The 72,089-nt window shown below is 35.8% G+C and overlaps 4 protein-coding genes across 4 annotated transcripts; 3 read left to right on the top strand and 1 right to left on the bottom strand.

Moving 5' to 3' along the window:
* Positions 1-3,539: 3,539 nt before the first annotated feature.
* Positions 3,540-8,699, top strand: LOC142643599 (uncharacterized protein PHLOEM PROTEIN 2-LIKE A4-like). The gene is made up of 4 exons (XM_075818288.1): positions 3,540-3,648; positions 3,861-4,149; positions 7,790-7,890; positions 8,166-8,699. Exons 1-4 carry the CDS (start codon positions 3,629-3,631, stop codon positions 8,545-8,547), a joined length of 792 nt encoding a protein of 263 aa, XP_075674403.1. The 5' UTR covers positions 3,540-3,628; the 3' UTR covers positions 8,548-8,699.
* A 31,694-nt stretch (positions 8,700-40,393) lies between these two features.
* LOC142643596 (putative disease resistance RPP13-like protein 3) lies at positions 40,394-43,745 on the top strand. The gene is made up of 2 exons (XM_075818284.1): positions 40,394-43,251; positions 43,471-43,745. Exon 1 carries the CDS (start codon positions 40,549-40,551, stop codon positions 43,246-43,248), a length of 2,700 nt encoding a protein of 899 aa, XP_075674399.1. The 5' UTR covers positions 40,394-40,548; the 3' UTR covers positions 43,249-43,251; positions 43,471-43,745.
* A 5,793-nt stretch (positions 43,746-49,538) lies between these two features.
* Positions 49,539-54,774, top strand: LOC142643597 (uncharacterized). Its single transcript, XM_075818286.1, has 3 exons — positions 49,539-49,631; positions 49,737-50,544; positions 53,316-54,774. The coding sequence occupies exons 2-3, from the start codon at positions 49,751-49,753 to the stop codon at positions 54,664-54,666; spliced, it is 2,145 nt and encodes a 714-aa protein (XP_075674401.1). The 5' UTR covers positions 49,539-49,631; positions 49,737-49,750; the 3' UTR covers positions 54,667-54,774.
* Positions 54,775-69,649: 14,875 nt separating this feature from the next.
* Positions 69,650-70,336, bottom strand: LOC142643931 (uncharacterized). The gene has a single exon (XM_075818639.1). It carries the CDS (start codon positions 70,334-70,336, stop codon positions 69,650-69,652), a length of 687 nt encoding a protein of 228 aa, XP_075674754.1.
* Positions 70,337-72,089: the final 1,753 nt, after the last annotated feature.

The raw sequence follows: 72,089 nt of genomic DNA, 5'->3' as shown, positions 1-72,089 counted from the left end.
ACAGATTATTTATCTAAGATTAGGCTCAAATTTATGTTGCCTATATGTAGTTTGAAAAGTGTTACTTTACCCACAAAAATGGCTTATATAATGTAGTTATTATTCATTTCATCACTTTCACAATTAAAAACAGGAAAAAAAAAACATTAAAGAAAAAAAAATTAAGATCTAAAAGTTAGGGTTTGGAATCTTAAACAACTATAGCCACAAGTCATAATTTCTCTCAGATGGGCCTCTCCATTAGCCCAGGCCTCCCAGTTAAGCCTTCCCAATGCCCACAAGCCCACTTCTCTCCACACCGAACTTCAAACCCACATCTCTGGCTTCACCCCCTAGTCGCTACACCGCAAATTTCTTTCTTAATTTATACACAGACACTAATATCCACCTCAAATCCAACAATCACACCACTAATCTCAACCTCCCCAAACTCTTACAAAAAAGATGGGCTTTCGTCTCCCTTACTATTATTCCCACTGACCCACCTAATATCAACCAAACTTTCTATGAACTCACCTTGCAAGACATGAACTTGGAGGATGTCCAAATTGTTGGGTACATATAAAAGATAATTTATTTTTGTAATTATATAAACGACAGCAACATACAAATTTAATCATAAACAAGAACACAAATATTATATAAGCAAAAAAAAAAAAAATTGACAGACTAAATGCATGAAAAATTGTTGCGCATAATCTTATTGACACAAAAAATAAAATAATACTATTTGGACAAGAGGGCCCAACTCATACATGCCAAAGCTCAACCTAATACTCAACCTAGAAGCATGTAAACTCATATATTATCTCTTTCCTTTTCTACGTGGAATTTAATGATTTTCATAACTTTAAAATCATATTCAAATCAATACATTAGGGAACGAATTTCTTGTTTACTACCTAGCATTTTTCTAACACAAATCTCTCCGTTTGATCATTCCTTCAATATAGCAATACAGAAATGCAAAAGTGAACTCCCTAATCTATCACAGGATTGGTTCCCACTTCCCACTAAAAATTTCAAGTTGCATAATTTAGGTTTTCATAATTCGGAGAATGTCTCTCCTCTTGGTAAGGTTGGTGGTCTTTGCCCTTCCTAAAGAAATGGTATTGATATAGAAATGATTCACTCAAACAACAACATGATAAACCTGGTTGTCTTCTCTGATCCCTCGTTCTTCCTAGATAATGCCCTCAAACCCACCTTTTGGGAATCCCTAAAACATGTGATCGATTCTTTTGATGGCCCTTGAATTGGGATTGGGGATTTTTATTATATTCTCTCTAGCTCTAAAAAACAGGGGTGTTCCATTTTTCATCTCTTTTGGTGTTGCCTTCGGAGGTCTCATTGATTCTAAAGGCTTCATTGATATCTCAATGAAAATCTTTTCATTTGATGTGCATTTGGCATTAGTTTATTTAGTCTTTTTTTTTAATACTAAAAAAGTGATAAAATATACTTCTACTTAAAAAAAAAAACTATATCCACAATATTTTCATAACATATTATAAGGGGTAAATTGTTATTTGTTCTAATTTGAATATACAACTTAAAATACTTTTTTGGCCCACCCATAACAACTTACTACTTAGAATTTGTTGTGAAAGTATTATGAAAATATTGTTGACATAACATTTTTCGTAAAAGAACTAGAAAAAGTGAGGTTTAAGAAGTTGTAAAGAAAAAAAAAAAAAAAACTAAAAACTAACAAATAAGTTGGAGGCAACAGAAACTTTGTTAAATAAATAAGTGAGATTATCTTGTCTTAATTTTGGGCCTTCCTCTTTTTTATCTTGATTAATATCACTTTTACTTACATTAAAAAAAAAAAAAAAAAGATCTCATCTCACCATTTGTTTGAGAGATAATGATAAGTGACAATTTGACTAAAAAAAAGTGACTGTTCTTCGTGTACAGGGACGGAACCAGATTTCGAACATGAGGGGGGGCCAAAGCTTAAAACCAAAAACTAAAGAAATAAAAAAAATAAAAGCTAACATTTATTTCATATTTAACAAAATACTACATTCAAAATAAGTATTTTTTAAACATTTCATGTTATAAAAACATCAACAAAGTATAACATACAAAATAAGTGTTTTTTAAACATTTAAACACATTATTAAAATGGAACTCGACGCTCTTTTAAATCTCTAAAGTCATCTATGATTGATTCTGTACCAAATTTTGCAGCAATCTCATTTTCAATGTACAAAATCAAAGACTTAAATCACAATTACACAAAGAATTAAATTAAATCTCAAGAGACAAACACAATTTCATATATATAATATATTAGCCACATGACCCACACCACACAAAGTGACAGAGACAAAATTTAATGACTCTGTACCAAAGACTTTTACAATCATTGTCTAACATCTATTTTGATCAAATAATGCTTCTTATGTATATTTCATCTATCTGCTTCTATAAAAAGAATTATGCATACTCAAAATTCAACATTAATAGTGCTGCCAAATCTAGTGCACTCAAACAATCATTGGTCTCAAGCACAAACATATTTTCATATGTATACTAGTTTTTTTTGGGGGGGGGGGGGGGGGGCATGGCCCCCCACTGCCCCACTGTGGGTCCGTCCCTGTTTATGTAATGTTCTTGATTTAATAATATTTTTATATGGTAAACTATAATTGACTGGTTGTCCAACACGTTGGAAATGACTTTTATGGTGGCTTAGTCCATGTGGTTCAGTAGGAATGTAGTTCAACATGAGAGTGTTCATCAATCAGTAGTAGTGGTGATGCAGAAAGCTTGGACTTTGCTTGCTGAATTTCAGGGAGCAAACCATGCTATTGCTTCACCGAGGATGGAGATGAATGATTTATGGACATTACCAATGGCCCCAAATTACAAGGTAAATGTGGATGGTGCAGTTTTTAGTCTTTGGGGGGGCTTGGGGCCGGGGTGGTGATCCGTGATCATGAAGAAAGGGTTGTAGCAGCAATGAGCAAGAAACTTTTTCAACCTTTGGGTTCACTAGAGATTGAGGCGAAAGCTATGGAAATTGGAGTGTCATTTGCGTGGGATAACGTTATAAGGGATGTGGTAGTTGAAAATGATTCTAAGATTACTGAGATTATGTACTCTTCCTATGATTGTCTCAAATGTTCTGACTGGTATTGCATACAAACTTCAAGGATTTAGATTAGTTCAAGTGTCTCATGTGAAGCGTCAAGGCAATAAACCTGCACATCTTTTGGCAAAGTTTGCCAAAGAAATATATAATATTGATAATTATGTAATATGGATAGAGAAAAATTCATCATTGATTGAATTAACTATTACTCATGATGTACTGAATTTATTTTCGTCTTAATAAAGTTTCAAGTTTCTCGCCTAATCATTTTTAGGACACTCTCAGTCTCTCACGAGAGATAATTGTGAAAAGTGTGCCTACTAACATTATTGTTCCTGATTTTAGGTACCACAAGTTCTGCGGGCCATACTCAGCAAATAAAAACAGCTCATGAATCGCAGACGACCATAAACAAGTAAACGAACCTGGGTCTTACCCCAGGGCCTCTCTCTCTCTCTCTCTCTCTGTGAAAACCAGTTCTGGAGGAAGGAAGAACTCAGGACGTGGTATACTGCTATCCTAACGATGATGCATCCAATAAAAGTGTATGTTGTTATTGTTGTTCCTTTCTTTCCCTTTCTGAAACATGAAGTGTACTTGCTTATGATTTTATTTTTATTTTATTTTTGAGTTGTGCTTATGATTGTCCTGTTGTATATGTTGGTGTTTTCTTTTCTTAAAAAATATATATATATATATATATATATATATATATATATATATATATATATTTTATTTTTTTCTTTGCACAAACCAGTGATGAGATAAAATCAGTCAAGGGAATAATGGAAATTGAAATCCCACAACTTGAACAAACCCGCAGTGATGAGACAAACTCGGTCAAGAAAATGGAAACTGAAATCCACCAAGAAAACAGTGAGGCAGACTCACTCGAGGGAAAAGAAATTACAGCAAAGAGAGGAACAAAGCCCCCACTTAATTTCCTGGCGATTTTAAAGGACGCAAACATAACTATTCACGCTTCTTCCCCTGACGAGCTGTGTAATCAGCTCTATAAAGGAGTGTTCATAGAGCCGAAAACACTGGCAAGTTCTCTATCCATTTCCCCAGATCTTATATACATATATGGAACATTATATCACAGTATCAGTTCATATTTCATAGTGATTCTCTGTAGTATTTAAATTATATTTATTATCTAATTGAGCTATGTATAGACTAGTTTATTTGAACTCCTTGTGCTGGCAAATTTTTAAACACATGGGATTATAATTTTTTTATTTATCCCTTCTAAAATAAAATTTTGAAGATTCTGACTCTAATATTTTTTTTAACCCCAGCTAAAATAAAGTTTAAATATGATATTCTTAATAATATTTTGGACTTTCTAAACACAAAAAATCCAACAACAAACCAATTTTATCTAAGATTTTGTAAGCCCAACAACAAAAGTAACATTTTTTTTTTGAGAAAGAACAAAAAAAAAAAAAAAAGTAACAATTTGTTCATCTTAGCTTACATTGTTTTTATCAATGTAAACATATAATTGTCATAAACTAATAAACAATAGTATTTTAAGTAGTAATAATTAAAGTTCACTTAACAACAATAATTAATATGTTTATTGTATTTAGAAACAATATTTGATTTCCAAGATTTAATCTAGATTGCTAAGATCTTAGCAACTATAATTTGTATATTCATTGAATTAACAAACTATATGCCAAATGAACTAATAGTTTATCTTTTAGTCTTTTAGCAATACGTACTGTGGACAGATTTGTAATAAAACAGTTACATAGATCGTAAGATTCATCTCTTATCTAATATTCATCCTCTATTGACTCCCTAGGAAAAATTCTTGGAGCTGATACTATGTCTAAACCTTACCTATATGACTATGAAATCCAAAATAATGCACCAACATTTAATATTAGGTTCATTAAAAAAAATATTTATATTAATGTTGATAGTCTACATAAATCATTTGGTATTTTTGACAAATATGATAGAATTTCAATGTATGAAGTCCGCTTTATAATGATTGCACTTTATCATTAGGCAATAACACCCATCAATTTTCGGTGTAGGTAACTAGGCGGGGCACGGCAAATTTTTTTTACTAATTGAGCTAACTTGAACTCATAAATCAACTAGTATTTGTACTATATGTTTATATGAATATTAATATCATATTCAAAATTTTGATGTCAAGGCCAAGAAGTTCGTAATTGAACTAATTGACATTCCAACCCTCAACTATTGAATTAATAAAAAAAAACTGTCAAGACTCAAGATCTTTTCTTTTCCCCTTCATGTTACAATAGTATTGAAATATTCTAGAAATATACGAATTGTCGAGCTTAAATCAGCTTCATTGTCAAACTCGTGATTATCTCACTATTTTGAGCATTACTCTAGCATAGTTTCTTTTCTTTACAGGGTTTATTGCAACTTGTATAATATAAAGCCCTTTAAGGATCTTGATTTAAATTTTTTTTGAGGAGATAAACACCTTGGGGAGCCTAGTTGAATCATTAATATAACATATAGAAACACACTTTAACCCAAAAAGTCTAAGCCCAATTGGTATATGCTCAATTATATAATATTAATAACTCATTCTTCTCACTATTATTCAAGGGTCTCTGATAAGGGTCTTAACAAACCCTAGTTCTAAAGAAAGACATCCAACAGAGTCCAATATTGATGGTTAGAAAAGAGAGAACTTTTGTTTTGAGAAATAACGCACTCCATAGTCTCCTTTCCACCTCCTTCAATCTTTGATTGAGATTTTGTATTCCCTCATCTCACCTATACACACAGACCTTGTGAGTGAGGGAAGGTTCATGGAAACTTGAAAAGCCACATTCAAATCCAATCTCTATTGGTTGTGTTTCTATTGGTGCTTCAATGGAGGTTCTCTGGTAGGCTAGATGAAGAAAAGACTTGGGGAGGTTGGTTGCTAGCTAGAGTTCAAAGGGCTCAAGGTCACAAGGAGATATAGGCTTGGATGGTTTATAGTCAACCATGTACTGTAACTATTCATTCTAGTAGAGAGTTCCAATAGGCGGTCGGGGGAGAAGTTTTTTCACTCAATGTTCGGGTTTTCCTCTTCCTAAACATGTCTTGGTGTTTAGTGTGGTTTGTTTACTTTTCCCTTTGTTTCTTATGCGCTGTTTTATTGCTATGCTTTGCTTAGTTTAGCTTGTGTGTTTGGAACTTAATTAATCACTTACACTTTAACTAATATCCTTAGTTTAGATTAAAAGTAATTAAACCATAAAAAAGCTTGTTTTTAGGGTTTTAAATATTTGCTAGGGTTGTTATAGAATCTTTCATAACTAACTCAATCAAATCTCATCCACTTGTAACTTGTTAACTAATGACAACGATTACTATGAGATTTGGTTTAGTTAGAACTAATGACATTGCCCATGCAAATACTGTATGCGCGAGAAGATTTGTTCTTAGAGTTTGTTTGGAATGTGATGCAAGCTTCAGTTTATTTGAGTTTTTAACTTCTTTTTGGTACTATTTATGGGTTCCATTGCACTTTTTGATACTATTTATGTATCTCATTGTACTATTCATCTAGGTTTTAGTATTTTTTTTTACAGTCCTTTTAGCAAAAAGTTTTTAGTTTCAACTAAATAAACTATACCCAAACAGACTCTTAATCTAGGCTAGGTAATTTTCAATGAATGTGTTTTGTCCCCATTTTTAGTGGTCGTGTATAAAAACTGTCAAATATTGTAAATATTAGTTACTTCCATGAAAAGTTTTGGATGAGATCCCCATGAAACCTTGGTCCTGCTTCATGACTTTGAAATGGTTGAAATTTTTACCCCTAGTATGAAAAGAGAAAAAAAAAATTACTATAAGAATTATTTAGGGATAAAGTTTAGTTACAAAATTGGTTGTAACCTAAGGTTGCAATTTTACTAGATATATTTTTATTGGAGGTAAATTTTGACAAATCCACCATTGTATTACATTTTCTTTTTATATCCTCTATACTTGCAAAATTTCTAGAAAATTAAAGATCAATATCTATGTCATCAATAAGTTGTTTAAATTGTAAGTATTTGTAGTTTAAAATTATACATAAAATATAATCTTATAGATCATATAGTAAATAATATTTGATTGATACAAAATTTGACATGTATATTAAGAGCATAAAGAACATGCAATCCAGGGGTTAGGTTTTTTAAATATGTAGTAATGTTAATGATATTGAGTAAGATTGTAACCTTAGACTATAACTAATGTTGTAGCTAAACTTGTTAATTATTTTGTAGTATTTTTTGTGATGCTAGGGTATTATAAATTTTCTACCTAACCTTTTCAAACTGATGTGTCACCCAATAAAAATTAATTCTAACATTCATCTATTATGTTTGTTAAATCCATTAATCATATTCATTATCGCACTAGTTTTTTTTTTGGAGAAAAAGTTTCACACTAGTTTGTAAAGGTTATATAATAAAATTTGTAATATTTTTATTATAATAATATAGTTTGGAGCTAGATTGTGTTAGATTTTAGTTATTATATATATATATCGGATTGAATTTGATTGACGGCTATGATCTAATGTTACTATGATTTTGGATTCTCGTCTCCCTCTCTTATAAATGGCAAAGTTAACTATATTGTCATTATTGATGCTATAATTTTTTTTTGCTTCCCCATTTTATTATTGCTTTTCATGTTGAGAAGATGTTAAACAAGAATTGCTTCATAGTGTTTGCCCGAAAACTTCATATCATTTGGATTGAAAATTCAAGTTATTGGAAATGGACCAAAGAGGAAGACATTTGGTAAGGTTTTTCTTTTTTAAAGAAGAAATTCATATTATATAATTTACATTTAAAGTTACTTATTAACATTCAAACCAATATCCATAAAAAAAAAAAATCAAATCAATAAAACCGATGGCATGAGAGGCAATAGGGTGCAATTTTGAAGCTTCTTATTTACTCCAAGAACGAACAAATTTTTTTTTTTTTGGGGGTGGGGGGGGGGGGGGGGGGGGGTGAGATTTATGGGGATATTTGTAGTTCTAGCACAATTTAAATCTTACCTGGTCTTGCAGTGAGGAATATTCTGAAGACATTGAAGTTGCTGAGCTATTAGGAGTATGTTGGTTAGAAATTAAAGGAGAAATTCGGACAATTGATCTCTCACCAGGGACAGTTTATGAAGTTGTGTTTGTCGTGAAGATGCTAGATGAAGTTTGGTGTACTATGTGGAATTACTCAGTGACTCTAAACCTCATTCTCCCACATTCAAAAAAAGTAACTCGCTATGAAAATTTAACAGAAAAACCTAGAGGGGAATGGTTTGAGATCCAGGTGGGTGAGTTTAAAATGACACCAGAAAATGTTGGAGAGATTTCATTCCAACTGGGGGAATTTTCTTCAGATTGGAAGCGTGGGCTTGTTCTTAAATGTGCTATCATTCGACCGAAGAACTAACAGGCACATTACACTTGGATGGTAAGCTTTATACATGTATCCAAAAGAAAAATGTGTGGTCGTATGTGTAACAAATAAGCAAATCAAATTATATGTATTCATTCATTTAAGCGGATTGTTACTCATTCATCAAATTCTTAAGGGATATGTTTTATCGAGGGATATGTTTTATTGATTTAAATAAATTAGTTTTGATTAAGATGGGTTATCATTAATTTTATTGATAGATTATAGGAAATTAGTATTTATCCTTATCAAAGTGGAAGGCAATTTTTGTATTAATTTAGATGCTAACAATGAATAAAGCATAGTTATTATAATTAACTAGTATATAACCTGTGTGTAATAAATTGAAGTAGTGCTATTGACGTTAGTTTGAGTTATTAAACATATAAGACATTAGTTCAACCAAGATATTTAGACGAACTAAAATGGTTTTTCCTTTCAATTTGTATGATATTAATTACACCAAGTTTCTCATTACATTGCTATTATGTATATAATTTTGAAAATCACTATTAGATACTACTTATACATATTAATTCACAATTATTGTACTTGAAATTCTACTAAATACAACACAAAATAAAAAGAATAGATTGATCCAATAGTATCTCCTAAATTAAATGTGGATAGGTGCATGACATCGTTTAGTTTTGTTAGGATATATGTGATTGGATGTTAGGAACATATTTCAACATTTTATATATTGGCTAATCATTTGATAAAACACACTTTACTTGTAATTGGGTAGATCTAGGATGTGTTTGATGCTTTAAGAAACAAGATTTCAAATTCAAGTGTTGAAGCCATGCAAGTCTGTCCAAGAAACAAGTGAAGAAGTGCTGTTCATTAAAACTCGACAGCTAACATCTATCGAGGTTTAAAAGAGCTGTTTCAGCCCGAGGCTCGACAGCTACTGGACAGCTAGGGTATCTGTCGAGGTTTATGAAATTCAGATTTTTAGTTCTGATTTTCATCTAATCTATGAATGTATGTTTGGGCTTTTTTTTCTCACAACCCTAAACATATATAATAATTATTTTAAGGGCCGTATTAGGTTGCACAGCCAAGAGCACAATTGTACAAGAGCATAATTTCTCAAGTGTGACCGAAAACCTAGTTTGCCCTAGTTCTTGAAGAAGATGCTGTGTTTGTACACCGTAGGGTTTTGTGACCAAGAAACTTTGTGATCTTTATGTGTTGAAGAATAGAAGAACTTTGCAGCCAACATCCTTCTCAAGTTGATGATCAAGTCGCTTACTAGGATTTGCGCATCTATTGGTTAGTCACGTACTGGGAGACGTGCAATACAAGGAGAGATTGTCACTACAGAACAAGTCCAATTGGGTATTGGGGTAAGGGTTCAACTGTAAGTTGGTATAAGGTACTGAGATTCATTTACTTGTTACCGCTTGTTTTGATAATAGTGGATTCTTGGGAGTAGTGACCTTAAAATCACCCGGTGGGGGGTTTTTGCTGTGTAGGTTTTCCCCATTCTTAAACAAATAACCGTGTAGGTTTTCAAAGTTTTCCCCATTGTTATTTGGTGATTTATTTGTGCTGCCACGCTTGTTGCATGTAATTGAACATAATTAATTCACTTGGCTAATTAATTGGTTAATTTATCACAAGGGGTCAATATATTTTTGGCCTATCAAATGGTATCAGAGCGGGCACACTCTGATTAGGTTTTAATCATTACTATGTGATCCATTGACCCTTGTTGTTATAGAAACTCTTGATTGTTTTGATTTGCATGATCTTGTGTTGAATGATGATGATGATATTCATGATGCCTATTGCAAGCTTTATAATTTTTGTATGAAATCTTTTGAATGTTCTACAAAATTAAAAACTAAATTTAAAAATGTCAAACTTGAAAAAGATGATTTGATTACAAAATTGGATGAAGCCAATAATTTGAATAAGAATTTTTATTTCAAATTTCATCTCAGGTGGACAAAATTAAGAGTTTGGAAGAGCAACTAGTTGAATTTAAAACTGAAGTTGAAAAATTAATTAGTGCCAAGCTTGTTGTTGACCTAACTCAAAAGAAAAAGTTTTTTTATTTTTTTATTTTTTATATTCCTCCATTTAAAAAGAATAATCAAGAGTTGAAGGCTAATATTGCTAGAATAGATAAAGGTAAACAATCTGATGTCAACGCTGAAGTTTCTAAACTTATGTCTAAAACTCCTCCTAGGTTGAATGAAAAATCTAAATTTGTCCCCATTTGTCATCATTGTCATATTGTTGGTCATATTAGGCCAAAGTGTCCCAAGTTGAGGTCTCTGTCAACCTCTAAGGTTAGACCTCCTTCTAAGAAGCATAGTAGTTCGAAAACTACTCATGTTTATCACCATTGTGGTGCTTCCGATTACACTCGTCCTAATGTTTCAAGTTGTTTCCCCATAAGCGTGTGTCCAATAGGTCTCATCCTTTGTCTAAAGGCTTTGTACCTATTCTTGGTGAGTTATTAAAAGTTTTAAACTTGTTAACTCAATTTCAAGGAAATTCTAATTCCTCTATGTCCTTTAGTAGTCACACTAGGACACATGTCTTTTCATTTTCACGGCCAAAGGCTCGTGCTGTGTGAATGAGAAAAGAGCCCAAGATTTAATTGTCTTTTCTGTTTGTCTTTTGCTTCAATTCTTTCTATCTATAGTTGGACTCTTTTTCTTGTTTTCTTATTTTTTTGGAATCATGCTTTCATGCATTGGCATCTAGTTTTATGCATTGCTTTATTTTAACATGTTTTTGTTTGTTTGTTTTCAGTTTTGCTTTATTTCGTTTTTTATAAAAAAAAATTGAAAAATTAGAAAAATACAAAAACAATGTGTATTTGTGTACTTTGGTACTTGTGTACCTTGAATGGCCAATGAAATAAAGTTTTCTAAATTTTGTGTCTTTTGTAACTTAGATAAGCATCTCTATGCACAACTAAACAAGTGAGCTTTGTAGCTCATGTTTGTGATGAGTAAAGTTAAGTAATCTCTTGTACTTAACACTCGTATCACTTTGTTTGACGGGAAGGACTAGAAAATCCTAAGAGAAAGGCATAAATAACCATCTCATCACTGTTGCCCACCAATCATGAAATGACATTGGTATGTTTCGGCATTGCAAAAGTGCAATGTCAAAAAACTTAACATAATTGGGTATTTCTTTTCTCTCTCTTATATGCCCATGTATGAAATGCTTAATAAAAGAAAAATATGCAAAGAAAAATAAAAGTAAAAAGAACAAAATGCTTCAAAACATGATTGCAAGTGTGTATTCTAGGAGATGTGGGAGTTATAGGATGTACCTCAAAGGTGATAGTTCTCATCAAGCAGTTATGATCGTATGTGAGTTAAATTGATTTACTCATATCTCAAATCATCATAGTATAGAGACACTTATGCAATCTTGTGATGTTTTCACACACAACATGTAATATTCTTTGCTACTTTTGATACATATGTAGGTATAATGTAATTTGACCATCATAAGGTTTACATGCGCTAATGTATGCTCATTAAATTGTCTAAACTTGTTTTTGAAATATAAAATTGGTTAGACTTGTTTAGTGTGTGTGTGTGTGTGTGTGTATGTTTTGGATCTAAATCCATGACATTTTTCTTGTTGCGAGATGTTTTTTGAGAGGTTAAAATGTTGGTTGGATCTTTGGTTAAGTTGCATGTTTGATTGCATTCATGTCTATGTTTTTCTCTTCTTAAAAAACTGTTTTAAGCAATCTTGACAGCTCCTCGACATCTTTCGACAGTTAGGCTATCTATCGAGCTCTTCAGCTTTTTCTTATTGTAATCTTGATAGCTCCTTGATCCGTCAAGAAAGTTTCTATCTCCTCGATAGCTTCTCGATAGCTCCTTGATCCATCGAGCTTGTTTTTGCTGTGGATACCTCCAGAAACCTGCTTGATAGTTGCATTCATCGACCTTTTTAAAGCTTCACACCTCTCGATCTGTCGAGAATTACTGAGCTTCAATATATAGGGTCAGCGCGATTCAGATCTCATTTCTCTCGATTCCTTTTGCCTCTTCACCTCCCAAAACCTCTCTCTCTCACTCCAAACGTCATCCTCAAGGATTTTTTGGCCTAGATCAAGTTTTTCTTCACTTGGTAAGGGTCTTAACCTTTCTTTTTTATGCATTTGACCGAACTATTTGGGATTTTTTGAAAATTTTAGGGTTTTTCAAAATTGATGAAGTAATTGTGAAACTTTTGGGATGGGTTTTGTATTTTTGTTCTTAAAACATCATGTGTTGCATCACATGTGCATTATAACGATGTTTCATGCATTTTGGATGTGTATTTACATTGTGAAAATGATTTTGTGCTGGTAGGTTTGGATTGGGCTGAGCTTATGATGTATTTATTATTGCATATCACATGTTCATGCATTTTCAGGCTTACCTACCTTCAAGTTTCTATATTTGTTATATTGTATCTTAATGGTGCTTTTCTGATTCTCTCTCTCTCTCTCTCTCTCTCTCATTTATGTTAGTTGCGTTATGACACCTAAGCGTAAGTCCATTCTATCCCGGAATCCTTTTCATTCTGGGGCGTCTACCTCTTCTGATCCTACCCATTTTCATATTCAGTTCCGTGATGATAAAGTCCTCAAGGACTTTTCAGAGAACTTTTCTAGATGAGGCATTCATTTGGAACGCCAAGTCATTTTGTCAAACTTCTCTGACATTGACCTACACACTGTCATTCATAGTAGGGGTTGGGAGTCACTGTGTGACGTCCCGGTCACTTGTCCATCCGTGCTAATCTAGGAGTTCTACTCCAACATGCATGGATTTGATTATTCAGTACCTCAGTTTTCCACTCGCGTTCGAGGTAGGCGCATCATGGTCATTCTGGATATTGTATCTGGCGTGCTCCATGTCTCTAGGGTAGCGCATCTTGAGTACCCTGGTTGTGATCGTCTTAAAACCGTGTCTAAAGAATAGCTTATTTCCTCTTTTTGTGAGCGACCTTCAGATTGGGGTGATTGTCAGTTCACTCCTTGTTTGACCTTTGCTAAAGGTCCTAGGTTCATTAACATGGTTATGACCTTTGTTTTGCATCCTCTTTCTCACTATAACTCTATTACAGAGCCCCTTGCTCTTTTTTTGTTATCTCTCATAGAGCATCTTACTATTGACTTTTCCTTTCATTTCATTCTTTCCACCATAGCTGTGTATAAGGATACGACAACCCGTGATAAGTTCATCTTCCTTTCTACTATCATGAGGATTTTACGCCATTTTTTGGTTCCCTTTCTCGTCTCCCACCACTTTAATGTCATATGTGCCATGGACGTCGCTACCGTTAAATGGAGCAAGGCGCAGCTACGATCGAGGCGGTCCGGATCGACGGTTCCTCTAGCTTCTACAGCTCCATCCGCATCCGCTCCTTCTTCTTCTATGGGCTGTGTGACACTCAAGGACATTATGACACAACTTGTGCGCATGGATGCTCGCCTTGACACTCTTAGTGATGAGTTGTGTCAGGTGAACACCCGTGTTGGTTGTATTGCATGACGACAGGCTGTCATGGGTGGCTTTGTTGCTTCTTCTCCTCCTACTCCAAAGGCTTCTGAGGATGAGGACAATGATGGTGATGCTGAGGATGGTGATGCTAGCTCTTCCAATGCTGACGAGATGTCTACTTGATACACTTACCTTTTATCACTCGTGACAAAAAGGGGGAGTAGTTTTGGGATAAGAGTGTTTTCAAAGTTTTCCTTGCCATAAACTCTCTTCTTGCAAAATTTTTTAAGAGTTTGTGTTAGGATAAATTTTATTGTACTTAACAAGTGAGTATGAGTTGAGTGATTTATGACTCCTCTCATATGTTCATTTGTTTGTTGTGGTTTTGTCACAGATTGCCAAAGGGGTAGATTGTTACGACATATGTGATTGAATGTTAGGAACATATGTCAACATTTTATGTATTGACTAATTCTTAAACTAAACGCACTTTACTTGTAATTGAGTAGATCTAGAATGTGTTTAATACTTCAAGAAACAAGATTTCAAGTTCAAGTGTTAAAACTATGCAAGTCTGTTTAAGAAATAAGTGAAGAAATGCTATTCATTAAAGCTCGACAGCTAACATAGTAGTCATACTCATAGGGGGAGGGTTAGTATATGAGGTTTTTGTTAGGGGGAGTGTTCATATTTTTTTGAGGGATGTAGTGAGGTTTTTGATGTATATTTTTCTTTTCTCTCTATTTTAGATACATTCTTCTTGTACCTTAGGTCTTGTGACCATTTTTTTTTGAGGGATGTAGTGAGGTTTTTGATGTATATTTTTCTTTTCTCTCTATTTTAGATACATTCTTCTTGTACCTTAGGTCTTGTGACCATTTGACATATATTGTATTTATATTTGCTTTATAAATATGTTGATGTATGTTATTTCACATATCTCTCCATGTGTTGTTTCTTTTCTCCCTTTATACACATGTTTCTTATAATTTGTATGCAATCTTTTATTTTCGTTTCACACAAAGATGCCTTGATGAGTTTTGTTTAAGTGTTTCAGAAATACAGGTTGTCAAAGTCTTCCTTGCCATAAAGTCTCTTTTTGCAAATTTTTTCAAGAGTTTATGTTAGGATAGATTTTATTGTACTAAACAAGTGAGTATGAGTTAAGTGATTTATGACTCATCTGATATATTCATTTGTTTGTTGTGATTTTGTCACAGATTGACGAAGGGGGAGATTGTTAGGACATATGTGATTGGATGTTAGGAACATATGTCAACATTTTATGTATTGGCTAATCCTTTGACAAAACATACTTTACTTGTAATTAGGTAGATCTAGGATGTGTTTAATGTTTCAAGAAACAAGATTTCAAGTTCAAGTGTCAAAGTCATGAAAGTCTGTCCAAGAAATAAGTGAAGAAGTGTTGTTCATTAAAACTCGACAGCAAGCATCTATCAAGGTTTAAAAGAGCTATTTCAGCCCGATGCTCGACAGCTAGGGTATCTGTCGAGGTTTATAAAATTCAGATTTTCAATTTTGATTTTCATTCAATCCGTAAATGTATGTTTAAGTTTTCTTTTCTCACAACCCTAAACATATATAATGATTATTTTAAGGGCCGTATCAGGTTGCACAACTAAGAGCACAATTGCACAAGAGCATAATTCCTCAAGTGTGGCCTGAAACCTAGTTTGCCCTAGTTCTTGAAGAAGCTGTTGTGTTTATACACCGTAGGGTTTTGTAACCAAACAACTTTGTGATTTTCATGTGTTGAAGAACAGAAGAACTTTGCAGCCAACGTCTTTCTCAAGTTGGTGATCAAATTGCATACTGGGATCCGCGCATCTATTGGTTAGTCACGTACTAGTAGTTGTGCAATACAAGGAGAGATTGTCACTACAGAACAAGTCCAGTTGGGTATTAGGGTAAGGGATCAACTATAGGTTGGTATAAGGTACTGAGATTCCTTTACTTGTAATCGCTTGTTTTGATAATAATGAATTCTCGGGAGTGGTGACCTTAAAATCACCTAGTGAGATTTTTGCCATGTAGGTTTTCTCCATTAGTAAACAAATCACCGTGGTATTTAATTTAAGCTGCATATTTAGTTATTTGGTGATTTGTTTGTGCTGCCACGCATGTTGCAAGTAATTGAACCTAATTAATTCACTTGACTAATTAATTGGTTAATTTATCACAAGGGGTCAATACATTCTTGGCCTATCAAGTTTAATTAAAATTTTTATGGTTTAAGATTTTCACATACAAAATATTTGAATAGAAATAGTATAAAAAATATACTCATTATTTTAGAGAAAAAATAACAGCAAAAATCTAAAATTTTAATTTTTATGGAAAGTTAACAAAAACAAAATCCAATTTTTATTCTTTTTTTTTTTGTTGAGAAACATCCAATTTTTATTCTAATTGAATTTTCTCTAACATTTAATTTAATATACATTACCTAATTAGTAATGAACCGTACATAGTCATGTACATTACATAAATAATTTATATATTTGAATTATTTTTAGTTATACAAAAAATGGCACATAAATATAAAATCATTCAAACTCTCTTTTCCTCTAATTTATATATAGAGTTAGATATATTATTAGGTTTATTTTTTATGGTTTATTTATATTGGACTTCTCATTTTCTATATTAAATTAACTCACATGACATAAAAATTACAAAACATAGATTAAATGGGATACGTGACACAAAAATTAAACTCTAATTGAAATCCAATTTTACATTGAATTAACTCACTTGACACAAAAATTTAAAAGCTTAGACTAAATGGAACACGTGGCGCAAAATTAGACTCTAATTAAATTCTAATTTGAAATCTAATTGGATTTTCTCTCAGTTTTGTTTATTAATATATACTAATTGCTAACCCGTGCGATGCATGAGAATAGCTACCAGATGAGGTTCAAGAAAAGAAAAAAGAAATAATTTTTATTTATTAGTTTTTTTTTGGGAATGAATAAGAAACCTAATTATATATATATATATATATATGTATGTATGTATGTATGTATGTATGTATATAATATATGTTGTAATATATATACTAAAAGGTGGCCATTAAAATGTCATAACTATTCAAATTAGATATACCAAAAGGTGCCTATTGAAAGGTTATAATTCTTCATATTTGATATATATTAAAGGTGCTTATTGGCCAAAAAGGTGCCTATTAAATAAAAATGTGTCTATTGACTGAAAATGTGCATATTGAATGAAAATATGCCTGTTAAGGAGTTATAATATTTTGTGTATAAATAATGGTTCATATTCATTTGGCGATTTCTTCTCTTTCATATTTCTTAGAAACACAAGAAACATATAGGTCTTCTCTAAAACTTCTATTTGTAAGTTAATTTTCTTTATTAAATAGTAAAAACGTCTAGAAATCAAGCCACACCTATGGTGGCAACAATAATACTGAATGATTTCTTTATTTGGTTACTTTTTCTCAACTTTTTATCTTTAATCTTTCTTAAAAACACACGAAACATGTGGATCTTTTCCAAAATTTTTATTTGTAAGTCAATTTTTTTTTGTTAAATAATGAAATGGTCTAAGAATCAAGCCACACCAAAAGTAGCAACAATAATACTGAATGATTTCTTTACACACCTTACTAATCCTATTCTTCTTAGATTTTTGATTCTCTTCCCTACTAATCAAAACAATCCAAAAGTATTTAAATATATTATACCACGAAAACTGATAGAGAATCAACCAAATTCATATAATATATTATAACAATGATTGATATATATATATCATACAATTGCAACAGTTATATAAAAGGTCAATTTAGTGGGCCATTAATAATAACCGAACATTAACGAAATCTTTCAAAAAGTTTATCAAATAGTGCAATTAGTTATTGCTATAGATAAATATATATTGTGTATTCTAATTCCAAATGGTGTGGGCAGTTAGTTTAGAAAAGAAAAAAAATTAAGGTTGAAAACAAAACTCCCTTTGCGTGCAAACACGATTTTATTTATGCAAAACGCAATCACCAATAGTAGAACTTATATAATTATCCCAATTCAATCACAAAATAACTTCTCAAAATTTATTTCCTGCACACACAGAAACTTTCCATTGAAATCACAAAAATAAATTGAGGAAAATTTGACTTAAGATTGTTGGATATTATTACACAAATAATTTACTTTTGTAATTTTGTGAATAAGATCAATAAACAATATATGCACAAGTCAGTGTGTGAATGTATAAGGGAAATAAAGTAAAACTTACAAACCAAATGAATACAGAATGTTTGATATAAAACTGACCAAGATACAATGGTCAACAACATGTAGTATAAGTACTACAATCTCCAGGCACAACAAATAAAATTGTGTGTGTGTGTGTGTGTGTCTCTAAAGATTCTTATGAATGAATGAAAAAACTAGTTTTTTAAAATGAAATGAGGGATGCCTCTTTATAGGCACACTGACACCGGTTTAGAATAGGTGTAATTGTGAATCGATATGTTGAAAAGATACAATTGTTCTGTGTTTTTAAATGTAAACGTGGCATAAATTTGTGTAGCCACGTGGCACAAAGGAAGCAGTCAACAAAAAGTTAAACGTTTCGACTATTAGTTATTATATAGATTAGTATGTAACTCGTGCTTGCGCATGAGAATGATAAATTGTAGTGGTGCTATTGATGTTAGTTTGAGTTATTAAACATATAGGGCATAATACATGTTGTGACTGCGAGCCAAGTCATCGAGGAGGGCAGAGCTACTGCGGCTGCAAAGCAAAGGAGAGCAGAGCTACTAATGTCGCGGATAAGAACTCATAGCCACAATCTTGTGCTTGCTCCCTCGCTCTCTCTCTCTCTCTCTCTCTCTCTCTCTCCATTTTTTAGGAAAAATGAAATTATTGATTAGGGGTTTTAGTTTTTGTTAGGGCCATATTTTCTATTTAATTGGCTAATCTTTTGATAAAACACACAATATTTGTAACTGGGTGGATCTAAGTTGGGCTTAATGTATCAAGTAATATGTTATTCAAACATATCAATTGGTATCATTAAAGACTTGAAGGTTCATCCAAGAAACAAGTGAAGAAAAATAGTTTCATTAAATCTCGACACAAGCTTGATAGATGCTGCTATCGAAGATTAATGGAAAAGCTCAATACAAGATCGATTTATCGAGATCTACAATTTAAAAATTCTCAGATCTGAAATTCGGCCCATGATGACTTGAATAATTAGGGTTTCTCTTTTTACAACCCAAGTTATATATAAGGGTTATTTTAAAAGTCATTATACATGAAAACAGAGATTTAGAACTCATACACTCTGTGAGAAGCTATTGCATTTGTGCGCCTTAGGATTTTGTAATCAAGTGCTTCATGATCTTCATCATTTATGATCATTTATGAAGTAAAGAATTTTGTAGCCAACAACTATCAATCAAGTTGCTGGAGTTAGTAACGTACTAGGATCCATGCAAAGGAGTTAGTCACAAATTGGAGATTTGTGCAACAAAAGAAATAAGTCTGCTACAAGATCAAGTTCAATTGGGTACTAAAGCAAATGTTCAATCGTAGGTTGATATTTTGGGATAGGCTAGGGTAGTGGTAAAATTCCTCATACTTGTTGTGGGGAGTAAAAGGACCCAAGTAGGCATTTTGGGCCTTTGGGCTCTAACAAGGAAGGCCAATCTGTTCTTGATTAAAAGCCTGTTAATATTACAAATCGGCCCATACGCCGAGGGTCCGAGGATACATCCGAGGATGAGTTTCTCCTCGGATAGACCTAGGAGGACTCGGAGCCTCGCTAGAATGATCAAGACAGAGTTCTAGAAAGACTGTTGGTTAAAGGGGGGATCCCTGTACCCTCTAGAGGCACCGATGTTAGAGAAATATCTTAGGAAAAGGCTGCTACCTCCACATTAACGACCCTGCACCCATCTCCCAGGCCGCATTAATGGGGAAGTGACCCCTAAACAGTAGAATTGAACCTTCTAGTTACTATTTAAAACACTTGAAGAAGGCGGTGTCAGAGGAGGAAGGGAAGATTTGGGCAACACGTGGATAAAGCACAAAGAGAAGAAGTATTTAAAAGGGGTAGAGGCCAAAGAAGAAGGGGATCGACCAATTACTAAGAAAGAAACTAAGAATTGTAACCTTCAAGAAAGAAAGATAAATAATAAAGAAATTGTCCTCGGCTTACGTCCGAGGAAGCTCTTTTGCAATAATCATTTACCATTTGCAATCATTATTATACCTTAGCATGTTCAATAAGTTCCCTGCATCCTTAAACTAGATTTCGGATCCACACTCTATAAATTTCATTGTTTAAGGCTCATTGGGCCTGAGCCCACAGTTGTCTTTGGGTCTAGGTGCAATTGTGCACTTACAATTGGCGCCATCTGTGGGAATCTATTCTTGAAGGAGCTGGAATATTATGGCAGGCTTAAGTTCACAGCACGTAGAGTTTCAAGGATCACAACCTGAGGATCTTTTCGAGCGTCTTGAGCGTTGAAGAGATCGAGAAGGAAGCGTTCACACGGAATACCCTAGAGCAGGCCATACTCATGGCGGAGGCAGCACTACCCACGAGGATGGCGCTAAGGCCATGCAGAAAGAGATTAATCATCTTAAAAGGAAACTGCACCGTGTCAGACGGAAGCGTTCACCATCCTCATCTAACCCTTCTTCGGGGGAGGCCCAGGGAAGTGGCTACAGCTCAAGATCATGGTCACCCCCCAGCGCAACGTCCTCTGGTGAGGAGGACGACCCACCAGCTCATAGGCGCGAGAAGCTCACTCCCAGGGGCTTGGGGAATGATGCCATGAGTCGGGCGTTGCACCAACTCTCTAAATCGCCATTTTCGCGAAGAAATGAGAACGGGAGGCTCCTCAGGAGGTTTACCCAGCCTGCTTTCACCATCTACAATGGTCGGACTGATCCGGTAGAGCATGTGAGTCACTTTAACCAGAGGATGGCGGTGCATTCTCATAATGAGTCCCTGATGTGTAAAGTTTTCCCCACTAGCTTGGGACCTGTTGCTATGAGGTGGTTCAACGGCCTTAAATCGGGGTCCGTAAGTTCGTTTGGGGAGCTTACTAGAGCATTTGCGTCGCGGTTTATCACGTGTAGTGGAGTGCCTCGACTATTGGACTCACTGTTATCTATGGCCATGAGGGAAGGAGAGACGTTGAAAGCATACTCCGACCGGTATTGAGAGATGTTTAACGAGATAGATGGTGATTTCGATGAGGTGGCACTCAATACCTTTAAGGTAGGCCTTCCTACTGATCATGACTTGAGGAAGTCCTTGACCAAAAAGCCCGTCCGCAGTGTACGTCGCCTCATGGATCGTATTAATGAATACAAAAGGGTAGAGGAAGACCAACAGCAAGGAAAGGGTAAGGCTAAGGTTATCCCGCAGGAGAGAAGGGATTTTAGGTCGGATAGATATCACAACAACAAGCCGAGAAGAGATTATACGGGGCAGTCTGGCTCGGCACCCCCTCAGACCGTAAATACTGTGTTTCGAGAACCTGTACACCAGTTACTAGAGAAAGTCCGTAAGGAGCCCTACTTCAGGTGGCCTAGTAAGATGGCGGGGGACCTTGCAAAGAGGAATCAGAATCTCTTTTGTCAGTACCATCAGGACGTGGGCCATACTACCGAGAACTGCCGGACCCTTTGGAACCACTTGGAGCAGCTTGTCAGTGAAGGAAAACTGAAGCAGCACCTTTATCAACCTAATGGGCAAGGCAGTCAGTCCGGCTCAAATAATCAGAAGAATAATCAATCTCGGCCGGCATTGGGAACAATTAATGTTATCTTTGCTGCGCCCGGCCGGACCGGTTCATGCCTCACTAGGGTGATGGCAGTTTTGCATCCTCAAGTCGAAGAGGCAGGCTGCAGGCCGAAGAGGTTGAAGGTGAATTTGCCCGTCTTGGGATTTTCAGAGGAGGATAAGGTTGGGACCATCCAACTCCATGACGATGCTCTTGTGGTCACTCTTAGGATAGAGAATTATGACGTAAGAAGGATGATGATTGATCAGGGCAGCGGTGCAGATATCATGTACCCTGATTTATTTAAGGGGCTAAGGTTGAAGCTGGAAGATCTTACTCCTTATGACTCGCCACTCATAAGCTTTGAAGGAAAAGCCGTTGTACCGAAGGGACAGATTCGTTTGCCTGTTCAATCTGGCTCAGAAACGGTTGAGGTGGATTTCATTGTGGTTGACGCGTATTCCCCATATACAGCCATCCTTGCCAGGCCATGGCTGCACGCTTTGGGTGCTGTCTCCTTTACCTTGCATGTTAAGGTTAAATTCCCCTCGGGGGAATATGTTGAAGAGATCCTCAGCAGTCAATCGGTGGCCAGGCAATGCATATCGGCCGCAGTGCTACATCAGACAGAAGCCGAGTCCTCGGCTTTGATCATCAAAGACTTATAGCAATTAACAGCTCTGGATGCACCTGGTGCGGTGATAGGAGAGGAGGCCCTTTGTGAGGGTTTGGAGAAGTTTTTGATAGCGGATGACCCTGAAAGGTTCTTTCAAGTTGGCATACGCTTGCCACACTAGGAGAAGATGGATTTGTTAAAATTTCTGAAAGACAACATTGATGTTTTTGCGTGGGACCCTTATGAGGCTCCGGGCGTAGACCCAAGCTTCATTTGTCATCATTTGAATGTTAGCCCCACCATTGTTCTGAGAAGGCAGCCACCTCGGCGTTCTTCCAAGGAACATTCTGAGGCTGTCAAAGAGGAAGTGCTCAAGCTCAAGAGGGTTGGGGCTATTAAAGAAGTTTTCTACCCCGAGTGGTTGGCGCATACGGTTGTGGTAAAAAAGAAGAATGGAACGTGGAGAGTATGTGTGTACTTCACGGATTTAAACAAGGCTTGCCCGAAGGATTCGTTCCCAATGCCGCATATTGATCAGCTTGTGGACGCCACTGTCGGACATCCTCATATGAGTTTTTTGGATGCCTTCCAGGGTTACCATCAGATTCCATTGGCATTGGAGGATCAAGAGAAGACTGCTTTCATTACTCTAACAGGGAACTACCACTATAAGGTCATGCCGTTTGGGTTGAAGAATGCTGGGGCTACCTATCAAAGAAAGATGACCAGAATGTTTGAACAGCAACTTAGGAAGACCATTGAGGTATACGTGGATGATATGGTGGTAAAGAGTAAAACAATACCCTCACACGTTAAAGATTTGGCCGACACCTTTTAGGTGCTTAAGAAGCACAAGCTGCGCCTTAATGCCGCAAAGTGTTCCTTTAGCGTGGGTTCTGGAAAGTTCCTGGGTTATATGGTTACTCATAGAGGTATAGAGGTAAACCCGGCATAAGTCAAAGCTATTAAGGACTTACAGCCACCTCGGAACCCAAAAGAGGTCCAGAAGTTGACTGGAATGATCGCCGCGCTTAGCAGATTTATCTCTCGGTCGGCCGACTGGTGCCGTCCTTTCTTCCAATTGTTGAATAAATGGAAGGGGTTTCAATGGACCGAGGATTGCGTGTTAGCCTTCCAATAGCTTAAGCAATATCTTTCTCGGCCACCTGTTTTGTCTCGCCCCGAAGCGGACGAGGTCCTGTTTGCATATTTGGCAGTGGCCGTTCATGCGGTCAACCTGGTCCTCATAAGGGATGAAAGTGGGGTGCAGAGACCGGTCTACTACATCAGTAAGTCCTTGAATGAGGCCGAGGTGTGCTATCTACTCTTGGAGAAAGCACTTCTGGCCATAGTTCATGCCACGCGGAAGCTTCCTCACTATTTCCAGTCCCACACTGTAGTGGTTTTGACCCAATTGCCCCTCTAGGCAATGTTACGTAGTGCCGATTACTCTGGCAGGGTGGCTAAGTGGGGAACCATTTTGAGAGCCTTTGACATTAAATACATGCCTCGCACCTCGGTGAAAGGCCAGGTCCTTGCTGATTTGGTGGCAGAGTTTGCCGAACCATTGCTAGAAGAAACTCTGAAGGAAGCACACATGGATGAAAAATCAGTTGGTGTGATCACAGCCGCAACACCTCCGACTTGGAAAGTGTATGTGGATGGGGTAGCTAATCAGAGAGGGTCTGGTGTTGGACTTGTCCTGATATCCCCTGAGGGAATTGTCTTTGAAAAATCTCTGAGACTGGCGTTCTTGGCTACTAATAATGAGGCCGAGTTCGAAGCAGTCTTGATGGGCATGAGCATCGTACATAGGATGGGTGGAAAGGAAGTTCATATGTTCTCGGATTCTCAGTTAGTAGTCGGCCAAGTCACGGGGACCATGGAGGCTAGGGATCCAAGAATGCTAGAAGTGGAAACACCCATGTAGATTCTTTGGCCACGTTAGCAACGTCTTCGGCTCAGGGTTTGCCCAGGATTATCCTTGTAGAGGATTTGCTAGAGCCAACTCTTACCGCTGTCAACGCAGCTTGCATCCATCTGATAAGGCCTAGACCTAGTTGGATTAACCCGATGATATCTTTTCTTAAAAACGACATCCTTCCTAAGGACAAGTCTGAAGCAGATAAGATTTGTTGAAAGGCGCCACGTTTTTGGTTGTTCGAGGATCAGAAACTGTATAAACGATCCTTCTCAGGACCATACTTGTTATGTGTACACCCTGAATTAATGGAAGCGCTTCTAGAAGAACTTCATGAAGGGATTTGTGGGAGCCACACTGGGGGAAGGTCCTTAGCCCATAGAGCCCTAACTCAGGGATATTGGTGGCCCAATATGTAGAGGGAGGCTCAAAACTATGCAAGGAAATGCGACCAGTGCCAGAGGTTCGCCCCCAACATTCATCAACCCGGAGGGGTCCTCAATCCTCTCTCCAGTCCTTGGCCTTTCGCACAGTGGGGGTTGGACATAGTGGGACCATTTCCGAGGGCTGCAGGAAACAAAAGGTGGCTGCTCGTGGGGACCGACTACTTCACTAAATGGGTCGAAGCTGAGCCCTTAGCAAATATTAGGGACGTCGATTCCAAGAGGTTTATCTGGAAAAACATCGTTACTAGATTTGGTGTGCCACACACACTTATTTCGGATAATGGCGTTCAATTCGACAGCAAGGCTTTTAGGAAATATTGTGGTGATATGGGCATCATAAATAGGTACTCCACTCCGGCTTATCCTCAGGGAAATGGGCAAGCCGAGGCTGTTAACAAGGTCATAGTCAGTGAGCTCAAGAAAAGGTTGGATGATGCGAAAAGTAGATGGGTAGAAGAACTACCACATGTTTTATGGACGTATCGAACTACGCCGCGCAGGTCCACTGGAGAAACTCCATTCTCTATGACTTATGGAGCCGAGGCAGTGATACCCCTTGAATCTAGTTTCACCACCCTAAGAACGAGTTCTTTTAGCCCTGAAAACAACAATGGCCTCTTGGAGAAAGGCCTGGATTTAATTGAGGAACGGCAGGAGGCAGCTATGGTCCAAATGACTTATTATCAACAGAAGCTCAAGCGGGGGTATGACGCCCACGTGAAGCTAAGACCACTCACGCCTGGAGATCTAGTACTGAGGAAAGTCGTGGGCACTGCTAAGAACCCAGCTTGGGGTAAGCTAGGACCAAACTGGGAAGGGCCTTACCGTATTATTTTTGTAGCGGGCATAGGGTCGTATTGACTAGCTGACCTAGATGAAAGAATTGTACAACGCCCATGGAATGTAAATAACCTTTGAAGGTATTATTATTAATAAAAGGTGCTTTTGTTGATTAGCAGTTCAAAGTTATGAATACATCAGGGGCTTACATTTATTATTCCTAAGTATCAAACAGAAACTTGGTTAAGTATGGTCCTCGGATCACTAACCTTGTGGAAATTGATATCTTATCATTTGTTAAACAGAACTTTAGTTATGCCGGGTCATCGGACCTTCTACTTTGGGGAAATTAACATTTGAGATTATTATTCCTAAGTATCAAACAGAAACTTGGTTAAGTATGGTCCTCGGACCACTAACCTTGTGGAAATTGATATCTTATCATTTGTTAAACAGAACCTTAGTTATGCCAGGTCCTTGGACATTCTACTTTGGGAAAATTAACATTTGAGGTTATTATTCCTAAGTATCAAACAGAAACTTGGTTAAGTATGGTCCTCGGACCACTAACCTTGTGAAAATTGCTATCTTATTATTTGATAAACAGAACCTTAGTTATGCCGGGTCCTCGGACCTTCTATTTTAGGGAAATTAACATTTGAGGTTATTATTCCTAAGTATCAAACAGAAACTTGGTTAAGTATGGTCCTCAGATCACTAACCTTGTGAAAATTGCTATCTTATCATTTGTTAAACAGAACCTTAGTTATACCGGGTCCTCGGACCTTCTACTTTGGGGAAATTAACATTTGAGGTTGTTATTCCTAAGTATCAAACATAAACTTGGTTAAGTATGGTCCTCGGACCACTAACCTTGTGGAAATTGCTATCTTATCATTTGTTAAACAGAACCTTAGTTATGCCAGATCCTCGGACCTTCTACTTTGGGGAAGTTAACATTTGAGGTTATTATTCCTAAGTATAGTCCTCGGACCACTAACCTTGTAGAAATTGCTATCTTATCATTTGATAAACAGAACCTTAGTTATACCGGGTCCTCGGACCTTCTACTTTGGGAAAATTAACATTTGAGGTTATTATCCCTAAGTATCAAACAGAAACTTGGTTAAGTATGGTCCTCGGACCACTAACCTTGTGGAAATCGATATCTTATTATTTGTTAAACAGAACCTTAGTTATGTCGGGTCCTCAGACCTCCTACTTTGGGGAAATTAACATTTGAGGTTACTATTCCTAAGTGTCAAACAGAAACTTGGTTTTGTATGGTCCTCGGACCACAAACCCTGTGAAAATTGATGTCTTATCATTTGTTAAAAAGAGCCCTATTTAGGGAAATTAACATTTTTTATTTATTATTCTTATTCTTATCACATACTTTGTGGAAATCAATATCTTACCATCTGTTAAATTGGATCTTAAGTTGTACATCTTTAAGTGTTAAACAAAAATTTTGTAAGGTATGGTCCTCGGACCTTACACTCTACTAAAATTGGTATCTCAGATTACAAAGTTTAACTATCATGTGGGTTTTCTAACTAAGGCACTGTATAATATCCAAACTAAGTTAGTTCTTGTCAGGTTCTTGAATGTTTTACTTTGCAAAGCAAGTATGCGCATGGCTGTTTAAAGGTTATAATTGTTCAACTGCTGGAGTTAGACTTATTTGTTCCGTTCTTTCTTTAGCTCTGTGTTAGTGAAAACTTTCATGACAAGCATAAAAAGGACAAAGTAAAATATTTACAACTCGGATGAAAATTGAATAAAACTGTTCTTCATTAATTATAAATAGAATACATCATCATATGAAAAATTGGAAGTACAGAAAAAGTCCTAAGCTAGGCCCTAAGCTTTGGGAGGGGGGTCTTGAAGGGAAGTGCTGCCAGCCTCGGTGCTCTTCAACTCCAACTCAAAGGCAGACAAGACTTGTTTCCCTTTGTCTGTTGAAGGAATGATGGGCTCCACGTTCTGGCTTTGCTCCTTCTCGGCACCTCCACACCCGTCCTTCTTTTTATGGGAACCTTCAGGTTCTGTAGGATCAGGAACGAGTTCTGGCACCACGGAAGGAAGGGCGGGAAAGGCAACAACAGGAGTGTCTTCTATCTCCTATATGTCAAGGGGGAGCCAAACGCTCTCGGGCTTCCTCATCTCGGAAGCTTGAGGAACCCCTGCTGCGTTTAAAGCCTCCCCCCAGACCTGCTGACAGTATTCTTGGCACAAGGCCGCGAATTTTCTGTCAGCTGGTCCTGTGTTGCAGCCACTCCCTCCTGATAACTGGTCTGCTTCGCAGCCTCTAGTGAATGCTTGAAGTTGTGCGCTTCCTCCTTCATCCGCGCAAGCTCCTTCTCCAAGTCAGAGCGTTCCCTTTAGGCTTGGGAAAGCTCGTCATCCTTTTGGCGAAGGAGCTTACGTTGCCCCTCCACTTGATTCTTCATCTTTTTCAGACTGGCTTCGGCACCGTCCTTCTCTCTTTTCAGATCGGCCAGCTGAGAGGTGAGCTTTCCATTCTCCGCTAGGGCCTGGCATAGGAACTTTTCTGTCTCTTGCCTTATCTCCTGCTCCATTCCAGCTCGCTTCCGAGAATCCTCCACGAACTTCTCGGCAGCGAAAACTTCTTAGATGACCTGTGATAAATGTCAGGGGGTTAAATGTAGTACAGTATTTATAAATAACCCTAGAATATAAGTATGAAGTGAAACTTACCAGAGCTAAGTCCCTTTTCAAAGAAAGGAACAGCTGAGGCTAGCTCATCTTTTCCAAGGCTTCCATGTCCTTGGGCAGTAGAAGTGGGCGCTCCAACGCGTCGGCCAAGTGGAGGGCATGGCCTTGTTGGAACGCCCTGATGTTAGACTAGAGGGGAATTGGCGCTCCATTTAATCTCAGTTCAGGAGACCACATGGCCGGTGCACGGCGCACCTCGGCCATGTCTCGGATCTCCCCACTTTCAACTGAACGGGCGCGCCCTTTGCCCTTATCCAGCTTCTGCTGCTGAGCCGGTGGTGGCTGTTGTTTCTGTTAGTCGCCACCAGCCTCCTCGATCTCCACCTTCCTCTTCTTTTTTGGCTTTTCAGTAGGAGGCTTGGGGTCGGCTGGAGGAGGGGGTGGTGGCAAGGATGGGGGAGCTTGAGATCCCCTCGCTCCCTTGGCGACTCTCTCGCCTCTCACGGTCATGAGACCCTTAAGCACGTCCATATCTTCTTCAATGGAGTTGTCTTCTGGACGTGCTATCACTAGGCCAGCGATCCCAGAGGTCTCGGCGGGCTCTTCTTCCTCGTCGGAAAGGACGAAAAACGGGTTTCCACGAGGTCTTTGGGCGTCCTCGAGTTGAAACTGGTCTATCTCCTCGTCCAATGTGTTCGATGAGGACACTTGCTCCTTTGAGATAACGGTTGCCTGAGAGTGCGCTACAAAAGGGATCGTCGCGAGGGGTTGCGTGTATAGGATTGTGTAGGGGTCGTCGGGAATGTCGTGGTCGGCTAGGAAGTGCGGCCTGGCTACGTTAATTCTCCTACGCCTCCGGTCACCCGCAACAATCGCGTTCTCTATCTCCTGGAAGTCTATGGATATAGGGTCGTACCCTAGTATCAAGTGAGCCACCCGAAGCTGCAGGTCTTCACTCACAAAAATCTCTGAGCGAAGCACTCGGTTCAAATCTGCAACGTTGCAGTAGCTCAAGCGCGGGCGCACGTGTTGTTTATCTGCAAAGAAAGACACCAAAACAGACAAACATGGTCAGATTTGTAGGACATGTGATAAATTAAAGTTAAACGCTTTGTAAATGTAAACGAACATTTCAAGATGTTTAGATGGAGCTACGGGGTGGGAAGTTAGATCCTAAGGAGTCACACCTGGATCTCCCCATTCGACTAGGCAGTGGGGGTCGTCATGCCAGTTGCCTGAGGCGATGAGGTAGTCGTCCTTCATGTCTTTATTGGACTTGGTCAGACAGGAAATCAACCTAACTACGCTAGAGCGGGATTTGATGTAATAGCCTACCCTAGTAAGTTTGTGGCATTCGTACATAAAAACGACGTCATGCCAAGTAAGGTTTAAGCCCATTTGCTCATTTAGAGCGTCGACACTTCCTAAAACTCTAAAGACGTTGGGAGTGCACTGGTCAGGACACAACCGGTGGTTGCGGAGGTATTCCATGGTTACGCTTTTCATTGGGAGGGTCATCCTACCTTCTATGAAGGCAACCATAGGGATGATAACCTCTCCCGTTTTCCTAGACCCAGCCACGGCTTCCGCCGGACAATATCTCAAACCTACATCGCTGGGGATGTGGTATTTAGCCCTAAAACCTTCCATTCCAGCGGCGGTGTCAACTAAACACTTAAATTTACCCATCTACAAGAGGCGAAATGGCGGGTTTTAAGAAGGCGAATGGTTAAGAAGGGAGCCGAGGATGAAATCCGAGGAGAAAGGAGTAAAGAAAAATTAGGAACTTACGAGTTTGAAGTTGTGCGAGTTTCCACAGGTTTTTGTAGAGAAAAGGTAACGACTGATGTTTTGATATGATTATGCTCTGGAGAAATAAATGAAGGCGCATGTTTCCAAAGCGTTATGACGTGCGGGAAGCGGCCTCGAGATTGCATCCGTCCCGCCAAATTTTCGGGGAGCGACAAGGGCCGTTGGATGCTCATCTCACCGTTGAACGTGGGGAACCAGGTGTAACTTATGGTCATAAATGCGCGCGTTTTTGAAATTCAAACCGCCAAATGGCATCCTCTGGAACACGAAACGATCTCCACACGCGCGGTTATTTACAAAACGTGTGGGGTAAGTTCTTGTTGGATCAAAACCCTATTTTTCTCCTCAGATGCTAAAAAATAGAGTTTTGAGGGGCTATTGTAGGGAGTAATAGGACCCAAGTAGGCATTTTGGGCCTTTGGGCTCTAACAAGGAGGGCCAATCTGTTCTTGATTAAAAGCCTGTTAATATTACAAATCGGCCCATACGCCGAGGGTCCGAGGATGAGTTTCTCCTCGGATAGACCCAGGAGGACGCGGAGCCTCGCTAGAATGATCAAGACAGAATTCCAGAAAGACTGTTGGTTAAAGGGGGGATCCTTGTACCCTCTAGAGGCACCGATGTTAGAGAAATATCTTAGGAAAAGGCTGCTACCTCCACATTAAAGACCCTGCACCCACCTCCCAGGCCGCATTAATGGGGAAGTGACCCCTGAACAGTAGAATTGAACCTTCTGGTTACTATTTAAAACACTTGAAGAAGGTGGTGTCAGAGGAGGAAGGGAAAATTTGGGCAACACGTGGATAAAACACCAAGAGAAGAAGTATTTAAAAGGGGTAGAGGCCAAAGAAGAGGGGGATCGACCAATTACTAAGAAAGAAACTAAGAATTGTAACCTTCAAGAAAGAAAGAGAAATAATACAGAAATTGTCCTCGGCTTACGTCCGAGGAAGCTCTTTTGCAATAATCATTTACCATTTGCAATCATTATTATACCTTAGCCTGTTCAATAAGTTCCCCGCATCCTTAAACTAGATTTCGGATCCACACTCTATAAATTTCATTGTTTAAGGCTCATTGGGCCTGAGCCCACGGTTGTCTTTGGGTCCAGGTGCAATTGTACACTTACACTTGTAATTGCTCGATTATTGATTAGTGGATTCTTGGGAGTGGTGATATTAAATTCACCCGGTTGGGTTTTTGCCTTGTGAGAGGTTTTTCTCATTTTTCAAAAAATCACTATGTCAATTTAATTTCCGTTGCATTTAGTTTGTTTGGTGATTTGTTGGTGCTTCTACGATTTTCGCATAATTTGATCCTTAATTAATCAACTTGGGTAATTGAATTAATTAATCGGGGTCAATCTATCTTAACTTAACAGTTTTAGTTGTTGAGTAGCTTTTTTTATTGAATATTCTGTTCATTTGTTGTAGTTTGTCATAATCTTGTCATTGATTATGCTATTTTGCTGTTATTTGAGATAATTTTAATTTTTTTTAGAAGGCCAATATTATTTTTGTTATAATCAAATTCTTGAGATTTTCAAATTAGGGTATTTAATTTTTTTTTTGAGTGGACAAAACAGATTAGTTTAAAAATAATTAGGTATATAATTATTTTTTCATATATATATATATATATATATATATATATATATATATATATATATATATATATATTGTTGCAAATCAGGGTGTTCTTGCTTGTAAATCAGCCAGTGCAGACTATGTTGTTACAAAAAACAATTAAAAACCCTTTTTTTTTCAATATTAAAAACAATTTCGGGGAATTTTTAATAACACTTTTTATAAACCTCAAACTCTACAACTTGTTACTTATAACTTTCTTAATAACAATTGTTCCATGATATTTTCTCACGGTCGCCAGGTCCCAGGTTCATAATATTTACTGAAGGCCGCGAGGGAATTAAGGTACCCTACATGATTAAGGAAAATTGTTGTGTGTTTGCTTCCGTGTGAATAACTGGCAGTGAAGTCATATATAGGACAAAATGTACTACCAATAATTCATGGTTCGAATATTCAAAATAAAAAATTATGTTTATGTTTTGTCCAAGTGTCCCCAACTCCCAACCAATTCACATAATATCTAATCTTTATCAAATTTTAAAATTAACTCGTTTTAATTTTGAGCTAAGAGTTTTTTTTTAAAAAGGAACTATTTCACTGACCATATTAAATTTCTGTATTTATTGTCAACGCTTTTTTTAATTTCTTTTTAGCTTTGCACCTTAAAATACATGACAATTTAACGAAAACAACTTTGTTTAAAGGTGGATAGGATTGATTCGTTCATTTCACAGTTCAGCTTTTATTTTATGGATTAAGTTGTGCACAATCTATTAAGTCATTTAAAATTTTAAATGACATTACAGGCTGTAATCTTTTAAATTAGTAAAATTTATTTCAATCATGAAATTGGTAGAACTTGAAATGCAGAAGATTTTTTTCCCGGATTCATCATCTTCAATTTGGAATACATGAGGAATCCTTTGGGGGTAGTCTCAAGCTATTAGCTAATAATTTTGAACCTCGTATTTCATAAATTTCATGAGACCTTGGAACCACTAAACCAACTTCTTCATATTGTAAAAACATTATCATTTATTGAAAGAAAATAAGTGAGGGTAAATTTTAATTCTTGCCCTTCGACCAAAGTCTTTATTCTATGGTTGGGACTACATATAGAACCGCGAGGAGGGTGTAAAGACTAAAGAGGACGAGAGGAAAAGAAATGTTAGAAATTTCCTCTTCATCTGTTTATATTTTACTTTATATGAGTTTATTTTTGGATATGTAGAAAGGGAAAAAAAATCAGAAGTAAAACTGACATATTAATATATGTAATATAAAATAATAGGGTTATCATCAAAGAATGTTTATAAATAACATGGTTTTGAAACCCGGACCGTTCATAGAACCGAAAAAGAGAGAGATTCAAGATTTTTTAGGTCAAATCGAGGTCGAACCGTAATGACGTCATAATTAATTTAATAATTATTTAAATATAAATAAATATATTAAATTAGTAAAAATAAAAAAAGGACTAAAATACACCGCAAGTAAATATAGATGTGGGGGTAAAAAATCACCCTAAGATAAGTATATAGAAACTATCTAAGAGATGGTATTGGAATGACAGTCACAAATTATTTATCTAAAACATGTAGGGAAAAACTCCACAATAGAAAACTCAAACAATTGATTTAACGAACACAACTTGTACTTCAATTTAATCTAAAATGTTACAATAGGAAAAACTCTCTTTCTCGTTGTGTTCAACTATCACAGATTATAGTCTCTCTCTTTCTCTCTCCTTGTCCTTTTTTTTGATCCCCTTCCTATTTGCCCATCTTTCTCCTTATGTAGGCACATTTTCTGCCCTTACCCTCCCAGCTGTCTTGTCTCCAGCCAAATTTTTAGGAATATTTTTTCTCTTCTTTCTTGGATTCCCCCTTTCCTTATCCTGGAACATGACTCTTGGGGCTATTTAGGTTGTCTCATATGCATTCAATGCGGTAGAGGTTAGGTGGAGGACCCCTCATTTATGCGGAGGTAGAGATTTCTTCCATTCTTATCTGTTTGGAGGGTTTCCCGGGGTTCAAAGTGCCAACTGTAGGCACACCATGGATTATTCGTGTACGTATCCTCAAATAATACTTTGATCCATGTAGTTCATTGCCACCTTCGTGGGAATGATCTGTGAGGATTCCTTTTGCCTCCTAAATGTTAGGGCCGACCTTATTTCACTTTACAGGGTCTTCTAAGCTATTGGGCCTTGCCTTAAGCAGATGGTTTTGGCCCATTCCACTCCATGGGGTTCGGTAGGTATTTGGGCTTTAGGCTTAGGTGAGAACTCTTCCACTCACAATAGCCCCCTACGATGTCCACATCATTAATGTTGAAGTGGGGATCATGGTTTGAGATAAATGGGGGTAATCATTAACTGTCATTTAAGGAAAGTGACGGCATCAGGTAATTAATGCCCTGGACATGCTCAAGCTCTACACCCCACGATTAAAGGCACATGTTACAAAATAAACGGCTAGATTAGGGTTTTGGAAAACGGAAAAAATGGCATGAAACGAAGGGTCAATTCTGCCTTTTCCCACTCCTTCTCTATATAAGAAGGAACTCAGGCTAGTTTCTAGGTTCCTTTCTATTATTCTCCTCTAAAAAAAGTTCCTCTTCTTCTTGTTGTGAGTCCCTTCGGTGATCTTCAGGCGATTGCATGTGTGCTTTCTTTGTTTTTCTTGTTTGTAAGTCCGTCGTTTTCCTTCTCACTGCTTCTTTTATTTATTTTTTTTATTCTTTTCTCATTTTCATCAACATCCTAGTAACTCATAGATAATGGGAAAATTTAAACCCATAGTTGATACACCTAAAAGGTTAGTCGATTTTAAAAAGGCATATAACATCCCCAATGATGTTGAGGTGAGGTATTGCTCTGAATCCGAGGTAATACTCTCGAGGGGGGAGGATAGGGTAGTGAATCCCTTAGTTGCCATCATAGAAGGGGGAGTTAGGACCCTCATGATTGATTTACTCATCAACTTTTTGAGGCACTTTAAAGTTTACCCCAATCAATGTACACCCAATGTATTTAGAATGGTTAGTAGTGTAAATTTCCTTAACAAAAGGCTCAGCTTATAGTTAACGGAGCATGATATTAATTATATATATAGTTTCCAAGATAGTAAAACTTCAGGGTTTTACTTCAAAATTCGGAACGGGGAGGTGAGACTTATCTCGGGCCTTCCAGATTTCGATAAAGAGATAGAAGGCGACTATCTGGTCATCTCGGGGAATTGGTACCCCGATGGAATCCATTGCCCTACAGTCGTGGGTAGAGCAAGTAGGTAGATTTTTGAGGAGTTTTTCATTTAACTGCTTCTTATATACCCGAGTTGCTCATCATATACTCTTCACTAATCCTTATTATTTTTGTATTTTCAGAGGACCAAGCCTTTAAGAAGAAAAGGCCACTGATCAATTCTACTGACTTGAATAGATTGTTGAGGTCTCCTATATACTTGCATTTAGATGGGCAACTTCGGGCGGCTTATCTTATTCTCAGATATTCCCCTGTATACAGGAGCTTCTAGGTCACGGGAAGAGCTATCACCAAGAATCACTTACTGCTTCCCTACATTGATGTTTAATCTAAAGGGTACATCTTGTCCCTATTTAAAAGAGGATGAAAAACAACGTAGCAATTCTCCCCTTTCCTTTACCCTGGAGATCTAGGGGTGACAGTTGCTGCTATTGCTCCAGTTGATCGTCCACGACGCAGGAGGAAAAAGAAGATGGGCAACTCTTTCTCCCAAAGTCCTGCTCTAGTCCATCAAGAGCCCATGGTTCAAACCGCCATCCCCCTGGACGAAACATTTGCCAAGATATCATTTTGGAGGGGAAGGGTTACACTTAGTCAAATTTTGGCTACTTGTGTTGTTGCTTAAGCTCAAACTCTGCTTGTTTTGCCAAGTCAGGTTACTACTGCCCTTGATGCCCTTCCCATGACCACAGTGGTTGCTACCCCTGCCCGAGAAACTAGAGTCGGGTGAAAACACCTAAGAGGGGTGAGTTCAAGCCAACAAGTGACGGTGCTTGATCCCAAGAACTCCCCTCTTGACCTAGGTGATGCTTGTGTTGACCCTATTGGAGCCCCGACCTATATTAAGGCCTTTATGGTGGACGAGGAGCCTCTCTTTGCCATCGATAGAGTTAGGCCTTGGAGGGACGATTGTGGGGGGCAAATTTGCTGAGTGTGTGGGAAAGGCCCTCTTACTTCCCAAGGACATGAGCTACGAAGTGGAATGATGAATCCCTTCTACTAAACATGAAAAGGGAGCTCATCATGGTAATATATCACCCTTTTGAACTTATTCTTTCCCTCTTATTTTTATACTTACGTACTTTTTCATTTATTTTCTCGTAGGGGTATCAATGTTTCATGGTGATTGAGGAGAGGTATTTGGTAGCAAAGGCCAAAGCTGAGGAGCTGAGTAATAACAACGAGGATGTTCTGAAGAAGATTTCCTATGTCATGAATAAGGTCTTTGACTTCGAGAAGCTGCGATCCAAGGCTGAGAAGAACACCAAGGCCATAACTGAGAGGAATAAAGCCTTAGAGAAGGAGCTCTAAGAGGTGAAAAAGGCCCTTGAGGACAAAAGTCCCAAGCTAAAAGGTTATGTGGCTGCAGACAATGCAAAAGTCCAAGCTGCCTATTACTAAGGCCAATATGATTGCATTGCCTCCATGAAGCCTGTGATGCAGTCGAATTTACAAGTTTATTTCTCTAAGGGGTGGATCGAGGCTCTGGATAAGATGCAGGTGGAAGCTTCATCCGCCTTGAGGCAGGCTGACGATATTCCCATCCCTTCAAAATTAATTATAGTATCAAACCCCGAGAGTCAAGTTGTCATCAATGATGAATCTCTTGTCTGAGAGGTTGAAGGGGCTGGCCCAACTGTTGTGTCGGGTGGAGAGGTGACTAGCTCCGCGGTTGTGTCCACTACTGAGGCGGCAGCTCAACCTTAGTTTCCCTTATATTTCTCTCATTTCAAGACATTTCTTTACTTTACTTTTCCCATTTCAGGGGCCCTTGTTTTGTAATAATTAACTTCCTTTTATGCTTTGAACTTCTACGCTTTACATTTTTATTTATCCAAGAATATTTCTAAGTTTCTATATTCATTTACTCCTCTTGTTAGCACTCTTTAAGTCAATTTCCTATAGAACTCAACTTAATCCTTATTTGGAGTAAAATAAACTCTATTGATACAAGATTTTTTGCTTGGAGTTTGGTTTGAGGCAGGAAGTTCAATTTTTATGACTTATCCGAGTTGGAGACAAAGTTAGTTCCGCAGGATATATATTGTTAAGTCTTAATTTCATTTTCCATTATTGACCCTGAAATCAGGCTAAGATAGAAAACTCAGTTTAAAACTTACTCGAGGCAAAGACAGGGTATAGTGCCATGAGATTTATTTCCATTTTCTGTCAAGTCTTAATTTCATTTTCCATTAGTGGCCATGGAGACAGGCTAAGGTAGAAAACTTAGTTTAAGGCTTACCCGAGGCAAAGACAGGGTCTAGTGCCATAGGATTTATTCCCCCCCCCCCCCCTTTTTGTCAAGTCTTAATTTCATTTTCCATTAGTGATCTTGGAGTTAGGCTAAGGTAGAAAACTCAGTTTAAGACTTACCGGAGACAAAGACAGGGTCTAGTGCCACGGGATTTGTTTCCATTTTGATAACCTTAATGCCATAGATTAGGCTTTCTCTATGTCTGTCACCGTTCTTTGAATTAAATGAGAATAAAGTAGTATGTTTATTAAATAGTGAGATAATATTAAAGTACTTTGCATCCAGCCATACAATAATAATAAAGTAATCATGTACTTAATAATATAAATTTTAGAGATAGACTTATCTTGTATGGTCTATGACTCTAGCTGTATGGCATTGGTAGACTAATAGCAGTCTAGTGGCAAATAATAACAGGAGAGAAGCAGTATGTCATTATGAGTCCTGCCATGAGGACTTTAGATTGAAGGGAAAAAAATGGTGCAACTAAAGAGAGAGAGAGAGTATGTCCAGCCATGTGCTGAGGCTGGTTAAGCTTATCCCATTATCATGCACTTAATTGAATTTTCCTATGTATTACTCTTTTAGTTCTTGGTGAAGTATTGATGATATTGCCTTCCAACCAAAATTTAAAAAATGTACAATTAGAAGATGGTAAAAGAAAATGAGTTTACCAATATTTTATTTACCTAATTATGGCCAAATGTGTATTCCTTTGGTGGCCAGCTTCAAATCTGAGAGGCCGGTGACTGCTGATGGTTATTGAGGTTTGGGTCGTTCGGTTGCGGGTTAGAAGAGAGTCATGAATAAGTGATTGGAACAACTAGTTATGTGTCTTATTTTTAGTTCATAAAAAAAAAAGTGTCTTATTTTAGGCACTTTGTCATCGAATCGACCGGATATATTGTAGCTTGTAGGGGATTGCATATTCATCAATTGCAAAAGATATTATACGTTTTTAGACCCCTGTAAAAATAAATTGTTTAACCTAATTATTTAGCCAAGTGATTAACTTAGGTAAATTATGTAGATCTAGGTTAACACATATAAATCATATCATACAAAGCAGCGAAAATATAAAGAACACAATGATATGATAGGAAAACCAAACCGGTAAAAAACCTGGGGAGGATTTGACCTAACTATCCTCAAGGTAAAACAACAAATCCACTATGAAAGAATTGAAATTTGTATAATAGAGACTTAGATCACTAACATCTTATTACTACCTCCAGTAGAAAACTTACCACCACGACCCCATGATAGCTCCGAGTCCATGGATTACTTCTTTCTTTGGCCTTTGCAAAACACAAATACCCACGTTTGTGACTTTAAGATCCCACTCAAAAGTTTAGCAACACAATTTTTCCTATTTGTGACTCCAAGATCACCCTTGAAGGTTTAGATCATCAGCACCTTTGATGACTAGAGAAGACAACAACTTCTACAACTCCAGATCTTGAGATTCTTCAAGTAATAACATTGGTAGAAGATATAAGAGAGATTTTTAGGAACAAAACCCTAAATACAAAAGAAGCACACTTTTCTCTCTCTAAAAACATATAAAAACGTGCTTAGAGTTTCTTTTATATATTGAGAGAAGTAGATTTGAAACCCTAATCCTTAATGGGCTTGAACTGCTGTTTGGGCTTAGTTAAAATCTACAGATACGACTCTCGATCGGTCGAGCCTGTCTTTCGATCGATCAAACCAGGCAATTTCTGAAATCTTCTTTCTGCATCTTGTATGTTCTTGTGTGTTCACGATTTGCCAATAGTTCTAAAATTTTAGAACCTAACAGATATGCTTACTACTAGAAAAAGGGTAGGTGTGAAATAATATTTTTTCTTGAATTATGTTTTGTGTGGCTTGAATTTGGTGCACAACAAGAGTGCATGTGGTGGAGCACTTTGGATGATCTCCCAATTAATATCCTAGCTAACCTTGTGGTTAGCCTACTAACATCGAGTAATTATTAAGTATTACCAAAATACAGTAATATATATAATCTCTCTTCTCTTATATTCATGGTGAATCTTATTAATTAAATTCATGATGTGATTTGTCATAAATGTGAGAGAAGGGAGGGCTCTGTTACCATACTTTTAGAGTGCCTAATAATTTTTCACTAAATACTACTTATATAAAAAGCTCTTTAAATGTATTTAAATTTGAGTTTTGTGACGGTATCTTTGCACTTTGTAACTTCTCTATTTTTCTTAGTGAAAATTTCTCCTTAATGTCACATTGTCACCTGTGGATACAGGCCTAAGATTGAACCACATAATTAAATATTTTTATTTTTTGTGTGAATTATTTTTTTTTTCCTTTCTATATTGCTTGAACCCATTATCCTTTGCTTACATACACAACAAGTAGGTACTAAAGCCTCTGCTATCAATTTTGTATTATAATACACAACTTTATTATAATTTTTTTAAAAAGTAAAAATAATACGTGCACACATAACCATCTTTTGTCAGCTATTATTGAGATGGATTGATTAATTTCAACCACTCTTAAGACCTATTTGGTTGGAGACGTGAAAAATTGAGAGGATAGAAAATGGGGAATTGATGAAAAGTTAGAGGATATAAAATATTTTAGTTTTCCTTATTTATGTTTACTTAGAAAGGTGGAAAAGTAGAAAGATGAAAATTTTTTTTGTTTAATTGAGAAGAAAAGTAAGAGGATGGAAAATGTAATTTATATAAATTTTCTCTTATTCTCTTGCATAAAATATTATAATTTTTTATATAATATTACTCATTAACATATTTATTTTTTTACTTATTCAAATTATTGCTATTATAAACCCACGTAACATCTTTGGTGGAGTGGGTTTAGTATTGTTTACGGAGAAGAAAAAAAACCCCCTGATTCCCTAGTAGCGTTAACACAAAAAGAGGAAAAAAATAAGTAAAGAATAATGCCTTGCTTGCTTGCCTGTTGTGAGTTAGTGAGAACAAAATATAGGTCAAAATGACCTTTTCATGTTTGAACAAGAAACATCAATTTTCCTCCTCCTCCCTTTTTTTTTTTTTTTTTTTTTTGGGAGATTAATTTTTTGCGAGAACGGTTAGAAAACAGCCAGGGAGGCTGGGACAACTAGTTTTTTGCGGTTATAAGACACAAAAATTGAGTTCTCTCCACTTTTCTCCTCCCCCTCTTCCATCCACACCAACTTTTCGCCCCAACCAAACCCAGGGTCTTTTTTCATTTTACTCACAATTTAAGACTGACTAGGCTTCTAAACAATCTTAAATTGCTAATTATTGTGGCATACAAATTTGGTAGCTCATTTGTCTTTCCCACCCCAATTGTGAGAAAGGAGAAGAGACTGAAAGAAGTTATGGCAGCTGAAGTGCCCGTTTCACTTTTATGGAGCAAATTGCAGAAGATGCGTGACGAGGAAAGATTTGTCTTTCCAGGATTGAGAAATCGTGTGGTTACTGCTGTCAATGAACTAGAAAAGATTTTGAATTTCCTCAAAGCTTCGAAGCCAAGCCATGAGATTATCAGTATCAGTCCGCAGGAGACCACGCTTCTGCACACTATTTACTCTGCAGAACACTTCACCGAAAGTTTCCTTCTACAAAGGAGACGAAAGGGTGTCATTCAAATTGAAATGCCATTGGCGTTTTCACCATGGACACAGCTATGGTTCAGCTTCAAAATGATGAAGTTAGTGCGGGGCGTGAGAGCTGTATCCAGGGAATTTGAAAAGACGCATAACCAGCCTATGGTAGGCTACACAGCGCTGCCGGACGGACAAGAAATAGATGCTCTCACTACTCACAACATAGATGTAGCAAAGCAAGCTGATCCATGGAGTTCTCCGGAGCCGGATGCAATTGTTGGACGTAAAGATGAGGTAGAGGAGCTTGTATCTCGACTGATCAATCACAATGATGACAGCCTCCGTGTGATTTCAGTGGTCGGTGATGAAGCAGTTGGCAAGACTGCTTTGGCAAGGAATGTTTTTAACAGACTAGATATTCGACAGCATTTCCCACGGCGAGCCTGGCTCCATGTTTCCGGAGACCTTGCATATAAGGATCGTTTGCTCATCATACTTAAACAGATTCCAACAAGCGAATTGAAGGACTTAGAGCTTATGAGAGAGGATGAATTGTCTGATATGCTTTTCAAGTTTTTGATGAGGTACAGGTTTTTAATTGTCTTGGATGATGTCCAAGACCAACCTGTTGGTGTTTGGCACGAGCTTTTCCGTTGTTTTGGAGATGCTGTGAATGGAAGCAGAGTTATTCTTACTACTCGCCACGTCAGTGTAGCAATCAAAACCGATCGGTGGAGTTCTCCACTCAAATTAAGGCCATTAAATGAGGAGAAGAGTTGGTCATTGTTCTTGAAGAAGGTAGGCAGACCAGATAGTACCGAACTAAACAACCTCAAGGGAGATATTCTGAGAATATGTGACGGTTTGCCTCTAGCAATCGTTCTGCTGGGAGGGTTTTTGTCAGCTCTAGAATTTAAGGAGTGGTCAAGTATGATTGGGCTTGCTGTACAACGAAGAGGAAGTCAATCCCCTCTTGCAAATATCGTTGATTTTGGCTACGATCAACTTCCATATGTTTTAAAGCCCTGTTTCCTTTATTTGGCTCTCTTTCCTAAAGCCTATGAAATCCCCATACGGAGGCTGTTGCAGTTGTGGCTTGCCGAGGGATTTGTTCAATCCAAACCTGATGGGAGAATCCCTGAAGATGAGGCCAAAAGATATTTGGAAGAGCTAGTGCGTAGAAACATGATTGAAATAGCAAAATGGAAATCAGATGGAAGCCCCAAAACGTGTCGAATGCCAACTTATCTCTATGATGATTTCTTGCCAAAAGCCAATGATATAGGATTTCTTCATGTCCACCATTGCAAGAAGACAGATTGTACATCGACAGATTCACCTGAGTCTTACATTCCAAGGCTTGCAGACAAATTTGGGGTGGAGTCTTCTACTTCTAAATCTCACATTCGACAGTTGCGTTCCTATGTTTCTTTCAACTCCGAGAAACGAGATACATCCAACAGTGGAATTGGTATGTTTCTTAAAACAATGATCAAGAGAAGAGGTTTTGTCCTGCTGAAGGTGCTTGATCTAGAGGGTGTCTACAAACCTTTGCTACCTAAGAAACTGGGTAAGTTGCAGAATTTAAGGTACCTAGGCTTACGATGGACTGGCCTTGACAGATGTCCAGAGTCTGTTGGGGATCTACCGTGCTTGGAGACTTTAGATTTGAAATATACAAATGTAACCACTTTGCCGAGTTCCATTTGGAAGGCAAAGAAGCTTCGACATCTCTTTATAAATGAGATGTTCATTCAGAAGCCACCAAAACAGTCTTCACCTAACCTTCTGACATTAATGGAGCTCCATATTGGTGCTAATAGCCCCGATAAATATGGACTGCACAAGTTCACCAGCCTTAGAAAATTGGGGCTGACATGCCATTCAAAATCAGCGGTGGAAACAGCCAAGTGCATCTCAAAACTTGTTAACCTTCAAACCTTGAGGTTGAAATCAAGAGACCCGTTTGGTCAACCTGTAAAGCTGGTGTTGACGCCTATGAAGGAACATCTGACTCTCTCAAACTTATATTTGTTTGGACAGATAGAGGACGGCATAGTTAACATTCCACGAAACCTCAGAACTCTTACATTGTCGATGTCAGAACTAAAAGAAGATCCAATGCCGGAGATAGGGATGCTGCCTCAGCTGAACATCCTCAGGCTTTTTGCTTGCTCTTATGCAGGGTCGAAAATGACTTGTCTTGCTGGGAGCTTTCCTAACCTTCGTGTCTTGAAAATGTGGAAGCTAGAGGAACTAGAGCAGTTGAAGGTGGAGCAAGGTGCAATGCCCCAACTTGTGGAGTTGGAAATTAGAGTTTGCAAAAAAATGAAAAGCTTAGATGGATTAGAGGAGCTGGCTACACTGAAGGAATTGATTTTAACAGACATGCCGCAGGATTTTATAAAAGATGTTAGAAGAAGGTTGGGCAGAAAAATATTGCTCACAAACAAGTGGGAATTTCTTTCTTAGCAGGTAAATTTTATTTTGTACCTCTATTCTGCAACCAACAATACTACACACACCATTGCGAGATTACTTTCTTCCTATTGTCAATTGATTCTTGTTCTTGAAAATTATTCAGAAAAAAAGTGTAATATTGCCGCTATCCTTTGTTTCTGCCATCAAATTTAAAGGTTTACCAGACATGAAGGGGCTTCTGAGTAGATTAACGTTCTTGTCTTCTTGATGCAGGATTAGTGCTCATGGAGATGGAATAGTCTGGGACAAAATGCGGTACTTGGAGTGCAAGACCATCATTCAATCCTTTTATGCGCTATTCTTGAGGACTCTTTGTAGCTCTGCAAACTTTCATTAGCAGCAAGAAGTTTATATATTAAATAACATTTGAGTGAATGCATGTGAGTGGTTTCTTGAAGTTGTGTGGAAAATTTATGAACGTAGCGAGCTTATAAAGTGAATGCATGGGAAAGTGTTTTTAATAAATAGAATGAAGGCTATTAGAGTGCTCGGAGACCATGGGTTTGTTTAGATAGAATTTATTGTTAAAAATTAAAAATCAAAAATACGGTAGAAAAATTATTTTTAATTTTTAAATATATAAATAGTACTGTAACACTTATTTTTAATAAAAAAATATTGAAAAGTAAAGTTTATGAATTTTGTAAACAGGCATGGAATTCACTTATACACATAAACGAGTTAAAAAGTTTCCTTTTATGGCTACTGTTTATGTACAGTATATAAACAGTAATTTTTATCCCTTAAAAGCTGTGTAGAAAAAAAAAATTGAAACGTAAACGCAGACGCACACATTGAAAACTGAAAACACTGTAGCAAAATAATTTTAAAATGTGTGAATAGTACTGCGGGACTCATTTTTAATGAAAAAGTTACTAAAAAGTGAAATTTGTGGGTCTGTAAACAGTGCACGAATGCACTGTTCACAAAAGACTGGATCAACAACTGCTGCTGGAAAAAAAAAAAAAAAAAAAAAAACTAAAAACACAAATGCAACATTTTTCAGTAGAATCCAAACGCCCTCTATATGTGTAAGGCTCCGTGATACTTTCTATTATGGTCTAAGCCAGGTGCCACGTTCATAACATTTATGATGAATTGTGGTAAAAAATAGTGCATTATGTGTGACATTATTATTCATTTATTATTTACTAAAGGCTATGAGGGAACGAGGTACCATCCATGATTAAAGGAAAATTGATTTGTCTATTCGCTTTCGTTTCGTGGAAACAACTGGAAGTCAAGTCATATATAGGAGTACGACCAAGAAATTCATGGTTCTGTTCTGTTCAAGTGTCCCAACTCCCAAGGAACTCCCATAATTAAAACAACTTTTTTTTTGGATAACATAATTAATGAAAACAACTTTGTTTCAAGGTGGACAGCATCGATTCATCCATTTCATGATTCAACTTCTTTTATGGATTTTTTTTGACTGAAAAGTTTGAATTTATATTAAAACAATAACAAGGTACAAGAGTAAGTAAGGGTCCTGAGATATTTTAGGCCTAGTCTGACACTCAGGACAAACAAAAAGTAGAAAGACATCACATCACCAATCCTTCTTGCATGATCAGGCGGGGGTGTAGTGGGAAACCAACAGGCAAATTTTGCTTTAGAAGAAGTGGTGATGTAATGTTTCACTGCTTTTTTTTTGTCTTGTTTTAGAAGAGAGTGGTGATGTGATGTGGTGATGTGATGTTTCCCCCTTTTTTTTTTTTTTTAGAAGAGAGTGGGGAGGTGATATTTCCCTGCTTTTTCTTTGTCTTGGATGTTAGGCTGTGTAGGCCTGGAATGTCTCAGGACCCTTACTTACTCTTGTACCTTGTCATTGTTTTAATATAAATTCTAACTTTTGGTTTCCCACTACATCCCTTCTAAAGCAAAAACTTATTTACCCTAACTTTTTTTATGGATTAAGTTGTTCGCAAAAACTGTTAAAGTCATTTAAAATTTTAAATAAATGACTCACGTGTCTGGACGTACTCTTTTAAACCGATAAAATTTAATTTTAAAAAAATTTGATAGAACTTAAAAATGAGAAGTTTTTTTCCGGACTCATCGTCTTCAATTTGAAATGACAACTAACAAGTATGCTAAACGAGGCCATTAGAGCAATCACATTAATTAAAAGATTTCGTCTATTTTATATAAAAAATTTACTTTTAAGATTTTATATATTTACTTTTATAAAATATTCACATCAGTTCATCTATCTTATCACCTTTATTAATTAAATAATCAATTTTTTTCACTTTTTTATTATTTCTCTCAACTACCAAACTATATATGCGCGCCTCTCTCTCTCCTTCTCTTCATTTCTGATTCATTTCTCTCTCTCTCCTTCTCTTCATTTCTCTTTCGCTCTCTCTCTCTCTCTACCCATTTCAGATCAACTCTCCCTCTCGATCAACTCTCCGATTCGCCTCGATCCGCTCCGATCCACTCGTTCCGAGCTTCGATCCACTCCGATACGCTCTGATCCACTCACTCCGAGCTTCGATCCACTCCGTTACGCTCCGATCCACTCGCTCTAAGCTCCGATCCACTCCAATACGCTCTGATCCACGCTCCGATCTACTCTCCCTAGCTCCGATCCAAGCTTCGACTTCTCCGATCCATGCTTTGATCTACTTTCCCTAGCTCCGATCTGCTCCGATCCACAAGCTCCGAGCTCTGACCCAGTCAAGCACCGATCAAGCGTCGATCTATGTTTGTGTATCCATGTTTTTTTTTTGTGTTGATCAAGTGTGTCTGTGTGGATGTGTTTGTGTGTAGGTGTGTTTGTGTGCATCTGAGGAAAAAGAAGAGGATGAGGAGTTGAGTTTTAGTTGGCTTTGTTGAGCACAGAAAGGAGAGAGAAAAAAAAGGAGCGGACAGAAATGATAAAATAATGGGATAAACGAGCTACAGTAACTGTGTTAATATACATGGTTACTGTAGCTCGGGGATGGATTTACAAAATTTTAGACATTTTTAAATCCACTGATGTGGGTGTTTTTTTGTTCAAAATGTGTAAAATTGGTAGTTGTGTTTATTTTAGAAACTTTTACATCTACTGATGTGAATGCTCTTAGCATTAAGTTACATTTATTATTTCCAACACCCAGCAGACAATCATTTTCAAATAAATTCATTATTCACCATTTGTCACTTTATAAATAAAATGACAAAATTTAACTACAAAATTAACTACAGTTTAAGATTACAAACTTACTTAATATTTTTTTATTGAATGCGAATTTTGATAAATTCACTATTTAATTACATTTTTTTCTCATAACTTCCATACTTGCAAAATTTCTAAAAAATTAAATATCAATAATTATGTTATCAATAAATTGTTTAAATTATAAATTTTTGTAATTTATAATTATGCATAAAATTTATGCTTATAGTTATATAGTAAATAATAACCGATTGACACAAAATTTAACATGTGTATTAAGAGAGTAAAAAACATGAAATTCAACTGTTAGATTTTCAAAATATGTAGTAATTTTTTTTATTGAGTAAAATTGTAGCCAAAGGCTACAACCAATTTTGTAGATAAAATTTATTCTAAATATATTGTAATTTTGTTATTGGAGCAAGTTGTGCCCCTAGGTGCATTCATCCATAATTGCATTAACATTCCAACGCCATGCCAACTTGACTTGAAAAAAAAGCAATTGATATGTAAATTAATATTCGTAACGCTATGCAAACTTAATTGGCTCAAAAAATATAGTAAGTGCAATATATATTTATTTATTTTTAATGTGAGTGTTTAGAACTCTTCGATTATCTCACTGTTCTCTTAAATGTATGCAGTGCCCCTATTCCTGATATATCAAGTAATACATGAGGAATCTCTTGGGATAGTCTCAAGCTATTAGCTAGTAATTTTGAACCCCGTATTTCATAAGGCCCCAAAAATCACTAAACCAACCTTATCATATTATAAAAACATTATCATTTACCGAAGGAAAATAAGTTAGGGTAAATTTTAATTCTTTCCCTTCGATCAAAGTCTTTATTCTATGGTGGGGACTACATAAAGAACCATGAGGAGGGTGCAAGGAGTATGAGGAGAGAAAAGGAAATGTTACAATTTTTCTCTTCATCTGTTTTTATTTTATTTTATTTTATATAAATTAATTTTTGGATATTTAGAAAGGGAAAAAATCAGGTGTTTTTTTTTAATACAAGATAAAATTTATACTCTAGCCTAATCTAAGTGTATATGTGTGTGAAGCTTCTTCCTGGAGACTTGAATCCCAACCCTTGTCCCGCATACCCCACAAGCACTTATATTTGCGGAGTGACCATCGCGGGTGCAGTGGTGGAAAAAAAATCAGAAGTTAAATTACCATGGTAATATATATATATATATATATATATATATATATATATATATATATATATATATATATATATATATATAAGGCATCAATAAAGCATTATTAAATCCATATGAGTAATTAAAACGAAGTCAAAGAAACTTTAAAAATATGTAATGTGATTTAGTCAGGAGTAAAGTATTGGGTTGTTTTTCCTAATAAAATGTGAGTTTTAACTTTTTTTTTTTTTTTGAGAAACAATGTGAGTTTTAACTAGTTAAACTGATTTATAAAAAAATTATGATTAAAAATATATTTGATACTATGACAGGAAAAATTGTGGGCTTTTAAAGGTTTATAACTAATAGCATAAGGAAAAATCAATTTAAAATCCAAAAAATTTTGGAGTTTTTTTTTTTTAACTAGCTTAGTCAAAGAAATCTAATAAGTTCATTTAGATAAGCCTAGTTCCATAGGCTTGTTTTGTAGAGAAATGAGGATATTTAAAGTCATACATTTTTTGGTATAGTAATACTTTTACACAATAAATCAAATAAGCTTATAATATAGAAATATGAGTTGAACTCAACTTTAACAAAATTAACTTGATAATAATGTTTATTCAGGACTTGTAAATAAAATTTCCTTAAAATTTTTAAGTGACAAGACAGAGTCAAATTTTTTTACTTAAACTCTCTCTCTCTCTCTCTATATATATATATATATATATATATATATATATATAAAAGTTTCCTCACTAAAGATACTTGTGTAATTCTATTGAAATTGAGAGTTTCTGATCATGCCTGTGAGCATGAAGATTTCGAAAACATTAGGCAGTTCCAAAGTACTATTATGTCATACTTTTTACTCTCACGTGAACCATAAATCTCGTTATAAATTTTATTAGTAATATCCACCAGTTTTGTTATTATCAAAGTGGGAACCCATTCTCTACTCTTTTCTATCACACACAACAACTTTCGTAGAAATGAGCTGCTCCATTTATGAACACTTAATAGGATAAAAGTAGCAATAGCTGTAAAGCCACAAAAATTGAGTAATTTTAGTATCACATAAAACACAATTTTTATTATAATTATCTTATATGATAGATTGTGATTAACTTTTTACCACTTTCACATGAATTTATCACTTTTTTTTTCCACCACTCGTAGTCTGCCACGTGAACAATTGTGACAAAAGTTATAGGCAGATGAAGACCAATTAAAGTGTAGTAATGCTATAACTATAAACTATTTTATAACATTTTTATAAATTGTTGATGTTGCCAACTTCTTATTCGATTTTATCTAAACTCACTATTAATATCACTTTTTCATTTACTAATAACCACTCACCATAATTTGTAAAACATTTTATAAAAAAGCTTGTATGTCTAGTATTACTCATAAAAGTATGTTAAATCAATTGTTATGGTTATCATTACTCTTAGTGTGCGTTTGGGAAGTCTTGAATTTTTCAGCTTATTTACACTTTTAGCTTATTTTTGCTACTATTTATGAGTTTTATTGTACTTTTTAATACTATTTATGGGTCCTATTATACTATTCAGCTAACTTTTACCTTTATTTGTTGTACTTTTAGTAAAAAAATTTCAATTTCAGCTAAACAAGTTGTTTTGAAAGGGACACTTAGAGTTTGTTTGGATATCGCTTATTGCTGAGAACTAAAAATATTGTAGTAAAATAATTTTTAAATAAGTAAATAGTGTTATAAGACCCAATTTAAAAAAAAAAGTTGCTAAAAAAAAGAATTTGTGAGTTTTATAAACAGTGTATAAGATCCACTAAAAATACTGAATGCTGAAAATTTTCAGTTTTCACCGTTATCTAAACGTTATGCAAACGTGCACTCATTTCATACCCTCCACAAAACTTTTGTATCTTCTCACTATTAACTGTACATAATTCGAAGCCAAGCTACTCGGCTCTCTCTCTCTCTCTCTCTCTCTCTCTCAATCACACTTCACAAACAAAACTGAAAATTCCGACTTGGAAGCAAAATCGCCAAAGATAGTAATACCTACAGGTAATTTACTACTTTAGCAAACTTTGAGTAGCAGCAGCCAGCATGCTATTAGTTTGTATTCTGAATGAGTTTTTTATTTTATTTATTATGCACATAAATTTTCAGTTGTTAGCAGTATAATGTTTATCAAGAAGAAGAGGTTGATGGAGGTGTTTCCTTCAAGATGGAGGAATCTGTGGACAGAATGGCAGCTACGATTGTTGATTCTACTTAGTCTCACCGCCCAAATAATTCTAGTCATTCTGGGCAATCGCAGAAAGTATATTGCTGGAGCTTGGATCAGATTTACTGTTTGGTCAACCTACTTACTCGCTGACTCAATAGCTTTAATGGCTGCTGGTATTATCTCAAATGACGTAGGAGAAGTGTACAATGCGAATGGTTTAGTTGATGAAAAGCATGAACTAATTATATTTTGGGCACCCCTTTTGCTATTGCACCTGGGTGGCACCGATACCATTACTGCTTATTCCTTGGAAGACAACGAGTTGTGGAAAAGACACTTATTGGGAGTAGTTATACAAGCATTTGCAACATTGTACATCTGGCTCACGGCCTGGACAAGCTCTACTCTTTCCCTACTTTTTATTCTAATGTTCTTTGTTGGGCTAGGGAAATACTGTGAAAGAGTGTGGGTCCTCTACTTGGCAAGTGAAAAAACATTTAGAGAATCAATTCCAGATATCCCTACCAATGATTCTAAAATAATGGAGAAATGTAAACTGAAGCAGTTGGAGGGGTACCATCTCACAACACATCAGGTTTTTGAGGTCGAGGTCCCAGATCATTCAGCCAATACATCATCAACTGATGAATCTCTTCATCCTGATGCAGATGAATTACTTACGGCCTATAGCTTAGTTGATATGGTCAAACGTCTCTTCTCAGATCTCATTCTTGGCTATCAGGATCGGTAAGTATATGCACAAGTTTTATATAACTTATTATAACTGCTCTCTATGTGTTTTACTGCCTGTTGTTCAAAAGAAATAAGTTTTAATGTCTAGTGTCTACTTAATCATAATCACGGTCCCTTATTATACAGTAAATCAAGGCAAATTAATTATCCTCAATCCAGACACAATTAATGGCCCTCTGCACACTTGATGTGGTGGTCACTCCACAAATATAAATGCTTGGGGGTGTTGTGAGCAAGAGTCGGGGTTCAAGTCTCCAGGAGGGGAGTTTTACACACATATACACTTAGATTAGGCTAAAGTATAAATTATATCTTGTATAAAAAAAAATTGCCCTATAAAGTAAAAGAATTATGTTAGTGTAGATGCTCTTAGAGCATTTGTTAATGAACTATTTTATGAAAATTTAAATATGCTATACAATCCTTAGCAAGTATATAGAACCCTTAACACAAAGTTTTACAGCTAAGTTAATTTTACCACTAAACTAATCAATAGTCCAAGTGTAATTGACTTAGCGAATTTCCAAATAAATTGACTACACTACACAAACATGGCAATATAGAGAGGTAGAGGAAATATAGAGGGCAGCAAGCAAATCACACATAACACCACAAAGTGTTATGGAAGAGGAAAACACGAGCCCCGAGTGTAAAAACCTCTCCCCTAACCACCCGTCCAAAAACTCCACTAGAATGAATAATTACAATACTTGGATGATTATAAACCCTCCAAGCCTATTTTTCCTATGTAATTGAGCCCTCCAAGCTCCAATTAGCAACCAACCCCACGAGTCTTTTCTTCACCTAGCTTCCAGAGTCACCATCATTGAGCTGCTAATGGAAAGCCACCAAAAGATTTGGATTTTGGTTATGAATTCTCAAGTTTCCATTGTCATTCACTCGCTCACAAGTTCTATGTGTTTGGGTGAGAAAATGGTGGTTACAAAATCTCAATCAAATCTATTGAAAGAGATGGAAAGGAGAGAATAGAAGTTATGGTTTTTCTCAAGGAAAAATCTCTCTCTTTTCATATATAGGCTTGGCTTCAATATCTTCACTCTTATATCATTTCTAAGGATTGTTTCACCCTCATCTAAAGCCCCTTACCACAGCTCTGTATGTGTGTGCTAATAGATGAACAATGGATAAGTTCAGGGCAAAGTACAAAGATCGTGCAATTCGCGACTTGGGTTGCCTCCTAAGGTCGCAAGATGGTCACGAGGTGCACGATTGCACTCTCAGCCAAAATCCTGCCACGTGGATTTTGCAGGCAAGCATGTCACAAGATGGTCACCTCTAGGCTACGAAATCTCTATTTGATGCTGCTTCCAATCTTCAAGGAGGGGCTCAAGTACTCTCCCTCAATTAACATGTAAACCTAAGAAACAATACATCAACAATAAAAACATTACAATCAACTTTTGTCATTGAATTAAACCAATATTAAAAACATGACTTCTAAAAAAAAATTATGAGAATAAAAAAATAACTGATTTTTTGACAACTTTTTTCCTATGAAAGTGTTATTAAAATTTTTCTAAAATGATTTTTTAATAAATGCCTTAAGGACATTTGTTAACTGGACTCATAGTAAAAATGTTTTCCATAAAAACTTTATGTTATGGTGTTTTTTTTGTGTTAAAACCATGGTTTTAAAAACCAAAATGGTCAAAGAATTGAAAAATGTCTCAATTGTTGGTTTTTATTGGTTTTGGGGGTTTCTATCCAATTGAATTGGTGAACGGTTCCTGGTTAAATTGGACGATCCTCCATTGTGTGTGTATGCGTAAGAATAAGAATAAGAATAAGAATAGGAATAGGAATAGGAATAGGAATAGGAATAGGAATAGGAATAGGAATAGGAATAAGAATTGGAATAAGAATAAGAATAAGAATACGAATAAGAATTGGAATAAGAATAAGAATAAGAATACGAATAAGAATTGGAATAAGAATAAGAATAAGAATACGAATAAGAATTGGAATAAGAATAAGAATAAGAATAAGAATTGGAATAGGAATAAGAATTGGAATAAGAATAAGAATAAGAATTGGAATAAGAATACGAATAAGAATTGGAATAAGAATAAGAATAAGAATAAGAATAGGAATAGGAATAAGAATTGGAATAAGAATAAGAATAAGAATTGGAATAAGAATACGAATAAGAATTGGAATAAGAATAAGAATATGAATAAGAATTGGAATAAGAATAAGAATAAGAATAAGAATTGGAATAAGAATTGGAATAAGAATTGGATGATCCAGTTTGAATAGGGATAGGGATAGGGATAGGGATAGGGATAAGGTCCGGTTAACAAATGCATTTAGGATAACTGTTAATGGACCATTTTGAAAAAAAAAATTGATACCACTTTCATGGAAAATATTAAAATATGTCAAAAAAAATCAATTGCATGTTTTCTTCTTTTTACATAAAAAGTTTATAAAAATATTTCTTAAAGTAATGTCCGAGGGGAATCTGTTAACTTTTTTTACAATAATAAAAGGTAATTATCTCATATTACTTTAAAGAACATGTTGTGTGCAGTATAGATTATCGCATGCATTCCCTTAAAAGTTACAACGAATTTTTAGTAGAGTTTGTGACGTGTCTTTTAGCCTTTGTGTTTGAACCTCTTATTAAAAAAAAAAAAAAAAATCTATTATGGATGTAGGCTTATAAAATTATGTATGCCCTTGTTTATGCTACCTCCCACCTCCTCTCTCTAAATCTTCTATTTTATTTCTTTATATTTTAACAGAGATGCAAGTAGAGAAATCTTTGGAAGGCTGTCTTCTAAGAAGGCTTTCAAGGTTATTGAGATTGAACTCGGGTTTATATACGATTTGTTATACACCAAGGCAAACGCAATCTATTCTCCTTGGGGCATTGCTCGACGAATTATTGGAATATTTATCATCTTTATTGTGTTGGTGCTATTTATCATCCTCAGGGTCAGGGAGATTCATCAGCGGTCCAAGATTGATGTTATCATAACTTTGGTATTATTGGTTGTTGCTCTTCTTCTGGAGTTATGTGCATTTAGGGAACTACTTCTCTCTGACCATACCACACATTGGTTGATTAAGCATAAGAAAACCAATTTCTTACAACACATCAATCGTACTTTACGACATAAATGGCAAAAAAGACGTAACTGGTCACATTCCATTAGTCAATTCAGTCTACTGAGTTTTTCCCTAGGGCAAACACCCGTACCCTACTATGGAATCCTGAAGATGTTAGGCATTGATGAAATGCTTGAGATTCAACCATATGATATTCCTCTTCGAGACATTGATGATATAAAATATATAATCTTTGAGGATATGAAGAACTTAAGAGATTGGGCAAAAGTGAATAATTGTGGCACAGAACTGAAAGATTTGTATGGTCGTAAAGGATGCCGCACACTTACAAGGTATAAACGCGAGGATCTTGATTGGAGTGTTGATAAGCTTGGGTTTGATCAAAGCATCCTTATCTGGCACCTTGCTACAGAAATTTGCTACTTCCATGAATACATAAAACCAGATGAGATTAGTACGATTGTTAACAGTGAAGGTAAACGAGAATCGCAAAATGAAAGAAGTGCAAAAGGTTTAATGCGCCAAAGATGCAACTACCTATCACGATATATGCTCTACCTTCTAGTAAGGCGTCCTAATATGTTACCAATTGGGATGGGGCATATCAAGTTTCGGGACATTTATACTGAGGTCGGAGACTTCATTGAAGAACATAATGGCAAATCGGTTAAAGATGAGAAGGAAGCTTCGGATACGCTGAGTAAAGTGAAAACCAAGGTGATGCTAGCAGTTGGAGGAAGAGACAGAAGTAGAAGGGATAGAAGCAATAATGTGATATTCCATGCATGTAAGCTTGTTTCAGCATTGAGCGAAGATGAGAAGAAATGGGAACTAATTAAAAATGTTTGGCTTGAAATGTTGGGTCATGCTGCTAGCCAATGTAAAGGAAGGCTTCATGCTCAACAACTTAGACGAGGAGGGGAGCTGCTCACTCATGTATGGCTTCTCATGGCACATTTTGGTTTAACGGATCACTTCCAAATACCACGTAGCCGTGCGATTGCTGAAGCGATTATAAGATAGGGTAAAAATCATATTAGTATCCTCTTTGTATTTACTAGTGATGTCCTACATGATGTGGTGATGTGGTGTGCTTTTGTATTAGAACTATTTTCCCTTATGTGGTGTTGTGTGTGTACTTGTTTCTTAAAAAAAAAAAAAAAAAAAAAGAATGGGTAAATATCCCATATTGCTGAAGAAAGTGTGTTGTGTATAGTATAACTTGCTCTACTCTCTCTTAAAAGTTACCATGACTTTTTAGTGGAGTTGTGGTATGCCTTTGCGTTAGAACTCTTTTCCCTCCCCCTTGTGTGTGTATGTGTATTTGTTTCTAAAAAAAAAAAATCCTACGTGATATATGGTGCATTTCAGATATTTTATACAAAATTATGTTATGTCTCATGTATAACACTTATTATATATTATAATAATTGTGATAACTTTAATTATATAACATGTCATTAAGAAGAAATAATGATAATTAGGAATATGAAACAATTGCTATAGACTTAATTGATATATATATATATATATATATATAATTATTTCCACTAATTGAAGTGTTTAATTATATTTTATATTCTTGATTGTGTGGAATTAAATTTGCTTTTATTTTTCGTTGTATTTTGTTTTTAATGGTTGCCAAAACAACTCAATTTGAGAAAAAATGGCATATTGCAAATAAATTGTTTTTTTTATTATATAAATATGAGATAAATAAATAACTAATACATACATAAATAGGGTACACCTATAAATAACTAATACATGCATCCACTCCATTAACTTTTATATTTTTTTATTGCATGCGTTATTAAATTTGAATTGCACGCGTTATTAATATATGCATCCACTTTATTGCACGTGCAATTTACCATTATATTTTTAAAATTTACTAATTATATTCATTGTCACAAATTTTACAAATTTGTAGTAGCATTAGCATTTTCAAGGAAGTATTTCATAATCCAAATCTTTTTATTTTTTTCATTTTTGATAATAAGTATCTATTTATAATATTTATAAGAAGATTCCTCTCTTTGAACTGAACTTTTATATTGTTTAAAAATACTCTCATTAAAGAATGGTAACGTTTCTTAGGAATAGTGTCATAAATGTCAAATAAAAAAATTTTCATTTTAAATTCAAAAAAGAGAACTCCTAAAATTTAGAATTTTTTCTCTTCATGTTCATATTTTTATTCCCTAAAATTTAGAATTTTTATTTATTTATCTTTCATCCGATTAAAAGTAAAACACCCACAATTTTAAAAATAAAAATAAAGTAAAAAACTAAAAGAACTCCTAAAATTTAGCATTTTTTTTTTCTCTCACGCTCATCTCATTTTTCATATCCAAACTTTTCTCTATATCACTACACTACTTTCAAACAAACGTTCAAAAAAGAAATTTAAGTTACTGCTTATCTCTAAATTTTATCATTTTTATTTGTTAAAAAAAATTATTTCCAAATTATAATAAATTCAAATTATTAACCTTTACCCAAAAAAATAAAAGAGCTTTTGAGAATGCGTGTTATTTGAAGAGCCTTTGAGCAAGTGTGTTTTTTAAAGAACCTCTAAGCATGCGCATCACTTAGAATGAGAGCATACTTGATCATAAAATTAACGTACCGTTTTAACCCACTCAACTCAGATGAGTGGGTTCATATAACTTTTTTTTTAGATGTATTTTTTATATTAATTAATTGGATTTTTAAACTTGAAAAATTAGAAAAATACAAAATTTAACAACAACATCTAACAGAAGCAAAGAAAGACTTTAATTGAATAAATTTGAAATTAAAAGACTTAATTGAATAAAAACAAATCTAAAGAATTGAAATAACTTTTAGTTGATAGATGAGTATAATTTGTATTTTAACCTTAATTTTTTCTTATGACCTTTCCTCTAAACTTTTATAAGCCACAATTTTTCAAGTCATTAATTATTATAATATATATTTTATTACAAATCAATTTCACCGGTTATAACTCACTTTTTATCAGGATAAACAATCCAATATTTTAATTCTAACCAAATTGCATTACATATATTTTTTTATGTATATTAATTCTTTGATTTTATTTTATTTACTGATGCAAATTTAAAATTTTATTATTCATAAATATTTTTTGGTACAGTTGGCGACTACATATATATTAGCATGCTACTTTAACTCTAGTTTTTCTCATTTCCAAATAGTAAAAAGTTAACGGATTCTTTAAAGATATTGATTTATGAAATATTTTTATAAATTTTTTTATGAAAAAAGGAAAAAAAATAAATGAATTTTTTGAAAACTTTTTATATTTCTCAGGAAAGTGATATTAAACTTTTCTTAAAATGATCTATTAACAAATGTCATAAGGGCTCCCACATTAACAAAATCCTTCTAAATATCCAAAAAAAAACAAAGAGAAAATCTCTCACCTTTCTTTTGTGTACACTCTCTCTTTACAGAAATAAATGATGGGTCCAGCTTCCCTACCATTCAAAACCCTCCCATTTTCTCCCACTTTTAAACAATCCAAAGGTAAACAAATAGACATTTCAAACAGAGAAATGATATGTTCACAACATTTTCAAAACATTTTTACAACAAATTTTAAATGGCAAGTTGTTACTGGTTGTTATTATTGGAGCAAAAAAGTAATTTTAGTGTTAGGTTAAAATTTGAACTAATAACAACTAACCACCTATAATTTGTTATGAAAATATTGTAAAAATGTTGTAGACGTAGCATATCTTTCAAATAATTTTTCACTTTAATACTCTCTCTCTCTCTCTCTCCAACATCATCACTGTCAACTGAACATTAGAGGTGCCAAGTTCAGACCTCCCAGAGAAAAGGCCTCTCCCTAATCAAAACAAAAAACACCTTAGCATTAGAGCCAACATTTCTTACTTAAGTACCCATGTAAACACTGTCCATGAATCAAACATTTACCATTCGGTTATCGATGGGTTGTAAGGAAAGTTAATTAGAACAAATTATTAATTTTTTGGTTGACTGGCTGATTGGAAAAATATAAAAACGATGGCCTGTGCATTTTTTAAATCAAACAAATTATTGATTGGCTGATTTTCCAATGCATAAAAACCCAGAATGATAAAGAAATCGGAATGGGAAATCCTAAAATTTAAACAGAATATAACAAATTTTATTATAAAAGAATTTTAAATAAAAATGTAGAATGAAAGTAGGGTCATTGGTGGCTGCAATTACTAGAGCTGTTGGAATAGCTGGAACTGAATCAATCTTTTTTAAGCCTACAAAGTTGTTAACAGTGTTGATGTTGGAGAGGGAGAGATGGGCAGAGAAAGAAAGATAAATAATGAGAGAGTTATTGTTTTAATTGGCTTTTTCTTTTTTCTTTTTTGAATTTGTTTGAAATTTTTTGTTTCGATCAGGGATAGACTTCTTCTCTTCCTTGACGAGGTTCGATCTTGGCAACTCTAATGCTTGGATAACAAGGAAGAGAGAAAGAAAGACTAATTTAATAGTATTTGGCGTGACTATTTGGTAGTCATTGGATTGTTTATTTGTCAAGTGTCTTTCATTTAGATAAAAATGAGGAAAAAATTGGGAGGAGAGTCGGATTTATGATAATGATCTTACTGATTACCTTTTTCTCCAAAAAAAAAAAAAAAATCTTACTAATTACCTATTTCTTTATTTCCAAAAAAAATAAAATAAAAAAAGAGTAAATTACATATTTGATCTCTATCCTTTAGTTCATATTTTAATCTGGTCTCAAATCTGCCTTGGAAGTACTAGAGATCTTACAATACGAGAAGTATTTGGGATTACCATCTTTGGTGGGAAAAAACAAAAAGGCCAATTTCAACTACATTAAGGAGAGAGTTTGGAAAAAAATTCAAGGGTGGAAGGAAAAGCTTCTGTCTCAAGCAGGTAGAGAAATCTTTATTAAGGCTGTGGTCCAAGCAATACCAACCTACACAATGAGCTGCTTCAAACTTCCTTTAGGACTTTGTGGAGATATTGAGAGTCTCATAAGAAAGTTTTGGTGGGGCCAAAAATGTGATAGAAGGAAGGTACATTGGGTCAAGTGGGATACCCTTTGTAAGCCAAAGTCGGAAGGAAGCATGGGGTTTAAAGATTTGGCAAATTTCAATGACGCCCTCTTAGCAAAACAAGCATGGCGATTACTTCACCAAAAAAACTCCCTATTTTATAGAGTTTTTAAGGCGAGGTTCTTTCCACATTGCTCTATCCTAGAAGCTTCTTACTCCAGTTCGGGGTCTTATGCATGGCATAGCATATTAAAAGGGTGAGATTTATTGTTGAAGGGAGCACAGTGGAGAGTGGGTTGTGGTGATGCTATTAGTGTATGGAACGATGCTTGGCTACCTTCTAAAGATCATCCGAGAATTGAATCCCAAGTGGTACCTAGTTTTGAGGATATGAAAGTTTTGACACTCATAGACCCAGTCACATGGAAGTGGGATTTCAATTTGTTGAATGGACTCTTCACCCCATAGGAGGCAAAGCTGATTTCAAGCATCCCTTTGTGTCCAAATGCAGTGGAGGATATAGGTGGAGTTTGGATACAACTTCTGCGTTTCCACGTCGCGTTTTGCTTCCTTTTTTTTTTTTTTTTTTTTTTTTTTAAACCCAACCGCAAGGTTTGACTATTCAGCCATGAACAGTGCACAAATGCACTGTTCATGGGTCCCACAAATTTCACTTTTCAGCAACTTTTTCATTAAAAATGGGTCCCACAGTACTATTCACACATTTAAAAATTATTTTGCTACAGTGTTTTCAGTTTTCAGTTTTCAGTTTCAGCAAAATAAGTTCTATCCAAACGGACTCATAGTTGTTTAGCCTTTCACCCCCATTAGGAATTTACACAGTGAGATCGGGTACAAGGTTCCTCACAGTAGACCAAGCACCAAATTTACAAGATATGTTAGCACATCCAGGTAATGAAGTGTGGAAGTTAATCTGGAGTCTCAATGTGCAAAGCAAAGTCCGAAATTTCTTATGGAGGACTTGTCACAATGCGTTACCGGTGAAACAAAATTTGAGACGAAGGCATATCATAAATGAAGACATATGTGAGCTGTGCAAGTTAGAGACCGAATTGGTTTTCCACGCTCTTTGGGGATGCTCACAGCTTACACAGGTGTGGGGATCATTGCCTACATTTTCATTCAGGCAAACGAGAGACTTTTTATCCATTCAGGAAGTGCTCACTTACACGAATAAAGAATAGAAAAATTTGGAGCTGCTGGCCTCAGTGATGTGGACGATTTGGCATCACAGAAACCAGGTTCGTACCTCTCCAAAGGATTTCCTACTAGCACAGGTAGCACCAACAGCGACTCAAGCATTGGTAGTCTTCCAACAAGCCAATACCAATGAGGCTGCGCATTTCAGAGGCCGTCCTCAAACCCGGAATCAATGGTCACCACCGGCGGATGGGGAAATTAAAGTTAACTTTGACAGAGCTTAGTTTAGAGATATAGGCAAAGCAGGTATTGGAGTTGTTATCCGGAATAGCAGAGGACAAGCACTGGCTTCCCTATCCGAGGAAGCAAGCCTTCCTTTCTCTCCAGACATAACTGAAGCAATAACGGCTGCTACAGCTATTTCTTTTGCATAGGGGCTCGACTTCACTTCATTTATATTAGAGGGGGACTCCGCAAATATTAATAAAACTTTGAAGTTCGAGGAGGTATCATTATCCTCCTTTGGTCATATTCTCTATTTAGCGAAAGCCATGATAGCAGGTAGCAATGTTGGTTTTTCTCATGTTGGTCGAATGGGTAATATGGTAGCACATAACCTAGCTCAACATGCTAGACATGTTAGAGGTTTCTCGGTATGGACGGAGAATGTTTCTCCACATCTTTCTCATGTACTCTGTGCCGATTACAGTTGATTTGTTTTTCTAATAAAGTTCAAGTCTTGATTCTCAAAAAAAAAAAAATTCAATCTGGTCTTTAATATTTCAATTGTGTCAATTTGGTCTCTAACCTTTTAATGTCACGTCAATTTAATCTCTGCCGTTATATCTAGGATGAAATTGCTGATATGGCAAATGACCAAAAATAAATTTTAGTTTGTTGACACATCAATGGAAGCTAATTTTTTTTATTTTGGCCATTAGACACATCATCAATTTTCATTCAAAAGATAAAAAGTGGAGACTAAATTGACACGATATTAAAAGGTTAGAGACCAGATTGACACAATTGAAAAATTAGGAATCAAATTAAAATATATTGTATAAGATAGGGATCAAATACGTAGTTTATTTTTTATAAAAAAATACTATTTCCGAATCAACTTGACAAAAAAAGTATCCTACAAGACCTCCCCATAAATATTGTCCCACAATGTTAATTCACTAACCAATTGTTTTTTTTAAAATTAAGTTGTCATGATGATTTATTAACAAACCAACTTAACAAAAATAGTATCCTACAAGACTTCCCCATATATATCAAGGAAGTCAATACCGTACCGGAGGCTGTACCGGTTTGGCCACCGGTACGATATATTTCGGATACCGGTCAGTACCGGTGTACCGTTTCGGATTTACCGCTATTTTATATATATATAGACACACACATATACCAAAATCTCTAGAACCATGTTTATAAACATATAATATTTTACTTATATTATAGTAAATATAAAAGTTTATTATAAAATATTACCTCAATTCAAAACAAATTATTCATAGTTTTAGACTTTAGTATCAAATAAAAGAAAAAAAAATACAATATAAAAAATAGAAAACTTAGTTGTTCATTGCATACTTAGAAAACAAATAATACTAAGAAGTTAATATAAATAAGTTACCATTATGCCTTTACAAAAATTTAAAAATTACAAAACTAAAAAATTAAAAAAAAAAAAAAAAGCTTTTTTCTGTACCGGCCGGTATTGCCCGAAATTGGCCAGTATGGCCGGTACGCAGCCGGTACGGCTGGTATTTTTTCCGGTACAATATAGAAGTGTACCGGTATCGGTACGGTATCGACCACACTGATATATATTGTCCCACAATAGTAATGCACTAACCAATTGTTTGTTTTTTTTTTCCCGAACCAAGTTGCAATGAAAATTAATTATCAAACCAACTTGACGAAAAAAGTATCCTAGAAGACCTTCCCATACAATATTAATACACTAATCAATTATTTGTTTTTTCAGAACTAAGTTGCCATGACGATTAATTATCCATATATATATGGGCAGTAAAATCAGAATTCAATTTAAAAAATTAATAGTGTACCAATTTCCAAATAACTAGTTGGCTTGATGTTTTGAATATTAATTGCAACATAATGCTAAGGGCCCTCCTTTGAAAATGACAAATCCATCCTGGGGGAAAAGAAAAAGTAGGAGTGTAGGAGAGCCTTTTTTTATTTTATTTAATTGACAGTCATTCGAATTAGGGTTGCCCATCAACTCATCAAACCTAACCCACTCGTCCGAATCGAACCGACCCAAAGGCCCACAAGTTGATCTGAATGCCCATATGGGTCGACTATGGGTCTTTTAGTATTAAAAAATTTGGGTTTTTGGTTTGAGTTTAGGTTCCACATCTACTAACCCATATAAATTGACCTGACTTGTATGGCTTGCTTTTATTAAGGTACAATTTTTTTTCAATCATACCACGCACCCCAATCCTGTTCAATCATATTTATTTATTCACAAAAAAAAACCCAAATATCACCCATAAATATTTCTCATCTCATTGGCCCACAAATATTTCCTATCTCATTATCTAAATCCAGCCACGATATAAACCATAATAAAAAGCCCAAAAACTCATATCTTATCAAATTTCATTATCATTATTTAGCTAAACCCAAAACCGGCTCTATGAGCCCAATGCACACATCTCATTCTTTTTAAATTCCAAGAATACTACTTATGCTTGACAATATTTCAAAGCCCATGGTTCAAGCTCATGGAAAATTGTTTATTAAAGCCCAATTTTTATTGGCAACATCAAAGATCATTGCTACATGGCATCATTAAAGCCCAATTCTCATTGACAAAATCAAAGGCCTGATTCACATTGACAATATATCAAAAGTTAATTCATTGGTAATATCAAAAGCCCAATACACATTGGCAATATTGAAAGCCCAAATCTCATTGGTAATAACAAAAGCTCAATTCTCATTAGCAATATCAAAAGCCTAATTTACATTAGCACTATTAAAAGCCCAAGCTAGCTACTTGATACTATTTAGTAAAAAAACCAAGGTTATTAATACTTGACAGATACTATATCATAAGTATTTCACTTAAAGTCCAATGATGATCAATGCTATAAGTTCTTAAACCTATTACAATATATATTACAAGCCCATGGAATCTTTAGCAATTATCTTTTCTCAAAACCCATGGCAATCATTTTATAAAAGCCCATGGAAAGTGATGATTATTTATCTTACACCCATGCCATTTATTTATTTCATACCATATTATAAACCCATTGAATTATATAAGAACCCATGGTCACTATTTTTCTCTAATCACAACATTCATAATATTTATCTCCAAAACTCATGGTAATTATTCATCCTACAAGCCCATTATGATTATCTATAAAAAAACCCATGAGAATATGGCAAATATAATCCATTAAGTATTTTAAAGTAATCAAACTCATATCCAAGTACTAAACTATACAAGCTATTATGGGAATTAGTACCCAAAACCTATTATAAGTATTGAAACCCCAAAACATATTCAATTTTACTAACAACCAAAGCCCATGTTGGATAGAAAATCATGGCAACACATAGCAACTTTGTCCATTTTGTAGGACTCAAGGAGTGGAAGCAAATGAGTAAGCCCAAGTGAAGAGAATCACTAAAATAAGGCTTAGCAAAAGTACCCAGAGAAGATACCCAGCTGAAGTACCCAGCAGAAATACTCCAGTGGAAGTGCTCCAGTGGAAGTACTCTAGTGGAAGTACTCTAGAAACTAAGATAGTTGGGGCTAGTTACCTCTTAATTTCAGCAGCTGAAACCTATTGATTATGACAAGACCAAAGGGCTAGAGCTGACATACAAGAGCTGACATACGAGAGCTAAGGTCAGCTCATTTTCTACTTCTTCTTTAAGTTTTGGTCAAAGGAGAATGGAAGCCATAATTAAGACATCCAAGCTCATAAAATCCTCAACTAAATAGTTTATTTTCTTACTAAAAATGTATGTAATTGATTCATGAACTAAGCTCATGAATCCCAAAAGGGGAAATTTAGGGGAAAGTGGTTTGGAGGGCATAAATGACTGTCCGATAGAAGCTCCCAACAGAGGGAGCAATAGTTGACACTTGGCTTGGAGTGTCAACCAACCCTTTTGAGCTTTGATCCTAGTTGCAGCAAGTAAGATCTCCAGTCCTCATACATGCTCTAATCCTATTAGACGAAATTAATCTCCAAATCCTAGCATTTAGTGCCTAGATTAGGAGCATCTTAGCCTCCAGCTACATTACCCAAATAAGAAAAACACTCTAAAAGCAAGTCTCACCATTTTAAGCCAAATCTCAAGAGAGATATTCTGAGATTTTGTTGTTGGTCAGACCTAGTCCTCTCTAAATTTTGCTAATCAATCCCTTAAGCTTCACTATAAAAGGAACTATCATCAACTCATCAAAGACACAAGATCTTATTATAAAATTTCTCACCCATCATGCTATTTTCAACTTATATGTTAGTCACTTAGTTCATAAACTAGCTTTTAGTCCATAAATACCCATTATATCTCCTCAGAAAATCCTAGCACCTTAAAATAGCTATAAATAGCCCCTTTTCTACATCATAGTTGAAAATGACTAAACACTATTCTATCTGTCTTCCATACTTCCATATATTCACTCATACTTTCCATAAAGTTGCCCCCATCACTTACTACATACATATATTCTTTATTATGGGCATAATATGGCACATAGAGATATTGTTTAAACATTTACTGCGCTAGATGGACACTATTTCTCTCCCTTCATTACATCCTAAATTTTCCTCTTTCATTTGTAATTATGGAGTATTTAATCCTTGTTTATTGCTATTACAATGAAAGTTATAATGTTTTGGATACTATGGAAGTTTTCCCTCATGTTGACTTAATAAAAATGAAGAAAGTATATGATTTTTGTATTATGTAAATGCAATTATTAATCTTTCAAATGTCTACCACCGGAGATCTTCCATATTCACTTTTTGGTCATTATTCTCTTGTTTACTTATTATAATTGGCTCACTTTTATATCAACCAACTATTGAGAAAATGCATTTTGGGTTCTTTTGTTGTTCTTTCTAAGATGAAACATATATTCTGAGCTAAGTACGAACCCATGCCATCACATGACAACAGAAGTCTTTGGGCCATGCCTTGAAGCCCAACATTAAGTCTTTGATTTGACCTCCCTAAATATTTTATTTAGGGGATAATAACAATGGAGGAAATGCATGATTTTCAATATGTAAACACATTTATTAATTTTTCAGACATCTACGACTGGTTGTTTCTTTTGTTACTGTTGGACTATTATATATACACTTATTGTGATGGGTGATCCTTTGTGTTAACTATCTTTGCAAGAGGTATTATTGAGGCCTTATCATAATATTTGTTGGATGCAATCCAGACCTTGAGCAAAAATGAGTCTTTCACACTTCACCGATAGCCTTTGGACAATATTTTAAGCCCAAAGTAGAGTGTTGGTCTTAGCTTTCCAAATATCATATTGGTAACGAAAAACACCCCCTTAGTAGAAGTGGGAGTTTTTCCTTTTTCTTTCCTCAATGGAGTATATTTTTAGGTGTTTGCAATTTTACCAGAAGTTCATTCGACTACCAACAAAGTCTTAAATTGTATAATTTTTTTTTTCTCTAATTTATTGGTGCTTTGATTCTGGGATATATCAACCAGCAACTAGTGGAACTTGGTATTAGATTTTGGGTTTTTTTTTTAAATTTTTAATTTCAATTTGTTGGTGCCATTTGTATTTAATGTTATTTTACAAATTAAAAAAGAAAAAGAAAAAGTTCTATATATCAATCTCATCAAGGCCAACGCCCTTTGATGAACAAAACTTTAAATAAGCCTCAAGATCTAATTGAGAATGCCCAAACCGGTCATGCCACAGCTGAGGTTGAAGATTTGGAATGGATAGTGAGGTTGAAGCGGCCATGGCACTAAGACTAATACTAATACATTTCACCACTCGTGCAAACAAATCTCACATTACCCATGTAATCAAACAATTTTAAATCTTCACCAATAGTCAGATCTAGCCGCCACCGATCTACACACCTCCACCTTCACATTTAACTGTATATGGTAAGATGGGCCAGGGTTATTATGGGTAATTCGAATTGTAATGAGTCAATTTGGGCTTTTTCTTTGTCAATATGTGTCTAATTTTTGGTCTTTCGGTTTCTTCTATTTAGCATCTAACTAAATCTGTTCTTGTTCTTACCATGTTATTTAGTCATAACTCAATGTAAAACCCTGCATACAGTCTAATAGTACAAACCTCAACTCCTTTCCACATCCTCCAAGTCTCAATAATGAATTGGAAGGCTCTTTTTTATTAGAGTTTTGATTATTTTACGTCCACTATTTTACAATTTTTTTTATATCTACTTTTATGTGTTAAAATATGGACATCCCCGCATCAATTATGGATATGATTGTAAAATAGTGGATATATATAATTTTTTTTACATCCACTTTTATGTATTAAAATATAAACATTCATGCATCAATTATGGATATATTTGTGAAATAGTGGATATATATCAGTGCTTAGGTACTATAAGAAAAGTATCTATTATCGTATATAGACCAAATTCAATAGCTATTCAGTGATTGACCCCTACAACAAAGGAAGAGCACCAATGATGTGGATTGTTGTGGTTGGGCTAACTAGGACACATTGTTGGAATTGCATGTTGACATATTTCAATTGATACGCTCCTAACATGTAACTAATCAATCTGTGTTATATTGTAGTAATAAATCTAACACTTCGATCTTATTGGTATGGAGGAAATGGCTGATTATATTTCCTGGATTTTGATAGGCACTGATGATCTTTGTCTTACAATGGATCGATTAGAGAGATCATACCAACTTCTCGGGGGCTACAGCGCTGGACAGCATCTATATAGTCTTCAAGGTGACCCTAATCAAATAGTGTACATCATGTTCTACCCCCAGAGGTCTTATGGTACCAATATGGCACCAAGGGTAAAGCTTCCGATCCTTAATGCAACCAAAGAACACCTCCTGGCCTTCGAGTCTAGATGAATTTATGCTAAAAGAAATTGTGTAGTTTTATTTATTTATTTTTATGTAGTTATTGTAGATATTTTTTTTAGAGAGAGAATTGTAGATATTAGTTGGTTGAATGGGCTTAAAATTAGATCCCACTTACAATAAGGTAGAGTTAGCTAGGGAATTTTATACTCTCACATATGTTATTTCACATCCATTTTCATTTTTTAAAATGCGGACATTTTCACATCAATTGTAATATTGATGTGTACAAAGTAGTGTAGGTAAATGATTACTCTTCTTGTGATTAATTATTGGAATCCATCATACTCTGCCCATCCCTTTTAAAGAAGCTTGAAACTTTTTCTTTCTAAAATTTCATTTTGGATTAAGACTACTCTTCTTTCGATTGAATATTGGAATCCAACATATTGGAGTTGGTAGGCTCATTTATTTTGATTTATTTATTATTCAACCATCAGAGACTTTACGAGTTAAGCTAACTGAAACCCACATCTACTTCTGATTAAGGTCTTGATTTTTCACATCTTTCATTTATATATATATATATATATATATATATATATATATATATATTTTTTTTTTTTTTTTTCACATTCACTTTTATGTGTTAAAATGTGAAGATTCTCACATCATTTATAGATTTTTTTTTTTCTTTTGATTATCAGTGTACAAGTACTGCAAGACAAGTATATATTATCCAAGTAGGATAGTGAATCCCAAAAGGTTGGTGGTTAAGTAATCACTAAGTTCTCATGATATCCATGAGATTTTTAGAGTCACTTCTAATATTTGAGGGCCATTCTCAAGAAATTCTTCCCTATAGTAATTTGGTGTGTATGGAATAGGGGAATTGCATTCACCAGGCTATAATCAAATATTTAAAGAGGCATTAGAGGTGGTCGTCAAAAGTAGGAATGTTGTAAATATGATGGCCTGGAATCATTGGAGAGAGCGTCCGGCCCTTTTTCTTCACTTCAAATGTTTCAATCCTCTACATATTACGGCCCTTAAGAGCATCAGCAGTGGGCCTAGTATATGCCAAATGTAAGGTACATTTGGCATTCAGGCCCAAAAATTGCTCAGCAATGGGAAGGCCAAATTGGAAAAGGCCAAATTTATTTTGACATATAGCTACAGTACCATCTTACATTTAATACTTTCTCCTCCTTTTTAACCCGGGAATTTCTCTCTCCTTTCTCATTATTTCTCTTCTTTTCTCTCTATTCTTTCTCTCTTTCTCATCTGCTCTCTGCTCTCTTCAGACCCAAGACTCTCTCCGATGCCCCTCTTTCTCCGATAAGTTAGATGCTTCTCTCTCTCCGATGACCCTCTCTCTCCGATAGTGATTCCGACGAGGCATTGGTGCTTCGATCCCTTTACCGATTCACTCAACTGACGAGGCATCGGTGCTCCGATGACCCTCTTCAAACCGACATTCTTGCATGTGTAGATGACCCTCTCTCTTCAAACCGACAAAATCAACTTCCTTCAAGCTTCCAAGTAGCAAATTCGCTTCCTTTAAGCTTCAACAAAATCGAGCTACCCAATGGGTAATTGAGTAATCCGGTTTTCATAAATTTTTGTTGTGTTTGTGGGTGAAGGTTATGTGGCTTCGCAGTGGTTAGCGATGGAGATCGCGATGGGTTAGTGTTGAGTCGCGTGGGTTATGTGGGTCAGGTGGGTTGTGATTTGTGTGGGAGTGGGTTTTGGGTCGATGGGTGGAGGTGAGTTGATTTCAATAGGTGTGATTTTGGTGGAAAACGGAGTGGTCAGTGGATGCAGCAATGTGGGTTTGGTGGTGCAACGACTTGGGTAGTAGGTGCAGCGGCGAGGGTCTTGTTTTTGACCGTGGGTTGCTATGTTTTTTGTTTTTTGTGGTGTTGATGGTCGGAGAGGGTGATGTTGATGGTCTGGTTTTTTTTTTTTTTTTTTTTTTTTTTTTTTTTTTTTTTTTTTTTTTGTGGCGTTGACAGTAGATTATGGGTTGCTGGTGGTGGTGGTGGTGTCAGGTGTGTATAGTGCAGTGGTGGTGGTGATGGTGGTTCTTGAACAGAAAGAAAGAGAGAAAGAATAAAAAATATTTTGGATTGTAAATGATGGTGATTGTGGAATATATTATTTTATTGTGTAGAAATATTATTTTAATGAGTAGAAGGAAAATAAAAGTTAGGATGTTGAGAGTATTGTATAATTGATAAAGTAGATTTTTGGGATGGTAAAATAGGATGTGATAGAATTCCCAGTTGTGGATGGTCTAACCACTACGCCTTTCATTGTTTCACCTATCAAATTAAGTTGCTTAAATTCGTATCAAAATCATAGGCCGACCTTTATTGCTATATATACTGACTCCATTGTAAATGAATGTAGCAGTAATATATCCTCTCATATATTTTTTTAAGAAGGAAATACTTTCAGACTTTTATTCAAGGGGCTTTAAATCAGCCAAAATAGCAATATCTAAATCTAGTGGAACAGACTCCAACCAGACTTGTAACAAAAATGCAAGTCTTGCTCTTTGAGCTAAGGCGTGTGCTACTGCATTGCCTTGCCTATTGACATGAGAGAGAATAACTTTGTAACAAGCTAACATAAGACAAAATGTCTTTTATAATATGACCAACAGCCGATTTTTCCATACCACTACTACGTAAGGACTTTACTACAATCTCCGAATCACCCTTAAAACAAGATTGCTAGAAACCTATTTCCGAAACAAAGACTACTGCTCTTCTTGCTGCCAAGAACTCCAGAGTCACAACAGAATGTGGTTTCCTGATTTTTTTAGAGAAAGCGGCCATAACTTGACCTTCAGAATTTCGGATGACTACACCAAGGCCGACTTCATCTGATTCATCGAACATTACTCTATCATAATTTGTCTTGAAGCAATCCTGAGGTGGAGGACACCAATGCTTTTGAGAAGGATGTCTACTGCCCCTGGAGTGATTTCCTTGAGTTCCTTGAATCTTGAAGCTTTGAGATAGTCTCATGCGAAAACTGCAATTCTCTCCAGCAGCAAAGAAGGCTCTTGGAGGCGAGATTTGTTTTTGTGGTGCCAGATAGACCATGCTGTGATGCTGAACAACGGAAACATGTGGGGGTTTTTCCTTGATCAACTGCACTAAATCAGAGAAAGAACCCGAGACAGCTGTGTTTTTGTCTACCCAGCCAAAATCAGTTGCCCAAACCGTTTGCACCTTCTCACAGCCCCACAAAGCGTGGAGAACAGATTCATTATCCCTTGAACAGAGATGGCAGATGGGATCGATAGGAATGGCTCTTTTCAGCACATTTTCTTTTATAGGCAGAGAATTTGTACATGATTTCCATAAGAAATGCTTGATTTTTCCCGGTACATTCAGTTTCCCAACTGTTTGCATCTTCTTACAGCCCCACAAAGCGTGGAGAACAGATTCATTATCCCTTGATTTTCTCTCATATGAATGCACAACTGGATGACCAATTAATTAGATTGAAATTTACATACATGTTGTTCTTTAGATTTCTTTCTTATTTTTCTTTTATTTCACAACAGAAAACGTATTATTGGATTTTTTTTAATTCCCTGTTAGAACCCCTGCAATCTTTTATCCTCCAACGATTTATCAAGGACTGATTTTCTAGAAAAAAAGAAAAAGAAGAACTATGTTTCAAGATATTTTTAGAACTCTAACTAGTAATCCAAGATGGTTCAACCACAAAGAAGCAATTTCTATATGCTCATGCGTCCTATACTTGTGCAGATGCATGATTTCTTGGCAACAAATCCCGCACGGATCAAATTAAGATTAGCTGATCCATAATTGAGGAGCTGCTCATAACGTCTGGGGAATATTAATGCACTTACCAAATGTTTGTTGAATAATAATAAACCAAGTTGGCATGGCCTTGGAAATATTAATTGCAACTTATTGTTGAAGGCCCAGTATTAAAAAATATAGCATAATTTCAAATTGAAAATGACAAATCCGTCCTATGATCCACTTTGAACCAATGTTTATGAGTAATTCTACGGTACCCCCCAAAAAAAGGGGAGGTACGGTACCCACTAGTAGGTAACCTGCTACACCAAGTTACTCTTTTTTTTTTTTTTTTTTTTTTTTTTTTTTTTTTTCACATTTGACGGTTCTATTCTTACATTGTGCAGTTCCAATATCACATGTGACAGTTCTTTTCTCACATTTGGTGGTTCCCTTACTTTTTCTCACATTTGACGGTTCTATTTTCACGTTATGCAGTTCCAACATCACATGTGACAGTTATTTTGTCACATTTGGTGGTTCTCTTACTTTTTTTCTCATATTTGACAATTACATCCTCACATTGTGTGGTTCCAATATCACATATGATAGTTCTTTTGTCACATTGGGTGGTTCCCTTACTTTTTTTCTCACACTTGACGGTTCCATCCTCACATTGCGCAGTTTTAACATCACATGTGACAGTTCTTTTCTCACATTTGGTGGTTCCCTTACTTTTTTTTTTATCACATTTAACGCTTTCATCCTCACATTGTACAATTTCAACATCACATGTAATTGTTTTTTTCTCACATTTGGTGGTTCCCTTACTTTTTTTTCTCACATTTGACGGTTTCATCCTCACATTTGATAGTTCTAACATCACATATGATAGTTCTTTTGTTACATTGAGTGGTTTCCTTACTTTTTTCTCACAGTTGACGGTTCCATCCTCACATTGTGCTTTTCCAACATCACGTGTGATAGTTCTTTTCTCACATTTGGTGGTTCCCTTAATTTTTCTTACATTTGATAGTTTCATCCTCACATTGTGCAGTTGACAGTTTCATCCTCACATTGTGCAGTTCCAACATCACGTGTTATAGTTCTTTTCTCACATTTGGTGGTTCCTTTAATTTTTTCTCACATTTGACAATTTCATCCTCACATTGTGCAATTCCAATATCACATGTGATAGTTTTTTTTATCACATTTGATGATTCTCTTACTTTTTTTCCTCACATTTGACGGTTCCAGCTTTACATTATACGGTTCCAACATCACATATGACAATTCTTTTGGGACATTGGTTAGTTCCCTTACTTTTTTCTCACACTTGACGGTTCCATCCTCACATTGTGTAGTTCCAACATCACATGTAACAGTTCTTTTC

The sequence above is a fragment of the Castanea sativa genome, chromosome 7 (genome assembly GCF_040712315.1).
Source record: "Castanea sativa cultivar Marrone di Chiusa Pesio chromosome 7, ASM4071231v1".
NCBI lineage: Eukaryota > Viridiplantae > Streptophyta > Magnoliopsida > Fagales > Fagaceae > Castanea > Castanea sativa.
This window is presented reverse-complemented; position numbering and strand designations above follow the sequence as displayed.

Excerpts from the sequence above, each read along its gene's own strand:
- LOC142643596 (XM_075818284.1), top strand. The coding sequence starts at position 40,549 with ATGGCAGCTGAAGTGCCCGTTTCACTTTTATGGAGCAAATTGCAGAAG.
- LOC142643931 (XM_075818639.1), bottom strand. The coding sequence starts at position 70,336 with ATGCAAACAGTTGGGAAACTGAATGTACCGGGAAAAATCAAGCATTTC.
- LOC142643597 (XM_075818286.1), top strand. The coding sequence starts at position 49,751 with ATGTTTATCAAGAAGAAGAGGTTGATGGAGGTGTTTCCTTCAAGATGG. Across the intron at positions 50,545-53,315 it reads ATTCTTGGCTATCAGGATCG|AGATGCAAGTAGAGAAATCT; the intron begins GTAAGTATATGC and ends ATATTTTAACAG.
- LOC142643599 (XM_075818288.1), top strand. The coding sequence starts at position 3,629 with ATGATGCATCCAATAAAAGT. Across the intron at positions 3,649-3,860 it reads ATGATGCATCCAATAAAAGT|TGATGAGATAAAATCAGTCA; the intron begins GTATGTTGTTAT and ends TGCACAAACCAG. Across the intron at positions 7,891-8,165 it reads ACCAAAGAGGAAGACATTTG|TGAGGAATATTCTGAAGACA; the intron begins GTAAGGTTTTTC and ends CTGGTCTTGCAG.